General features: G+C 46.1%; 5 protein-coding genes and 1 pseudogene across 7 annotated transcripts; 1 reads left to right on the forward strand and 5 right to left on the reverse strand.

The window, feature by feature from the left end:
- Positions 1-8986: 8986 nt before the first annotated feature.
- On the reverse strand, positions 8987-10904 carry LOC101764533 (annotated as a pseudogene).
- A 9196-nt stretch (positions 10905-20100) lies between these two features.
- On the reverse strand, positions 20101-22083 carry LOC101770497. The gene is made up of 2 exons (XM_022828211.1): positions 20685-22083; positions 20101-20492 (listed from the first exon to the last, which is right to left on the reverse strand). Exons 1-2 carry the CDS (start codon positions 21907-21909, stop codon positions 20311-20313), a joined length of 1407 nt encoding a protein of 468 aa, XP_022683946.1. The 5' UTR covers positions 21910-22083; the 3' UTR covers positions 20101-20310.
- A 7473-nt stretch (positions 22084-29556) lies between these two features.
- Positions 29557-33097, forward strand: LOC101764946 (protein PHR1-LIKE 3). Of its 2 annotated transcripts, none has more exons than XM_004976458.4 (6): positions 29557-29833; positions 30274-30350; positions 30456-30492; positions 30979-31066; positions 31237-31483; positions 32467-33097. In XM_004976458.4, the coding sequence occupies exons 1-6, from the start codon at positions 29704-29706 to the stop codon at positions 32797-32799; spliced, it is 912 nt and encodes a 303-aa protein (XP_004976515.1). In that variant the 5' UTR covers positions 29557-29703; the 3' UTR covers positions 32800-33097. The 2 variants fall into 2 exon arrangements, with proteins under 2 accessions (XP_004976515.1, XP_022683888.1); XM_022828153.1 differs by having other exon boundaries at positions 32470-33097.
- Positions 33098-41714: 8617 nt separating this feature from the next.
- Positions 41715-42696, reverse strand: LOC101765610 (mitochondrial import inner membrane translocase subunit TIM23-2). The gene has a single exon (XM_004976460.4). The coding sequence runs from the start codon at positions 42583-42585 to the stop codon at positions 41995-41997; it is 591 nt and encodes a 196-aa protein (XP_004976517.1). The 5' UTR covers positions 42586-42696; the 3' UTR covers positions 41715-41994.
- A 4993-nt stretch (positions 42697-47689) lies between these two features.
- LOC101766023 lies at positions 47690-56719 on the reverse strand. 2 transcript variants are annotated; one of them, XM_004976461.3, is made up of 14 exons: positions 56339-56719; positions 55390-56070; positions 54327-54530; positions 53808-54119; positions 53508-53626; positions 52196-53263; positions 51486-51627; positions 51231-51390; positions 50972-51135; positions 50603-50682; positions 49937-50036; positions 49737-49798; positions 48978-49137; positions 47690-48494 (listed from the first exon to the last, which is right to left on the reverse strand). In XM_004976461.3, exons 1-14 carry the CDS (start codon positions 56510-56512, stop codon positions 48324-48326), a joined length of 3597 nt encoding a protein of 1198 aa, XP_004976518.1. In that variant the 5' UTR covers positions 56513-56719; the 3' UTR covers positions 47690-48323. The 2 variants fall into 2 exon arrangements, with proteins under 2 accessions (XP_004976518.1, XP_012703373.1); XM_012847919.2 differs by lacking the exons at positions 47690-48494; positions 48978-49137; positions 49737-49798; positions 49937-50036 and having other exon boundaries at positions 50603-50710.
- A 3851-nt stretch (positions 56720-60570) lies between these two features.
- LOC101770909 (aluminum-activated malate transporter 10) lies at positions 60571-62698 on the reverse strand. The gene is made up of 3 exons (XM_004978127.1): positions 62341-62698; positions 62050-62190; positions 60571-61947 (listed from the first exon to the last, which is right to left on the reverse strand). The coding sequence occupies exons 1-3, from the start codon at positions 62696-62698 to the stop codon at positions 60926-60928; spliced, it is 1521 nt and encodes a 506-aa protein (XP_004978184.1). The 3' UTR covers positions 60571-60925.
- Between the last annotated feature and the right edge of the window lie 7780 nt (positions 62699-70478).

Consider the following 70478-nt stretch of genomic DNA (forward strand, 5'->3'; position numbering starts at 1 on the left):
CCAAATATTCGATGTAACAAAGGCTAAATTTTAGCCTAAGGATCCAAACACGCTGTTATCCACGCGAGTTGCAGGTGATGACCTGTTGGAAAGGGACTGGCATGGTTGTTTATGGTCTGGATGCTCATCCGCTTTGTCGCCAACTCGCCATCAATCGCTCGATATTGCCTAGACATCCCAGTGAAGGGCATTGTAATAAATATACGGTGGTTGAGCTTTTTTTATGAAAAGACTGCAAATTTGGCATCTCTTTAAACAAAAGGCTGTGCTGCATTCATGTTTCGCAATTGCAGGAACGTATAGTTTTTTTGAAGTCATTGTCACTTTTTTTCTTTCTGGCATTTAGTACATTTGTCAGAACGGAATGTTCCAAAGGAATATACCCCTCTGGGAAATGGGAAAATATATTTGGTGGAGGACTGGAGGGCTCGCATTGTCGTGCAAACCTTTGTTATTGTAGCAAAACGAGAACATCCCGGGTTGTTTGTGTTTTGTCGTCCCTACAATATTAGAGTGATCCCCATAATAGTGTGTGAGAAAAGATGAAACAACAGGGCGTCTTTGCCTGTATTTCTAAAAATAAAAAGATGAAACAGAGAAACACATAAAAATTTGAAGCTCAAAAGGCCGGCTTTGAGGAACTCCGAACTCTGTTTTGAAAGCTTGCCCGTCTGTCTAAGAAACAGGCCGGCCCACTTATCCGAAATTCAACCATCCATGGCAGCCCACTACCTGCACGGTTGCAGGCTGTGTCGGCTGTACTACTCACTGTCTGCAAGTCGACTGTAGCTGCGTTGCAGCTTGCAATACTGCGATACCTTTTTTTTTTCATCGCGAATTCACGATGAACTGCGTTAACATGTTTTTTTACATCATGCGCTAACATATGTTAAGTGCGCAGGCAAACATGGCTGCAGATTGCCATGTGATCAACCACCTATCTAAAGCTTTCGGAAGCTCGTAGAAGGGGATTCAATCATGACTCACTAAGATGGCATGTTCTCAACTCTCAAGCATGGGAATCATACCCCAAATGTCATCTACAAGTAGTGAAACCAGTCTTGGAGCATAAATGTGAAGGCGGGAATCATCATCCGAGTCGAAATCATCAAACATGAAATCCCCCGTGCGCTTTCGGTATGACGATGGGATGCATCTTGAGCAATACTCTAAGGAACAGTTTTATGCAAGTAGGAAAAGGAGTGATCGATCTATCTTTTGTTAGACTAATGGGCCTCGGTGGTCTATTACTAAATCAATTAGTAAATTAAATCTCAAGACCGCATACGGTGGTAGTTACATTCGAAATAAAACTACCTTGGAGGTTGAGAAGATTTCTAACCAATTTATAAGGTGGAGCTATGCTACACCTATTGAGAAGTTGAGGAAGGGATAGAAGGATGCCACACGCGCTCGCTCACCACGTCGCGCGGCGCTTGGACATGATGTTGTGGGCTTGGCTTGGCTTGGTCGGGTTTTTTGCAGTTTTTAATCTCAATTGTTAGTCACTAGTAACTGAATGGCTAACACAAATGACTCGTAACTTATGGATGCTGACGCTCAAGGGTCTCTGCTGCCTATAAAAAAGGTGTTTTTATCTGTCTTCACCACGCGTAACACACCAGCCACCGAGCTCTCAGTCTACTGTTGCGCTGCATTTTTGTTGTCCCCATTCCGGCGTTATGTGTGCACGGACTTCATCGGAAGAGCAGGCCTCCGAGCTGCGTCCTTGCTAGAGACGCTGCACCCGAGGAGTAGAAGGGCGATTAAGTTTTTGGGAGCGTATTTGCATGACTTCTCGCTGCGCACATCTACTTCCTGGAGGCGCAACTGCACTATGATCATCTGCACGGCATCAACCTCTGATCGACTACATCGAATAGACTCGACTAACGATGTCGGGTAACGACACATGGCCCCACCTCAGGATACTTCCCATGAACTTTCTGATTTATTATTTATTTTCTGTTATTTCCATCGCATGGTTGATGTTCATTGCTATAGACACAACTGTTCATGCTCTTGTTTATACTATCGTTTATGTCATATTTTATTTTATATTTTGAATTAAAATAAATTGTAAAATGCCTCTAATTCCAACATCTTCGAGGTTGAGACATGGACACAACCTGAAATCCTAATCATCGCTCCCAGCCCACCAATTGTGTGCTACTACACGATGATCAAACCCACTATTTGGCCGGGTTCATCTTCAGTCTTCTCTTCGTTGCACAACAACACCTGACCGAATTTTTCCTAACAATTTCAAATTCAAGCGACAACAGAAATCACCACTAAGCTCTTACCACCCTGCAGCTGCTCAACCTTCTAAGCTCTTACCACCCTGCAGCTGCTCAACCTCGCAAAGTTGCACAAATCGATCTCGCCGGATCAGGACCAACAATGGCAGCGGCTAGTCTCGCTGGATCATCACCGTGCAGCTTCCGCAGGCGGTGGATGTTGCTAGTCTCTCCACGAACACGTATCAGGTTCCGCCGCCACTCGAGTTCGCCGTGCTAAGATATCAGCTAGATATTAGTCAGGTTGTTGTATGCAATAGATCTCCATGTATTAGAGATAAGGCTATAGATGCTTGTTGCTTTCTTTGTGTATAAGGTTGTTGTATGCGATAGATCTTCGTGTATTAGAGATAAGGTTGTAGATGTTTGTTGCTTTCTTTGTGTACAAATTTACTTCCTGTACAAGATGTACTGTGTGCCACGCCGGCGCTTTTCCCGGCCTATATAACAAGGAACCGTGACCTCTAGCGAGGCATCACGTTAAGCCATTCTAACATGGTAATCAGAGCCACGTTTCTCCAAGGTTTAGTCCATGGTGTTCCAGGGTTCCTCCGTATCTGCTACTGCTCCATCGTTCGGATTTCCAGTCACCGAGAAGCTGACGAAGAACAACTTCCAGATGTGGAAGGCGCAGGTCATGTCTACCCTCCGCAGTGTGCAGGTGGCAAGCTTAACCAACCCAGCGGCAGCAGCACCGTCGAAGACGGTTGCTAGGGCGGCCGACAAACCTGATGATCAAGTCCCAAATCCGGAGTATGATCTCTGGGTTGCAAAGGATCAACATATTCTGAATTATTTGATGTCCTCTCTTTCCCATGAGATACCTGCATAGGGTTCTACGTCACCGACGGCTGCCACGGCCTGGGCAGCGATTGAGGCCATGTTCGCTTCCCAGTCACGTGCCCGGGTCATTGGAACCCGCATGGCACTGATCACAACGCAAAAGGGAAGCGCCACTGTTGCTGAGTTTTTTGGCAAGATGAAGTCGCTGGCGGATGAGATGGCATCTGCCGGCAAGAAGCTTGAACATGAGGAGCTGGCCTCGTACATCCTTGCGGGGCTGGACATCGACTTCAATCCTCTTATCTCTACAGTGGCGGCGAGGTTAAACCCATCTCCTTGGGCAAGCTATATACACAGCTCGTTGGCTTCAAGGAGCGCATGGCGCTGCTGCAAGGCCACAACTCCGGTTCCTCCGCCTACATGGCTACTCACGAAGGGTGCAACGGGGGTGGCTTCAACGGTCATGGTCACGGCCATGGAAACGGTCGTGGCTGTGGCGGCCGCATTGGAGGCCAGGATGCATCTAATCATGGCACTTGCCAACTTTGTAGCAAGGATGGCCACACTGTGATCCGCTGCTACAAGAGGTTCGACGCCACCTTCCAGGGTGTCCAGGAGAACAACAATAAGTTCGTCTCGGCTGTGACAACTTTCTCCTACGACATCAACACTAATTGGTACTCTGACACCAGCACGATAGATCATGTCGCCGGTGATCTTGAGAAGCTCTCTGTGAGGGATAGGTACCATGGAGGCTATCACGTCCACACTGCAAGTGGCGCAGGTATGGAGATTGATCAGATTGGTCATAGTTTTGTTCATACCACAAATAAAGATCTCATCTTAAACAATATTCTTTATGTTCCTAAGGCAAACAAAAGCTGGGTTTTTGTTCATCATTTTGCTTTCGATAATCAAGCCTTCTTTGAATTTCACCCTGATTATTTTCTTATCAAGGATCGGGCAATGAAGAAAACGCTCCTTAGAGGTAGACACGAGGGCGGTCTCTATCCTTTGAAGTCATTTCCAAATAAGCAAGCATATGGTGTCACCAAGGCTTCATCAGCTCGGTGGCACAATCGTCTTGGCCACCTGTCGTCGTTAGTCGTCCAGCACGTTCTTAGCAAGAACGAGCTTTCATTTTTTCATGAGTCGAATAGAGAGTTGATCTGTGATGCATGCCAACTAGGCAAAAGTCATCAATTACCATATTTTAGATCTCTCAGCATGTCAAGTAGTCCTTTGGAACTTGAGTTTTTAGATGTTTGGGGTCTGCTCCCACATCGGTTGGAAGATATGATTATTACATGAGTTTCATTGATGATTATAGCAAGTTTATTTGGATCTACTTTATTCACCATAATCTGAAGTTTTTCAGCGTTTTCATGAATTTTAAAGTCTTGTTGAACGTTTATTTGATAAGAAAATTAAAGCTATGCAAACTGATTAGGGCGAGTATCAAAAGCTAAATTTTTTTCCCAACACATTGGCATCTCACATTATCTTGCCCTCACACTCATCAACAAAATGGCTCTGCTGAGCGCAAACACTGCCATACTGTTGAAGTTGGGCTCTCTTTACTTGCACACGCCTCCATGCCTCTCAAGTTTTGGGATGAGGCTTTTCTTACTGCCACTTGATCAATTGACTACCTAGTCAAGTCATTGATAATGAAACCCCTCTTAAGCATATCTTTCGTCAAACACCTGAGTACTCTCTCCTTCGTACTTTTGGGTGCGCCTGTTGGCCAAATTTGCGGCCTTATAATTCACACAAGTTACAATTATGCTCTAAGCACTGCGTGTTCCTTAGTTACAGCAATATGCATAAAGGCTATAAGTGCCTAGACGTGGAAGAAGGATGGGCTTACATCTCTCGTGATGTCATATTTGATGAGAACATCTATCCCTTTGCAAGTCTTCATCCAAACGTAGGAGCACGCTTACGCTTCGAAATCATCCTACCATACTCTTTGCAAAATTCAGTTAGCCGTGGCGACAATTCTCATGATCCTTCTAATCTTTGTCCTTCACCTGATAATGCTACTGATGTGCTTTCTCCTACAAATGATCCTATAATTTTTTTCTCCAAGTGCAGATGAAAATTTGGTGTCAAATACGTCTGATTTCATGCAGTTCTCTGGTGTGGAAGGAGCAAATCTCGGTGGCTTCGATCCAAGGCTGATTCACCTGCGGCGCCAGCACCTGAATCTGCCTCGGCTACGCCCCTTGCTCCCCATCTACGTCCGTGGGTGCGTCCTTGGCCTTTCCCTTGGCTCCACGTGGTGCATTGCCCACCGCTCGCTCGGGCGTAGCTGGCCACGCCCCGCCTGACGCTGTCGCGTGTCCGACAGTGCCGTCGCTGTCCACCCCGGGTGTCTCCTCTACGGTGCCGAGGATGAGAGGGAGCGAATCCTCCTCGGATCAGGCGCCTGGATCACCTGCGCCGCCCGAATCCTCTACGCCCAGTGATCCTGCTGTTGATGCTGCCGCTGTCTGGTAACTTGTCTTCAACAAGGTATATGCAAACCTAAGACCTACATAGATGACACTGTTCGATGGGCAAACTTGGCCAGCACTGATGAACCTTCTAGTGTTCAAGCTGCTCTTCAAGATACTCGATGGAAGCATGCTCTGGACATGGAATTTTCATCTCTAATGCACAACAAGACATGCGATTGGTACCTCCTCAGAAGGGCAAGAATGTGATTGGTTGCAAATGGGTGTATAAGGTAAAAAGGAAAGCAGATGGTTCAATTGACAAGTATAAGGCTCGGTTAGTTGCAAAGGGCTTTAAGCAGCGCTATGGCATTGACTATGAGGACACTTTCAGTTCTATGGTTAAAGCAGCTAATACGCTTGGTGTTATCTCTTGCAGTATCTAAGGGATGGAGTCTGCGACAATTGGATGTGCAAAATTCTTTCTTGCATGGGATACTTGAGGAAGAAGTGTTCATGCACCAGCCCCCGGGATATGAAGACAAGATAACACCTCATTACCTGTGCAAGCTGGACAAAGCACTCTATGGCTTGAAGCAAGCTCCACGTGCATCGTACTCCAGGCTAAGCAAGAAGTTGTTAGAGCTCGGGTTCAAGTCCTCCAAGGCTGACACATCTTTGTTCTACTTTAGCAAAGGTGATTGCACTATGTTCATGTTAGGATATGTTCATGACATCATAGTAGCCAGCTCCTCTCAATAAGCAACAATTGCATTGCTGAAAGGATTGGAAAAGGAGTTTGCCTTGAAGGATCTAGGTGATTTGCATTATTTGCTAGGTATAGAGGTCAAGTGGTGCATTGCTACTGTCACAAGAAAGATATGCGACCGAGGTACTCCAGAGAGTTAACATGACCCTGTGCAAACCAACAGAAACACCCTCGGCTGTTTCTGAAAAGCGAAGTGTTTTTGATGGAGAAAAACTTGGACCAGCTGACTCTACCCAATATTGAAGCATTGTTGGAGCTCTTCAATACCTTACCCTTGCACGTCCTGACATCTCATTTGCTGCCAACAAAGTCTGTCAGTTCCTCCATTCCCCAACACCGGTTCATTGGGATGCAATTAAGAGGATACTTCAGTATGTGAAGGGTACGCTGAGTCATGGATTGAAGATTAGTAAGAGTACTTCAACAATGATAAGTGCGTTTCTGATGCAGAATGGGCAGGATGCCCTGATGATCGACGATCAACGGGTGGGTTTGCAGTTTTTCTTGGGTCTAATTTAATTTCATGGTGCGCAAGGAAGCAACCCACCGTTTCATGCTCCAACACTGAGGCAGAATACAAGGCATTGGCAAATGGCACTGCTGAAGTAATGTGGGTTCGCAAGTTGCTTGATGAATTGGGCGTATCACACCCTATTGCAGCTAGGCCATGGTGTGATAATATTGGCTCCAAGTATCTGTCTTCCAATCCGGTGTTTCATGCGCGTGCTAAGCATATTGAAATTGATTTCCATTTTGTGCGAGAACAAGTTGCTCAAAAATTGTTGGATGTCCGATTCATTCATACAGGAGATCAGCTAGCTGATGGCTTCACCAAACCATTGCCTCATCGAGAGTTGTTGAAGTTCATATACAATCTCAACTTGTTTTTGAAGTTGTGATTGTCGGGGGAGTGTTAAGATATCAGCTAGATATTAGTCAGATTGTTGTATGCGATAGATCTTCGTGTATTAGAGATAAGGTGTAGATATTTGTTGATTTCTTTGTGTACAAGCTTACTTCCTGTACAAGATGTATTGTGTGCCCGCCGGGAGCTTTTCCCAGCCTATATAACACGAAACCGTGATCTCTAGCGAGGCATCACGTTAAGCCATTCTCACACGCCGTGCCCAGGGCCCAGCAGCCGGTGGGATCTAAGCCTCCCGACGAATGCCGCGCTTCCAGCGAGCGCGCAGGATGGCGGCGGCAACTGCTGGCTTGCGCCGGACGGGCGGAGGGAGGCCCTGATCAGAACCAAGGGGCTATATGAAAATATAAGGAGTCTTTTTGTAAATAATTGGATCGCGATCAATGGCGATCCAAACTAGGGGATTAAATGAAATTAATAGGGTGTATTTTGCAAATAATCGGCTCGTGATAAGGGGACTTTTGCACAATTTTCGATCGGCGATCCGGTTCTCCGCCACGGCTAGCCGGAGCTCCGCCTCACGCCGGGCGGCCCTTCATTTCCTTGGGTGCCTGTCTCGCGGCAGCCCTAGCTTGCGGTCAAGCGGAGGTTTGTCGGTGTCCGGTCTGACAAAACCCCGCTTGTGGCTCGACGCCGCGCGCGGTTCAACGGAGCGGCGCGTATGGCGCCGATTGCCAGCGCGAAATCGCCGGCGGTGACGCAGTGGCTGTCCGCAGCCTCCTGCGAAGTGCAGTAAATTTCGGGCAGGCACCTTCCTCTTCTACGACGAGGAGGCCCGCCTCGTCCGTGTCCGCCTCGACGCCACCGCGCTTCGCTACGCGTGCCAGGACGTGGGTCTCCCGTGGCTGAGCGCCAGGCCGCCCACGGAGGCCAGCGGCTCCCGGCGACCCTGAGCCAGACCGTGAGGACGGCCCAGGACGTTGAGGATCCGCGGGGAGAAGGACTACGACGAGGAGGTGCTCTTCGTCGAGGGGATCGAGATCGCCGACCAGTCCAGCAGGTTCGTCAAGTTCGACGTGTTCGTGAACGCGTCGCGGAGCGGGGCCGGCGGCACGGCGGCGCAGTGCGCGGGGAGCGTGGCGCTGACGCCGAACGTGGTCCGGCCCAGCAAGGACGGATGGATCCGTGAAGACCGCGGCGAGGTTCGGCATCTGCGACCTGCTGGACGACATCGGCGCCGACGGGGACAAGACCGTCGTCGTATCGCTCGTGCCGAGGTGCGCCGGGGACATGGTCACCGTCGGTGGCGTCAGGATCACGTATGTTAGGTGAGGCTCTCCTCCTTCCTACGACAAGTATGTGCAAGCGAGACCTGCTCTACGACTACGAACTATCTGAGCTGTGTTCGTGCCACTATAATTATATTTATATGCGGGCTAATGCGAGGGTAATGATTAAACAAGAGCAAAGAGCATTGATATGTACAACACTACAGTAGCAAGTTACCAGCCATATAGAACAGGGAGCGCCATATGACGCTGTATGGTAGTACTAGCATACTAGCTACGGGCATGAAACAAATACGGCCGTCGGCCACCGGAAGGTGTCTGGTTCAGAATATGCTTGCTGATCATACACAAACAGATCATACATGTAGGTGCAAAGTGTCATTCTGATTGCACAAAAGTTGGCACGGAGACAGTGGCATACTGAACCGGCAGTCAATATATAAAAGACACTGGTAACGACGGAGCTCTAGAAATATTTCGATCCATCCCATCCTCCAATATTCGCATTTGAAAGACTGGCATACAGCGAAAATAGCAGCAAGTACAATTGTCTCGTCCAAACAAAATAACTAGAACAGGCTGAGGACGCAGGATATGCGCATTACACTGAGAACTAGTTCAAGCGACCATACTGATAAGCTCATAAGCACTAGGTTGGGTGAATATATGCGACCATACTGAAAAGCACTAGGTTGGGTGAATATATGCCATGCTAGGAGAGGTAGTAGCTATAACTAGTTCGGTCTGTCTGACCACTCGACCCGGAGGATAAGGTTATCATAACCATACCCATTGAGCTTGCTGATAGCCTTCTCACCATCCTCTCTGCGAACGAAGTTGACAAAGCCAAACCCCCCGCTTGATCGAGTCCACTTATCCCTCGCGACGAAGGCACGGGTAACAGGGCCAAACGTGCGGAACAGCTCGAGGAGGTCGGCCTCATGGGTGTCCTCTGACAGGTTGTTCACACGGATGGAGTTCTCATCATTCCTCCTCATCATACTTGCTCTCCGCGTATCAGCACCTTCTTTCTTGTTTGGAGGAACATACGCTCGCTCACCAGGTGGTGCTGCACGGCCGTCGGCACTAGGGGGCGTGTCGACAAAACCTCCTGCCTGTGGAGCAAGGTCTTTGTAGGGGCACTTTGAGGTCCAGTGGTCACCCTTTTTCTTACAGATTCTGCAAAGCATGAGAAGGGCACCGCCTCTCATACTTTCCATAGACAGTGGATCACCAGGAGTAGATGGTTCCTCAGCTTGCTTCCCTACAATTGAATTAACTGTTAGCAAACAAAGGCAAAAGGATAACAAGATTACAGCAGAACCAGCAAGTTTTGAGGCTTCAGAACCAGAAAAAAGAATGTATGTAACAAGAGAAACTGTCATTTGCTCTAAGAAGATTAAAGTCATAGTATTAGAAGAACGTTAACAATGGCTGAACGATAGATTTCTATATCCACAACACAAGATGTACACTACAAAGCTGACAGATCATTTGGCGAGTAAGGTTTTGATCAAAAAGTTAACACTACAAAGCAGTCATGCTAGATTTAATATGCTTGCATTCAGGTTTCAGGAGGATGTAATCCTAATGTGGAATGAGATCACCTGCAGAATTCGAGTATTTGATATGAAACGGAACAATCTGTCTACAAATTTAAGAAAGGGTGTAGAGCTGGCCTCCTTCCTTTAATACACTAAAATTAGCAGTCAACAGCAGATAGAATTATTATCTAGACATTATACAGAAGAGTCAATAGGAAAATGCAGAATGGTAATTTTGGGTGTTTGGTAACACTAACGCAAGAAGCGATTGGAATGGGATAAAGGCATGCCAATTCCATGGTAGGTGGTACGAAAGTATAAAAATACAGTATAATCTGTGCACACCACACGTCCATAATTGACATCAATACGATTACTCGATTAGCACTGCGATGGAAATGGTCGACACACATTATGATTAATCATGGTTAACAGATGAATCGATCAACGCGGAGCAGATCTAGGGTGGGAGAAACGCATGGGGGGATAACAGGAGAGCCAATACCTGGGGCAAGTGGGCGCTCGAGGAGGACCTCTTCGGTGGAGACCATGGTGAGGCGCGAGCCGGCGTCGTCCCTCTTGACGGCGTCGCCGAACTTGGTCCACGCGCGGCGCTCGACGGCGCTCCTGGAGAGGCGCGTGCGCGCGAGGCTGCGGGTGCGGGTGGTGGTGGTGACCTTGACCTTGTTGCCCTCATCGTCGAAGCGGTACTCGATCACCTTTTGGAGGCCGGCCGCGTCGGGCCCGAGGATGACCCGCGGCGGGAGGAGGAGGCCGAGGTCGCCGTCGTGTCCGCGATGTCGCCCCACCGGAACTTGTGCTGCTGCTGCGTCGCCACCGCCGTCGCCATGGCTCTCTCCCGCTCGCTGCGTGCGTGCGTTAGGGCTTTGGGGGTGCGGCGCTGCGGAGAGGCCAGAGGGTGAGAGAGCTTCTTCGGTTCGGCTGCGGCTTCAGATTGGTTTTCCGGACCGTAAGGCGGTATCGAGAACATGGCCTATATAACTCGTGGGCTGGTACAGGTGGGCTTTTTCAACAAACCGAAACATAATTGGGCTGCAGTAGGTCCATTAGGCCCAGTGTTAAAATGCAACAGTTTGTATCTATCTTCTCAATCTACCACCATCACTGGTCCTCAAAAAAAAAAAATCTACCACCACCACTTGGGTGCACTTTTATTTCTACCATTAGCCTGTATCAACGACATGATGGGCCAGACCCCACGTGTCATTCACTAGCTTTGTGGTACAGATAAAAGTATAGAACGCGCCCATCAAGTGATATTATGGATGATAATCCCCATTTTCTCCTAAAGTTCGTGATCCGGTCTGCGACCAATGACACTATGACAACATTCCAAATCTCCAAGCAAAGAGAAACACTGCACCGAGACAGAAAAAAGGATGAAAGGAAGCAGCTCGAAGCATTTATGCGTACTCGTTATACTGATGATCGTTACATGGAGCAGTCTACGGATCTTCGAAGGGGCCGGGGCACGTTGCACTTGCACGGTAGGCGGTCGGTAGCATCGATCAGCCGACAAACGGTTGACATGAGAATAGGACGGGCGATCGCTTTCATTCAGTCGATTGATCCGGCCTAGAAATTTTAGGCTAAAATGCAGCTTGTGCCGGGTCAGTCAGGTAGAGCCAGACGCCTACGCTGTCTGGAGCAATTTGACTGTTTAGTCTTTTAATGAAAATTTGGTTCACATCGATATGATCAGCGGGTGTCGCCGTACAAATCAGTTGACAGTCACCAAGTCGCCAGCCAATAGTTTGCCGAGGTTTCCGACGTGACACGATTCTTCCTGTCCCTCTTAGGCCTTAGATTAGCCCTAGCTCTTTACCCGACTTCTCTCTCAGCTCGGGCGTCAAGCTAAGCAGGCACCAAAGCACACGGTGCCGACTGCCGGCCGAGACTGCAGGTACGGTGGTGCTGGGATTTCCACTCCAAAGGCGCCAGCCTTTTCGCCCCGACCTCGACGGCCGATCGCGTCGCGTGCATGGCCTGGGTCCCGAGCGCAGGCAAAGGGTGTTGGAGTGAGAGGGAAATGCACAGGGAAAAGGGAAGATGGAAGACACGGGGCACCATGATGGCGGAGCGATCAGTGGCCCGTACGTGCAAGCGCACTGCCGGTCGCATTTGCATGGGGATGGTGGGACAAGTGACCGCCACCCCTTGGCATCTCGCTCGTAGAGTCGTAGTTGTATTGGCGGTGTCACTCGTGTCGTGCTAGGCAAATGATGTGCCCCATCCATTCCATGCTTCCGCGCTCGCCCGTGCGATACAACCCCGCTGCCCACCACCATCACCGGGCGACACCGCACGTCCGCACGTACGGCGCTCGAGCGGGCCGCACGGCGTGGTGGGCGGGCCAGCCTTTCAGCTAGGGGACGCTGGCCCACGCCCACGCGAACGGAATGGACGCGCGGCCTCCCGCACGCTGCTGGGCCACGGACACACACGCAATGATGGCGCGTCGTGCGGCCTAGTTCAGCACTTGTCTCCTCTATGGCTCTATTTCTCGCTCCATCTGTTTTTTTTTCGCTCGCATCCTGCTGGCCATGTGGCCAATATCTCCCGTCTGGCCATCTGGGTGGACCGGTAGAGATGCTGCCATTGGTGGTGCGTAGCCGTGCGCTGCTCTGCCGGCGTCCGTGCACCAACGTGCACGCGTGGCCCGAATATTTACTCGCACCTTGTCCTGTTTCTGCAGGCTGCCGCCGTGCGTGAGACCAGATCGCTCTTATACGTCTGGCATGAACAGTTCACGATTTGGAAAGATCCTTATGTAGAGAGTGACAGCGGAGCGGCGTAGCTACGAGGGATGGTATGAATGTGCAACGTCCATGGCTCTCTGGGCGAGCATGTTGTCCGATGGTGCGATTGGTGATCTACATTGGCTTCTGAAAATGTGTGTGACGTCCCTGTTTTGACCTGCCTGATAATGATGTGCACTGCTATTCGGCTCGACGATTCTTTTCAAATCAAAGACGATACTGATCAACGCTCTTCGTTTGTTTCATTCTTCTAAACTGGAGTATTGAGGCAGGTTCATCCTCAGGATCGACATGGCCCCAACATTTGCTTGCCTGGCCTTGCCCTGCTTTGTCCGGCCTGCCGCCGTATGTATGTCAGACCAGATTGCATTTATACACCTGAAAGGATTCTACTGTGCTTTTACATGAACATGTCCGAAGATAACCTTGCATGGTTCCGGAAGAGAGGGTCGGCAAACCAACCAATTCAAATGGTCCACCCGTATTTTAGTGGAATATACACTTGTACACGAAAGATGTAATGCTACTGTCTCAGTGCTCTCTCTGTTCGAAATGCATGGGTCTCTGCTCAAGCAAACTTTACTTGTTTCACCTTTTCTTTTATTGAAAGGATGGCACTATGCTAGCCGCCATTGCACTAACGGTCAGTATATGAAGCTGTTCGTTACATACGTATATCCACGCACCACGGGCTAACCCACATTAATTGAGTAAAACCACGTCTGCAAAATCACACAAATAAAAGATACATGGGCAGTTCTTAAGCTTGTTCTATTGTACCACATAGATCCACAAAAATCAAAATCAAATTCTAGCACAATCCCTATTACCCTTTTTTTGTGACACAATGATGCTCTACTACTTGACCTCCATGTAGTAGTTTGGCCTGCACAAAACGATGAGGACCTGCTAGTTGATCAAAATAAGATTTTTGGATCTGTGGCGTTACTGATCATTTGCTATTTGTAAGAGGTGCACAGCAGAGTGCTGCCCAATGTTGGCAAGCAATGTAGCATCATCCAGATGCAGGCATGCAGCAGCAGTCCAAACGCGTTACACGTGCTCTGCCGTGTGCCATACTGTCCACAGCAAGTAATGATTGCCCAAACTATTTCCATGCAAACACATTCGGCATTGTCCACTGCTCGTGTCCCCGAAAAAACCTTTTTTGTTTTTTTTGCTCCTGTTACTAGTATTGCTTTTTTTTCTGTTACTAGTATTGCTTTTTTTTTTCTGATGATTTTCTTCAGCTATTGTTAGCTTGCCTTCTTTCACCCAAAAACACCACGGTCCATTTACTACTATATATACTCAGGTGCTATCACATTGAATGTTTAATCATATTGAATGTTTAGATACTAATTAGAAATATTAAATATAAACTAATTACAAAACTAATTGCATAGATAGAGGCTAATTCGCGAGACGAATCTATTAAGCCTAATTAATTCATGATTAGCACATATTTACTGTAGCATCACATTGTCAAATCACGAAGTAATTAGGCTTAATAAATTCGTCTCGTGAATTGGCCTCCATCTGTGCAATTGGTTTTATAATTACCTCATGTTTAGTCTTCCTAATTAGTATCTAAATATTCGATGTGACAAGACTAAATTGATGTGACAAGACTAAATTTTAGTCCGTGGGATATAATTTATATGAGTTCGCTAGCAATGCGAAGAAATCAGTCATGGCACCTACTACGTAACATAGCCTCGTCAACTCAGAAAGAGTAAAAACACGTGCCCAGGAGAAATCGCTCCAGGGAAAGGGGACGCGTGTGCGTGGAAGTTGGCGAAAAATGGCAGGGACACAGAGTGATGGTGCAACTCCCGGCCCTGATACACTCGGATTCTGCTGGAAACATAAATGAATGGTGGCGCAGTATGCTGAAAGATATCAAAGGCAACAAGAGAAGATCGGTGGCTGCCGTTCTCACGTACACATTATGGCATATCCGGAAGGAAAGAAATAGGAGGATTTTCGAAAATACAAAGCTGAGGCCCGATCAAATATTCTGTCTGATCCAAAGTGACATCTCCGTTCGGAGGAAGGCCTGTGGTACTCCGTTCATCCGAGAGGAACTGACTGCTCTTTAGTCTCATGATGTAGGTTTATTTTAGTTTGAGTTCGTTGAGTTCGTAATTTCGAAAATGCAATCGTCATGGAAGTTTACTTGCAACTCTATTTCCTTCTTAAATGAAAGAAAGTGCTCCTGCAATTTGTTCGCAAAAAAAAAACAGAGTGATGGTGTGCATTTTCTGGCAAAATAGTGTGGCAATCATTCATTCTGGCCGGCCGCAAAAGGTCCCGCATAGCACTGTGCTAAGGTCAAACCAAACATTCTTATTTTCCATTAAATGCCTCACGCATGCCCTTGGCGCGCTGCTTGGCACATCGATCGCTAAGCTATGATCCTGCTAGCGCGAACGACGGTGCTGCACATGCACACACCAACAAGGCGATCATTGCCACTGCCACGTCTGCATCGTTTCTGGTTCTGGCGATCTACCATTGCCCAGTCTTTTACTACTAGCTGCGTACTCCCGTTGCCTTTCATCGGTTTGATGTTTCCAAGTTGCGAGAAGGATCGTAAATGTGCATGTCTCTGCTCGTGCCTCGTTTCTAGTAGGTATGGTGAAGAACGGATCAGTGATAAAAAAAATGTTCCATAGAAACGGTTAACGTTGAATTTTCCCATACGCCGATAAGCTAGCGCACGTCGCGCCATGCCGCCATTGCTTCACAGTTGCTCGCACGACCATCTCCTGATTCCTGAATGCCGTTGCATCTCTTTTAAATCCACCTACTGTCCTCCAATTTTCTGCATCAAGATCGCACGGCCTGTGAGGCCTCAAAGTTCGCGTCCAGATAACAGTTACCGCGTCGGTCCTCGACTGCACGTACGCGCCTGGCGGCCTGGCCATGGGCATCACCTCCGGGTTTCGGGCTCAGGGGCGCAGTCGTTGACAGTTGCCACAGTAGTGGACATCGTGATCGAATTGCTAATCCACGAACATGGTCTTGTTGTCCCCCCTGCTGTTCAACCGGAGCTACCAGTCCATCACCCAACGCGCGCTGTCGGCAACGTGCGTGTACGTACGTTTATAATACAGAGTGCGCGTACACGGTACACGTGACGTATAGGTCTGGGCGGCCGGGTGACGTAGACAGTACAATGCACTGCGTGAGGGTTGCTCTGCTGAAATCTCATACTACGCGACGCGAATGGCATGCAGGGCATTTCTTCTTTCCTGAATAAGCCCACAGGGAGAACTGGCAACAGGGGTGCTGTGGCCTGTGGCTGGATCAGAGTATCAGACCGCGATCGATCTACGGATGATGCAGGAGATGCGGTGTACGTTTTTCCTCGAAATGCGTGCTAACATGAGTACTCTAGAACGGAGAGTGGGCTTGGAATCGTACTCTCTTCATGGTGAATGCGGCGCATGCAGGCAAGCGCGATACTGTTCGTTTGCGCATGGCACTGCACCGAATCACAAGCTCCTTCTTCCTCTCGCTACAAACGGAAGCCAGCGGTAGGCACTGCAAAATTCTCTCGTCCTGACGAGCACGGCATCATAAGGCATTAGGCTAGCTAGGATACCATACGCGGGCGCACAAGCCCCAGAGGCCCGGACGATAGGCGAGGGGAAGGGTCGTCGCTTGCTGCCCTTGCACACTGTCGCCGCCGCGGTCGAGGCTCGATCTGCCTGCACCGCGGGCGCTGCACTGGACGACATGCCTATGCACTGTGGCCCTATACCGCCAGCGTACTGCTCCATATCCATATTGTATTCCATAACAAGACAGGTAAAGCTCTGCGCTAGTTGGGTATCCCAGCGCCGTGTGTACCTCGCGCCTGTTGCACAAGGAGTAAAGAGCGAGCCCACAGTAGCCGCAGCACCTGCTGGCTGTGTCTCGAAGCGTGTACGCGCCCCGCGTCATAGACTAGAGGAGAGAGAGGTTGTATAGAAATTTTTATTCCATGGTAAGTTTGGTAACGAGTCGTTACACTAGCAGTAACGTATAGAATCGCCCTCCATACATACCCGTAGGGCCATAGGCCATAGGATCAGGTTCCTACCGCGCATTGGAGGTGCTCTATCCGGCCAAAGTTCAGAGTCCTCGCAGCTATGCATGCACAAGCTTCTTCCTCTCTGGCCCTCAAAAAGAAAAGCTTCTTTCCTCTCTGCTACGTGTGGAAGCCGGGTCTTGGACGCTGCAAAATTCCCTACTACAGACACGACGGCGGCATCAGGCACGTACCCGGTGCTGCCAGCATCATCCGCTACCTATGCGGTATGCCGCCGCGGAAGGCCAGGACGGCAAGGCTCCACCATGCAGGTCGCCGCTGCCCGGCGCGCTCTGTGCACAGGGCCAGCGGCCAGTAGATGCCATGCCTATCCACTGCTGTAAGAACAAGGCAAGCAAGCTCTGCCGCGTACGACGGCACGGCGCGCCTGTTGCACAGGGAGTAATAGGCGGTAGACCGCCGAGCTGGCTCCCGTAACTCTCCCGGAAAGACGTGACATTACGCTGCACTGTACGCCTGCCTTCACTGCTACAGAACTCATATTAGTACCGGTTGGTAGGGTGCATATCTCCTGAAAAACGATCCGTGATTAATCAGTCGAGATAAAAGGAGAGATCTTTTGTCCCGAGTCCCTCAACCGGGATATAAGACCCCCTTTTAATCCCGGTTGGTAAAACGGTCGCCACGCCAGGGTCTGCCTCCCGCCCCTTTATCCCAGGGGTCTGTGGGAGGCCCCCCACACGCGCAAGTCACAAGTTACGCGATTTTTCACATGAAATATGCGTGTGCGCGGTCCGTGAGATTTGCACCCATGACCTCAAGTCTCGCGCGTAGCTTCCTTACCATCTCACCTACACACCACATCTGCCTATATAGGGGATGCTATCCTTTTGTATTAACTCATGGAGGACCCTTTAATTCGGGTTGGTAACACCAACGGGATTAAAGACTACCAACCGGGATAAAAAGGTTCGAGGGATTTAGTCCTTTCCCAGCCACACATGGGGGACCCTTTTTATCCTGGTTGGAAACACCAACCAAGATAAAAAGGGTTCGAGGGCTTTATTCGTTTTCCAGCCACCCGTGGGGGATCCTTTTATCCCGGTTGGAGTTTCCAACCGGGACTAAAGGACCCCATTTTATCCCGGTTGCTTTAGTCCCGGGTGGTAATACCAACCGGGACTAAAGGGTGAACTTTTAGTCCCTGTTGATCTTACCAACCCGGATTAAAGGGTCCCCACGTGTGTCTGAATTTTTCAACCGGGACTAAAGGATCCCCACGAGTGGTTGATTTTTGAACCGGGACTCCCCTTTAGTCCCGATTGCAAATACCAACTGGGAGTAAGGCCTGGTTTGGTTCGGTTGCTTATTTTTAAGCAACTGTCACATCGAATGTTTAGATACTAATTAGGAGTATTAAACGTAGACTATTTATAAAATCCATTACATAAGCGGAGGCTAAACGGCGAGACGAATCTATTAAACCTAATTAGTCCATGATTTGACAATGTGTTGCTACAGTAAACATTTGCTAATGATGGATTAATTAGGCTTAATAGGTTCGTCTCGCCGTTTAGCTTCCACTTATGTAATGAATTTTGTAAATAGCCTACGTTTAATACTTCTAATTAGTATCTCAACATTCGATGTGACACTTGCTAAAAATAAGCAAAGGGAACCTTCTTTTGATGTGATGGGGAATCTTCTTTTTGCATAGTGTAAAAGTTGGAAGTTGGGAGTGAAGTATATAAGGCCCAAGTCGCTCCTTCTCACCTCCTGTGCGCTCGCGTACGTAGCTACTCCTATCCTAGGTACGTAGCGTAGCCCGGGCGTCGCACGCGGCACGACGACCTAGCTACTGACCTAGTTCGATCGGTACCTGCCGTTCCGGCTTGGCACGTCGTGTTACACGCCGCCCGAGCGTAACATGTGCTTTGCTTATTTTTTGCAGGTGTCACATCAAATGTTTAGATACTAATTAGGAGTATTAAACGTAGATTATTTACAAAATTCATTACATAAGTGGAAGCTAAACGGCGAGACGAACCTATTAAGCCTAATTAATCCATCATTAGCAAATGTTTACTGTAGCAACACATTGTCAAATCATGGACTAATTAGGCTTAATAGATTCATCTCGCCGTTTAGCCTCCACTTATGTAATGAGTTTTGTAAATAATCTACGTTTAATACTCCTAATTAGTATCTAAACATTCGATGTGATAGGTGCTAAAAATAAGCAACCGGCACCAGGCTTGTGAGAGTTCGGGGCAGCGGATGGCGGATCCGGCGACCGGCGGCCTCGCGGCGTACAGGAGGGCCGGAGATCCGCTTGTCAGGCGGCTTGCCTCGCTGCAGGCTACGGCAGTACGGCGGCAGCCCTCTGGGCCGTCCGGCTCCGACCGGCAGCAGGCCAGAGACTGACGGGGACGTCTGCTTTTTCTACCTTCGCTTTTACTTTCCTGCCAGTGGGCACCCGCTCCCATCCACGGTGTGTGATGCGCTGTACTTGCTCGATCGATCGTTGGCTGGACGCCTGCACTAGTACACAATGTAGGCCTTGTTTAGTTGGCCAATTTGGGAGGTGCCAAATTACTGTTACAGCACTGTAGCACACTGTAGCGTTTCGTTTGTATTTGTGAATTATTGTCCAAATATTAACTAATTAGGCTCAAAAGATTCGTCTCGTAAAGTACAACAAAACTGTACAATTACTTTTTAATTTCATCTACATTTAGTACTCCATACATGTACCGCAAGTTTGATGTGATGGGGAATCTTCTTTTTGCATAGTGTCAAAGTTGGAAGTTGGGAGTAACTAAACATGGCCGTAATATTTTTGTTGGCACAGAAAAGTGCACCGATCTACAACTGGGCCCAACATTGTATTTATTTTTTCAATCTTATTTGTGGTGATTACCTTTGTTCGGACATATATTTTCTTTAGTTTGAATGTATATGAACTTCGGTGGAGTAAAATCATCCATCTTATGCTATAGCATGCCTCCAAAGTTAACTGATGATGGTCATGTACAACAGGCAAAGTCTTCCCATTCTTTGCTTATTGGCGAACACCTTGGCTTTACATTTATATATACCGTGACTTGATCATTAGGTGTCTTGTATAATTCCTTTTCTTTTGAAATAGTTTGTCACTTCGTTCAAGTCTTGTACGCCCGTTGCAACTAGTACTAATTCAATAAGGAAATGGGGTCAAAAGAACTTCATACTTGCACATCGAACAAATGGCCAACAAAAAATGAGCAGAGATGAGTATGATACACAGGGAATGGTGGGGACAATTAACTTTTCTGAATGGCAAAAGTGTAACAAGTTTGACTTAAGACACCTAATAAAAACAACCTACCATTTGAAATGAGTATAAATTTAACCCTGATAAGCCAGAGGCAAATCTAGTCATCACAGTAGTCTTACACAACGACAAAATACTAGGCAGGGACACCAAAATCAACATTTATTCGAGGACCGTACTTGATACAAGATCAATCCACTGCCATTTTATTATCCCCATCTTCAGCTCCAGTATCCTGTTGCTCTTTAGCCCCACCATGGCGTTGCATTGGCCCAAACTCCACACCGTGCATCATAGTGAATCCAGTCTGATGATGCTTGTGAGGGTAACACACTTGGAACTTCCCAGGTCGTTTCAATTTTCCCTTTCCACCTGCCCAGCAAAACAGCCCATATGTTAGTGCAAAAGAGCTTGTATTAAAGCCTTCTGGTAAAATGGCTTGTTGGGTACTGAGCAGCACCAATGTCTAGAGATATTGGGATTTCAGAAAATATAGACATACATCAGTTTACCATGCTATTTATCTAGGGGCTTGCCATTTGCTGGCGGAAGACAGGGAATCACCTGGAGTCATGCTGAAAAAATTGGAGATCCTGGACTGAATCCAGGTGTAACCAAGTATTCTTTCTGCGTCGAAGATGGCAACTCCCTGTAGCCTTGCATCCATCATGCCAACAGACAGCACCAATGCCTTCTTGTCCCAGCGGTCAACCATGCCCATGAGGTAAACAACCCGATTGTCACTCAAGCTGAGCATGGGATATGCTAATAAGAGACTATCAAGGGATGGCCGCAGAGTGGATCCATTGTCCTGCAGCTTAGGCAGCAATTCGACATTGGCAGTGTCATCATCAATTATTATACTGTGAGTATTGACAGTGCATTCCTTCCGCCAACTATCCTGCTCCTCCCAAGGACTGGAGATGCTCCATGTGGAAATATCCCAGCCCTGGCAATCAGAGCTGCGGTGCATTTCAACAAGAGTAAGGCGACCTTTGCTGAAAGCAAAGTCCCGATGAAGCAGAATCTCATCACGGCGGAAGCCGAATCTGATGAGATCTCGGGGTAAAGGCAAGTACCGCTCACTTCCGCGGTGAAGCAAGTCGCAGACGAGGATGCCCCGCCAGGGGTCAACAAATGCCACTACACCTCCTCCGAGTGCAATCACCTTGGCCGTGATATGGGTCATTGGCATGAGGAGAGAAATCGTGCTGGTGGTCCATTTCTTGTCCATGGAGTCATAGAGACAGAATTCGAAGCTCGCAGACGGGTTGGCAGTGAGATTGAGTGCGGCGATGTAGAAGTGGCCGTGCTCATCTGCGTGTGGGCTGGTGGAGCCACCCTCTTCGAGGTCGCGGCGGGGGAGGAGCGCACTGCTGTAGCGATAAGGCATGTATAGGTCAGGCTCCTCGACGCGCCACAGCCAGGGCCCCCGCTTGCCACCGCCGGCCTTGTAGATGAAGTAGTCGCGTTGATTGGGGTAATCTCTGAGCGAGAGGCGGAAGAGGACGAGATCTGCCTCCGCCGCCTCGATGGTGGGCTCCATGATCAACTCGGTCGGTGGCAGGTTAGGGCACCAGACGCAGATGTAGGAGACGAGCGGCGGGGGCGCCGTGCAGAAGGTGACCCTGATTGCCTTGCCGTTGCTCATCTCGGAGTAGGCGGAGGTGGAATTTTCGCGGTCGGCGACGTAGGCATGCAAGTCGAGGAGCACCCAGGGAACATTGTTGGGAGGGTGGCCGTGTAGAGGCGGACAAAGAGAGGGGTGTGTGGATACCTCATTGCTCATTGTTGCTTGGATCTCTCCGCTCGATCTCAGCCGGGAGGAGTCCGAATCGAAGTTGGAAGCTGCTATCCTTGCTGGAGAATCAAATCCAAGATGGGATCGAAACGAACAGCATAGGGTTTCGGGGGGAAGGTGGAGCCGTGGAGGAGGAGGAGGAGGAGGAGGAGGACGGCGACGGGGAAAACACGGGTGGGTGGCGGCGAGGGGATAATCTTCCTTTAGGTTAAAGCAAACGAAATCTCAATCCACCGTTCGATCTGCGATCGGCCACACCCATACCTCGGAATTTTTTTTATTTTTATTTTTATATTTTATATTTTACGTAATTTGCAGAAATAAATAGGGGATTCAAAAATTTGCAGAAGTAGCCTTCTGCCGCCGGATCAAACACCGTCATTTGAAACAGCGGTTGGAGCGGTGGACGTAGGTAGCGCCGTTTGAAACGACGGTAGCTAGCTCCCTCTCCAGGGGCCTAGTTTATGTGTGTGTTGGCAGCTATAGCCGGTTTGAACCGGCTATGACATAGGTTTTTTTATTTTGTTTTCATGTAATTTTGTGTGATATTTAAAAAAAATATCTAGTTACATTGGAAGCACTAAATATTCAGATATGTCACTTTTAGTTGCAATATGAAACTTCGTAATTTGAGAGAGGTAGAGAGCTTTGAGGAAAATAATTGAAAATGAATTAACTCCTGACCATTAGATACATAGCTGTTTTCAGCAAAATAGATAGAAACAAAAATTCGTGCACAACATACTAGTGGCGGACCTAGGATTTTACCACAGGGTATGCCGAAAAAAATCTTATGTAATTCGATAAAACCATTTATAATTTGATAAAATCATATTCTAATTCGGTAAACAACATGCACTAAATAACATGATAAGTATTAAATTTAAAGATTAAGCTAGAAATAAAAACAAATCACAATATAAATAGTTCAAATGAAATACAAATAGTTCGAAATATAGCGTAAAAGTACAATATTACTTGTCTGCTTTGTTTACCCGCCGCTTTTTGAATGACATGAATATCTTGATTATATTATATTCATTCACTTGGAAGAAAATATCCCGCTCAATAAATGTGACTAGATAATCGTCCAAAACACTATCATCTAGCTTATTCCTTGACTTTATTTTCACTATAACCAATGCAGAAAATACCCTTTCAACACTCGATGTTGCCACTGGTAAAAGCAATATCAATTTGAGAAGCAAGTAAACTATATCGTAAACTTTGTGCCTCCGTGTTTGAACAAGCTTAACTAAGAGATCAACGATGTTGTCTAGACCCTTGAGGCTATCATCTCATTGCATGTCATCAATATAATTATCAAGTTGCAATTCAAGTTTTAGCAAATCATTATTGGAGAAGTCCTTAGGATAAAATTCAACCTGCAGGTGGTTGTAGTGGCGGAGGCGAGGGCATAGGATCCGTGATTTCTTCAATTATCACTCCATTCTGCTATTCTTCCACAAAAGTTTCAACTGGAGATGGGACAGCTCATGCTTGATGTGACGGTAGTGCAAGCCGCGATGCGCTGAGCCGAGAATCCAAGCGCCGACTACCTCCCCCTCCCTTGCCAAATGCGCAAGCGGCCTAGTGGGCTATCTTGTAGCGCCTTAAGCCAGCAGCACATGGGCTATCACGTATCACCTGCAGAGTTGAGTCCTTGTTTACTTCCCAAGTTGGGAGGTGCCAAATTGGCATTTTGCCATAAATGCGACACTGTAGCGTTTCGTTTGTATTTGTGAATTATTGTCCAAATATTGACTAATTAGGCTCAAAAGATTCGTCTCGCAAAGTACAACAAAACTGTGCAATTAGTTTTTGATTTCGTCTACATTTAGTACTCCATGCATGTACCGCAAGTTTGATGTGATGGGGAATCTTCTTTTTGCATAGTGTCAAAGTTGGGAGTTTGGAGGGAAGTAAACAAGGGCTGAGTTGCTCAGCGCGTGGAGAGCTATAAAATAACTTAACACGGCCTATGTATGTATATAGTTATAGCTGGGTCCCAAGGTATGTCGTGGCCCACCCAGCATACCCTGTGGATCCGCCCCTGCAACATACGAACAACAACAGCTCTAGAGCGAACAATTAATTATATATTGCAGTGGGATATGCAGCACAGATGCTATCCTAAACAAGTGCCGTTGCTAAACCTAGCATACATTAAGTAATTGAAATAGCCGGGAATAGAGCCATGTTTACTGTCTAGTAGAACTGGCTTTGCGAGAGTTGGGAGAGCTCAGCTCCATAGTAGCCAGCACCCCTGGAGGATGGCAGAGACGGGAAGCGATCCTTGTTGCGGTGGTAGGGGTACTTGCACCACGAATCGGTACAAATCAAGTCACATGCCATGTTAACTGCCTAAGGATTTGCATCAACTTCAGATTGAAGATTCTCGACCTTACTCTCGAGGTCAAAGAACTTGCACTTGAGGTAGTGGATGTACTCTTGGGTTGGCTCAGGAAGAGGTGGATCGACATATTTCATATAGTGGCAGTTTCCTTCATCAAGATAAGACTGAACATGATTTTAGTTTGTAGCACGAAAAGTTTAGAAAGAGTAAAGGCCTCAATAATTTTGCACCACAGTCCTGTCCCTTTTACGTTATGTCTAATCTATGCATCAATTCACAGATGCATGCTTAGCATTTCCTACCTCTGGGATTATGAAAAAAACTGATCGAGAGTACCCTAATAATTGCTTCTGAACTACCTATCTATGTTATAAAAAAAAACTAACTCATGGAACCTTCTTAAAAATTCCCCGCACCTTAAAAGCGACCAAGTGTTGCTTTCTTGCTTTGCCCATATGCTTTTTACCTGAAAATATTTGTATGTCTCCCTCAATTTGTAATGAACCTCCATTACTTAACTGTAAAAAAGAAAATGTTATATACCTAGATAACCAACATTATGAATGTGAGAATAAAAAAGAATCTGAATCAACAGAGGAATATAATTTAGAAGGCTTACCCACGTCGGCCATCTCAGTTAATGGTAAAAGGAGAAGAGGGAATTTCTCATTGCCCGGTGGGCGGTGTCAGTCCCACTGTCCTAGCAGCCTTGCGCTGTTGCGCCATGCCGCCATGCCATGGCTCTCGTCCTTTGTCCTTTCGCACATATCCGTGAGCTGCCGCCTGCCGCAGAGCCGGCAGAGCCGCGCCGCGGCCAAAACTTTGGTTTCTACGCAACTTTTATGGCAACTTTGCTTCGGGGGTGTTTGGGAAACCCCTGTTAAAGTTTAACACCTGTCACATCGGATGTTTGGATGCTAATTAGGAGTACTAAACATAAGCTAATTACAAAACTGCCCCGTCGGGAACATCCGATGTGACAATAGGCAAAGCAAAGGGAAGGATGGAAGCACAGAGAGTAAAAAGTGCCTAGCCTCCGTAGGCTTCGGTCAGTATCCCAGCTGCTCGATTCGCCTCCCAGTTCATACTGCTGCGTTCCTCGAGAGGCCTTCTGCACTGCCGCCTGCCCGCCTCATTGAAAACTTAGGCCTGTCTTCTAGCTACCACCCTCTCCATGTTCAGGCATGGAAGCTAATGCATGGTGCGAGGAATTTCCAGAGGCACAAAATCTTTATGCTCAGAGCTTGTGAATCTCTCTGCACATCGCTTCCTTCATTCTTTTTTTTTAATTTTATTCTGGCAAGCTGCCAACAACTAGCTTGTTCCCCTCTGTTTATGCCCTTTCACTGCTCCCACCATTTACGACAAAACAACGTATGCGCTCCTGTACATTTTCCCGTGACTTAACCTGGGAAGAAAATCCTCTCTGCATTCTGAACGCATGCAAGGGACAGCAAAAACTTTGAGTGCCTTTTGCTTGCATCTCAGCAGACCTTTGCATGAGCGGGTGCCTTTTGTTTGCATCTAGTAGACCTTTGCATGAGCGGAACGAAAAGTACTCCCCCGTGGCCCTGAACAAAAACACACGGCAAGGCAACGGTCCAGGCCCTGCAAGAATTAAATCCCGTTTGTTCCGTTGCAAGTCCCCGACTCTCCTGCAGGGTGAAGCGGGGACACCGGAGACGGTTTTTGTTCTTTCTTTTTTAAAAACTCTCTGTCTCTCTGAGATTACTAGATTTTACTACCGGTGGACAGATCGATGTGACGTGTGAGTACGACCGACGTCTCCATGCATCCATGCAGCCAGGTCCAATCGTCTACGCGAGCTGATTTGAGTTGTTCACAGTTTACTGCTCCCAAGAATAGAGCTCGACCTGACCTAGGCACCTAGCCTTGTATAGGGCTGGCAGGTGTAGCCACAGCGCGCTGCGGACGGATGCCGGTCGGTTACGTGATCTGAGCTTGATCGCTCGTCAAGTCGTCAGTTCATCACTAGCCAGTGGCCCATGCAAAGACACGCCTCCAGATTAGCCAGAGTGAAGGAAAATGAAAAGGGAAGAAGAGAAAATACTCCATGGAGTAGAGCACACGTCGTGTGTAAATTCGATCTTTGACCATGTCGATAGTTAAACTGGCGTACATCATTGATTGGCCACCATGGCGCCGTACGTGTACCAGTAGGCGATGATACTTCTACAGTTCTATTACGTATGCCTCTGCTGTACCAATACATGGACCATGCAGCATGGCTTGTACTCTCATCGTATCTTGTATTCTTGTCTTATTATAACTAATTAGTGCCTTCTTTAGAGCTTCCACGTTAGCTTAGAAAAAAAATAAATTTCATAGTTGCTTAAAAAATAAAGAAAATTTGTGATCAATCAATAAACTCAAATAATCAATGACAGAATAATAATAATAATTATATCACCTCTATTTTCTTAGAAAATATCCCTTAATTGTTAAGAAAATAGTTGAGGGTAGCACTTAATCCATATCTAAACAAAAAACACATCAGCCATACGAAAAGTAGCCAAGAGTAACCACTAAATATATATCTAAATACAGTATTGCGGAACATACTATGAGGTAGCTTCCTAATCTTCAGGCAAATAACCAACTATACCACCGTGAAAATTAATCTAGAATGATCTTCTAAATTTATTACATATAAATTACCCACCTCAATTACGTATTAAAATAATCGAGGAACATCTAAGTTATCTATTTCTGTTATTATAAAATAGCCTCCCTGTATATGTTTCTAAAGTACCCACTTTACTTCACCGTTACTATAGAAAAATTAACTCAAGTTAGCACATACATCCCACCATGCAGACCACGTCTTTTGAACTAGAAGCCATCAGATGAGATCAAAATTCAAATAGCTCATTTCTTTTTGTATTTTCATCTATTAATCATAGTTGGATGTTCCAACTTCATTTACGGTCGAAAGATTCCCGTAGGAGTAGGACCCCCTAGTACCATACCAGCAGCGGCAGCCCTATACGGTATACCAGGTGCAGTACGCGTCTCACGCTGGTATCATTGTACGCACCCGTAGCTGGCCGCGTGCATATAAATACAGATACGGAACGAAACACACGTAGTACTGACGGGCACCCCAGGTACGTAGTACTCGGTATGACGATGTATGCTGCAGTCCACGCACATGCTATCCAAGTAGTTGTTGTCGTATTCTACGAGCGTACGTGTACAGTGTACTGCTCACGTCGTTCTAGACTTCTAGCCGGCCGTAGTAGTATACTCCGTATACAGCAGTGGCATTTTTTTTTGCAACTTGACTCTGCTCGAATCTATGCGATCAGGGTACGTTCTGACGCTGGCGTGCTGCGCACAGAGCACTAAGCACATCCGCATCAATCGCATGGCATGTGCATGCATGGACATGGACGCCGCGTATAGCTGCCAGTGTGGCGGGGCGTACTGGCCACTGGGGGCGTGTAGGCTGTGCGTGGCCAAACAAGGAAAAAGGAGGCGTAGGCTCGCCGGGCGAGTAATGGGAGATTGGGAGGGAGCTGTGCACTGCACCAAGCCACCATGGTGACCGGCGTACCTTTGCCTTGTGTGTAGCAGCAGCTGCAGCGATGGATGGACTGTCGAGTAGTCGCAGCAGGCAGCAGCGGCCGTGTGGAGAAGCGTAGCTATAGCTATTCTACTATAGCCTCAGCAGCCTAGGCGGTGGGAGCGTGACAAGATTTGGCAAGAGAAATCCGAAGCCCAGAGATTCTGTTCTGTGGCCGTCTTCTTTTTCGCGTACACGGCTCGCATAACACATACCACATACTCCTGCACTGTTGCGACTTGCGAGTAGACAGTAGTTGTAGGCTAGTAGGCAGTACAGATAGCTCTCTCCCCCGTTCGTCTGAGGTCTGAGTTCTGAGCGTCCGTCCATGTCGCTGTCGCCGGTTGATGGAGTCAAAGGCTGGGTTGGCATGGCTTGGCTGGAGAGTCGGGGACCTGGCTGGAATAGGGCTAGCTGGTGGACTAGTAGGAGTATTTCGCAGAGCGCTGTGATTTGGGCAGCGCAAAGGACGTGCATGGCATGTTTGGCCGGAGGACGGACTGGATGGCCTGGCCGGATGGGTGTTTTCAGTTCACTGTGGGCTGCCTGTGTCTTGGCGTGGACCTCTCGGTCTGAGGTGTCTGGACCAGTGCATCCTTTTTGTCCCCTTCCGTTTGTTCACTTGCCGCCGCGCTGTTGCTTCCCTTTTGAATTCCACTTCCACTCCCAGTTCCCAGTGCTGTTGCCACCTTGATTTTCCTGTTCGGATACCGGAAGCCGGTTGGCAAGCGAGCGGCATCGATTGTTTTACAAGCACCGCATGTGCTACTGAAAATCATCACAAATACATTTTAAAATGTCAGAGCATTTTCCACTTATCTCTTCTGGTGGAACATTTTGTCTACCGCTGGCACATTTTTTCACTTACCGTTCCGGTGGGAAATGCTCCAGCAGTATAAAGAAAATGTTCTACAAAGAGAAAGAAAAATGTTCTATGCAATCCGGATGCTTCGATTTATCCAGGCATGTCAATTTTAATTGTCAACAACCTCACGAGTGGATAATGCGGATTGCGGAGAGAGCTGTAGAAATCGGTGTCAACTCTCAAAACAGAGAGAGAGAAGATGGTTGCTAGGATTGAACCCCCGAGGCACCATAACTGCTGACGCGCTGCGAGATACGATCCGCGTAGCAGGCACAGGCCATTACTTGGAGGAAGCTGCCGTCTTTTCACTCGTAAAGAAGCTTTGCTTTCGCAGGGTTTTCATCCATCTCCACGGAAACAAGACTCTACCCATCTCTGCAGACAGCAGACCCATTAAATTCAGCTAATGATGGACGTATCCGGTATCTGTGAGTGCAGTAGGTTTACCGTTCAGTTGACACCATGGATCGAACGGTGTTGCGCTCCGCTAATCCGCGACAGGCCCAACGAGACGGTTCAGACAGCCCATCTCTGTACCATCAGTACGTAGCGTAGCACAGACAGACCGGAAGAGCTATGCCCATTGCCCATAGCCCCATACCATACAAGAGGGAGTGAACGAAGCGCCGAGAATCCAGCAGCTTATAAGCCTACGCCCCACTCGTCTTTTGAGGGCGTGGAGGGGAGAGCGAGGAAGAGACACGGTTTAGCCCGCCGCGAGGAGCTAGGAGCGGCAAGCAGCTTGTTCTCTACTTCTCTCCCGGTCGCGAGAGGGAGCCGCTGCCTGCCGCTGCCGGTGCAGCACCTCTGGCTGGGCTTATAGTGGAGGAGAGGTGCCGGGAGAAGGAGGGGGAAAAAAGCGGAAGTTTGGTTCTTTCCTCCAGCACCTGCCGCCGCGCGGCTCTTGCTCGGGCGTGTGGCGAGCTCCATCGTCCAGCTAGGGAGGTCCCGTCGTCGTTGCTGGCGATCGAGGAGATGGGCGGCGGCGGCGGCAGGAACGGCGCCGTGAGGCAGTACATCCGGTCCAAGGAGCCCAGGATGAGGTGGACCGCCGACCTCCACCGCAGCTTCGTGCGAGCCATAGAGTGCCTCGGCGGCCAAGACAGTGCGTTCCCTTCTACCTTCTCCTTCCGCTTATCCCCTCCTACCTTGCTGCCCTCCCATGTGTGTTGTATTCATGGTGTCAAAGGGCTTTAGACAGTGCGTTCTCTTCTCGAGTTTGCTAAATGTGCCTTTCCCTTGCTGGTGCCATTCTTCTCTTCTCCGTTGATGGTACTAGCTGTAGATTATCTCTCACACGCCGCCTTGTTTGGTTCTAGTACATGCTGTTCTTCCTCCTCCTCCTCTTTAGCGCTCAGTTCGTTGTTTGATGCACGCGCGTGTAGTATTCTTGTTCTTGAGAGATTCAATTTTTTTTCTTAATTGTCGCCATGAAGTGCTTTCTTGTCTTTTATGTTCTGAAATTGGTTGTCTTCTTGCGCCTTCCTGTTATTCCCAGTTGTGTTTGCAACAGGCTAATTACCGTTTTTCTGGTGTAAATTGCAGAGGCTACGCCGAAGCTCATTCTCCAGTTCATGGGCGCCAAGGGGCTTACCATATCTCATGTCAAGAGCCATCTCCAGGTGATTTAATTTCTCTTCTTCATCCCTTCACCGTTCACGCCTGCACGCCATGCCGTATGCAAATGCAAAGCTTTTGATTCCTCCATTTGCCCTTCTGATGAGCAGATGTACAGAGCTGCGAGGCTTGGCGCGGGAAGAAGAGGTGAGAGATGAAATGAACCCTCGTTTCGTTTGCTTCTTTGCCCACCAGTCTATCACTACATTCCTCCCAAGTCATTTCTTTCTTTGTTCTCTCTTGGCCGTATTTTTAATTGTTTTACATGTCAACGCTGTGCAGCTTAGCTGCATTGTTTACAAAACACACGTCTACAACAGTAAACTGAACATTCCATATTATTTTAATATATATATATATATATATTTAAAAAAGAAGCATCACACTGTCTTGTGGTTTGCGTGACTTCTCTAAAATTTCACTTTCCCACATGCTCACTGCACTTGCCAACTACTCCGAGCAACCCCCAGATTCCCTTCTCATGTGTCATGAGTACCTTTATCATGCAAACCCTCTATTTGGAAAGCCAAATGTAAAAACGAAATCTGAAAAAAAAAATAATCGCTCACTTTCTATAGATTTTGCTAATGGAAAGCCAAACACCTTTCTTTCATGGCACCATCACTCCATCAGGGATGCAAGCAGCCCAGCTGCAAAGGAGGCACTCATGCGCCGGTGATGAGCAAGGCCCCAAGGAGTTCCTGTGCCCACCACTGAAAAGGTTAGCCCTGCAACCACCTTTCCCCTCCCCATCTTTGCAACGTGTGTTCAAGTTAAAGACAAGGCTTTTCCAGAGCCTAATCTTGACGCAAGAAGCTAAAGCGCCTTTTCCCATGGCGTCTGTCCGTTTGCTCTTTTTACATGGGGGGTCGTCTTTGGATGGATGAACAGGGCCAGGATGGGGACGGCGGTCGCATACGAGAGCATGCAGGGAAGCCATCGAATCAGTGAGGCGAGGACGGCCGCTGCAGCAGCTGCTGCTGGGAGCCTGTACTGCATCGATGATTACATGCAAGCCATGGCGACGCGCAGGAGAATAAAGGAGGAGGGCCTGAGATGGCAGAGGAGGGATGCTGCGGCTGCGGCTTCCAGCCTCCAAGCCGTGGGATGTTTGGTGCAAGAATCTGACCCCTTTAAGGTACATCAGCTAAAAAGTAAAACACAGTAGAAAAGAGAGATCGTCAAAAGGTTTATCAAAAGAAGATGAATCTTTCCTTGTCTTAACTGCTCGCTTTCACACTCCCATCCTTATCTTTGCATTACATCCTATTCTGCAATTTTTTTCTATAGTTATTTGGTGGCAGATTTTTTGCACAAAAGTTGTTTACCTGTGTTGGCCAACTAGCCAACCTGATAGCACTCAGTAATCTGCACACATCTCTAACAGCGTTCGTATTGATATTAGTTGTGTGAGAGGGCTAGGGGTTCAGAGTTCATACCTGATCGACCAATGCAACCACATCCAAAGATCCTCCTGCAGGAACAGGACTGTCGTATCTCTGGCGCATGTTGTGTAGAAGAAACACAACATTTAGGATTGCTGGTACAGGTATCACCTCGGTATCTGGATACGGCCACAGCCGCGCCAATAGGCCTTTGATTACCCGTATCTTCAGAAGGAGATGCAAGCACCAGCATGGCTAGATTGCTGGCAAAATCACTTCTTGAAATGTATCTGTTGTTTTTAAATAGAAATGATAGCATTGGTTCAGGCATTTACTTCTCACATCGCAGTAGTGGCATGTTGCAGTGGCTTCTGCAGCTTTCAGGTCCATGCCTTGCGTTGCACCCAGTACTTCTCATGATGATGCTGGTGCAGATAGAATTTGCTCATTATAGCTTCTCTGATGGCACGCTCTGACTGAAATTTTCTGAAAACTGCACGTCCTTTTGCTTCTATTCACATGAATACCATAGCTGCTGTACCCCGTTGCCCGGATCCTGACGATCCTTGTGGTGTTAAGTGCAGAGAGAAAACGAGCTCCAACACTGCGAAATCTGACGGTCTAGATGCATGCCAAATTTTTTACAGTTACTGCAGAAGTGCTTGTTTCTTTTGTGCCATACTTTCCATCAGTGTAGCAAATCACTCTTTCTAACTGTGATTTCGTTGGGCTTTAGCAGATAAGCAGACCTGAAGCAAACCATCTTGTTCTTGTGCCGAATCAGAAGCAGGGCTCCGTCGAGGATGGAAACGGAAACGGATGCTCCCTCTTCGGCAGCTTCAGCACTGCGGCAAAGGACAAGCCACCTGAGCAGTGCTCCCTGTCACTGTCCCTTGGTCTGGACCCAAACTGCACCCGCGCCATGGCCGCCTCCTCGCCGAGCGAGAGCAGCTGCATCCTCACGGCCTCTCCGGCGAGGAGGAGCTCCAGTGACTGCTCCGGCCATTCAGACCGCTTTGCTGGCCCGGGTTTAAGCTTGGAGCTTTCCCTGTCCACGTGTGGGTTTTAGATCACTGCTCCAGTTCTGGATTTTGTACATCGATCGACCAGCTTTTGCTTTGGTGATCGCCGGGCGTGGCGTTTCTTTAGGATGTTCCTGGCATCATGACCAAGTAGAAAGTTAGTAGTAGCTAATCCCAAGTTGGTAGTAGGACGATGACCTTAGAATCATAGCATGTTATTTCTAGCTAGTATGTGCAAGGCCTCCTCCAATGAGTCCAGGTAAGCTATCTCATATATGTCCACGTCATCATGCATCCTATGTGGAGGAAACCGAAATTCAAAATCAATCCATCTATCTCCTATGCCACGCTTATCTCGCTCAAAGATTGATGTCAATACGAGCCAGTGCAAGAGTCAGCCTGACTCTTCATCGTAGAAACGGATCCGCTACTCCCTCCCCCAAATCTCCCGCGCGCCAATCTTCCACCTTGCCTACGCAAATCCTCCTGCATGCGCCCTCCCTCCTCTTCTCTCCCTTTTTTCCCCGAGCTTTGCCGACGAATCTGGCCATGAAATTGTTCCCTACAAGCGTGATTGGTAGCTGGGAGGGGGGGGGGGGGGCGTCCGATGGACCATCCCGAACTTTGGCCTGTTCGGTTCGCCCACCCGCACAAAAGGCCCACACCCCCTCGTTCATTTTCCCCATTCCATCCCGCATCCCTCCGTCCACTCGGCGTCGACCTTCCCTTGTGAGCCAGGACGGGGCGATGCAAGGTGGGAAGATTTGGGGCGAGCGCAGGAGATGGCGCTGTCCTGGGGATAAAGGCACGGGAGGCTAGGGTTACCGCCCCATTCTCGCGCCATTGCCTTCACTCCCCTCCATTTCCCTGGTGCGCCTTCTCCTTTCCCTCCCCTTCTTCGACCTCGGTTCGCCGGTCGGGTCGAAGTCCTCCGGCGGCTTACTGTTGGTCCTCCGGTGGTGTGACGGTACATCCCCCTCCTCTAACGATGCTTCCTCCCCTCTCCCATCTAGATGTGTGCTGATCTATTGATTCGTCAGTTTTTGTTTGCCGACGATGAACCCTAGGTTCGTATATTCTCAGATCTGTGCGGTGCTTTTGTTTGTGTGCATGTGGATCTATGTTTTTGTGATGTGAATCTATGTTTATTCAAACATATGGATCGGATTTATTGATTTATGTATTACTGAGCAAAGTGCCTAGGTTGATGATGAATGCTTGCCACCGGAGGAGCACCCTCGAGTGTGGCAGCCACGTCTTGGATAACCATGTAATTCTGAATGTTTGCTTGCTTAATAACATGACCCCAAGTGCTTCTTCTCAATTCTAATTAACATTGCTTTGCATTGGTAGATATGGATTTCCAAGCTAGGCGCCGGACGGCTGCTGCTGTGGTTGCTGCAGTGGCTGCATGGTTTTTCATGTGGTTTAGGAGGAGATCTTAGGATGCTCACTCCATTACCTATGGACCCATGGCAGAGAGGGACCAGTAGAGGATAACTAACCTAAGATTCATTTATGAATCTGGTGATGTCCATTGTGTAAACCTGCTAAGGATGAGAAGGGTACCTTTTTTCCAACTGTGTGACTTGTTTCGTACAAGACAATTGGCTATGGACAATATATATGCCACTGTTGAAGAACAAGTTGCAATGTTCTTAGGTGGGACTGAAGCTGATTCTTGTAAACCAACTGAAGCATCCAATGGGGTGGACAACTCAAAGGGTAGTGATGACAAAGATAAGGAAGGAAGAGGTGGTAAAAGGAGGAAGTTGTGTGAGGTAGAATACCAACTGATACATGGTATGATTGTAGCTGTTGCCTTTGTTGCAGATGCTCTTAAGGTTCCTCAGCATAATGAGGTCCATAAGGATCTGTATGGCTGTGTTAGGGCCTGCCCTGGCTACTCACAAGAGGCACTCATGTGTGCCCTTGTCTACCTGCTCAAGAACAAAGCAGAAGGCCTGTGTTTTGTTCAGATGACAGAAGCCTATATGATCCTATGGCTTTGGACCTACCTGAGCCAAGCCCACTTCTCCTAGATGCCATTTGATTGGCATATGTGCTTTTGCAAGTAGCCATGCTAATTGTCTATGATATAATCTGCTTTTGGGGTTAGCTCTAACCACTATTGGTAATGATAGAGACACCATTTGAAGCCTGCTCAAGGCTGCATATATTTTTGTATAGCATAGGACACATAGTGTCACCTTCAGGAGGTGATGAGGAGGGAGCTGTGAGGTGTAGACATGAACACATGAACTTGTGGTTGTGATGGACCTATCATGTCTTTGTTCTGGTTGATGATTTCTTATTTGCCTGTTTGTTCTTTATTGGTGGTTGTCAATGACCTGGTGTTCAAGGTAAGACCATATGCCTGTGATGATTCAATTTTTTGCCTAGTGATCTTGCTGGGTAACATCTGATGACCTTGAGCTTGTGAGGTACCGGGACATTGTTTGTTCGTGTATTGTTGATCATATTTCTGTTTCTTGTCTAGCAATTTGCTTGTTTGTTCTTTATTGGTTGTCAATGACCTGATATTCAAGGTAAGACCATATGCCTGTGATGATTCAATTTTTTGCCCAGTGATCTTGCTGGGTAACATCTGATGACCCTGAGCTTGTGGGGTACTGGAACATTCTTTGTTCATGTGTTGTTGATCATATTTCTATTTCTTGTCTAGCAATTTGCGTGTTTGTTCTTTCTTGCTGCCTATTTCTATTGCGATTTATTTGGAGTTCTTGTCATGATGCTCCAAGCTCAAGGTTAGGGGATGATGAAAAACAAAACAAAAATCTGAGGCCAACCTTTACTCTACCACAATTTCTTTGATCATACTACACCTTGCAATTGAATCATGTTTTCTTTTCATTATAAGGCAGAATGGCTTGGTATGTGGTCTACCGAGGTAGAAAGACTGGGGTGTATGCAAATTGGGTCACATGCCATCAATAGGTGACTGGTTATCCAAACTTTTACTATAAGAGTTTCACTTCCAAAGAGAGGCAACTGCATCTTTTCTTGAGTTCACTGGTGATGCAGATGTCCAAGTTCCTGTTTTGGGTGCAAAAATGGCGGTCAGCACATATAGTTGGCTCCATATCATCATTGTGGTGGAGCTTTTTATTATTCTATGGATGCTTGTAGTAATTAGTTTCCTTTAGAAATAATTTATGAACAACAATCTTTGTAAGATAAACATAACACTTTATTTGCTCATGCTACTAAACATTGGTGGTAACCTCACCAAAATGGTCATGGGATGTTCTGAACAATTGCCATTCATCCTACCAAACAAGACTTCTTGTGCCATCTCATACACGAAAACTGTCCATCTAATTTAACCAAACAGTAGCTTGACTTTTTCAGGACGACGGCAATGTGCAACCAAACTAACGCAATTGCATCAAGCCATCCTACCTCCCGCTGGCCGGTACCACCCCTCCATCATGTATGCCTCACCCCTTTGCAACCAATCACGTCCTACACCGACGACCTATGCAGCAAGATGAGCCGTTGATTCAAGCGAGAAGTAGCTCCGCCGCCGCCGCCAAGCGCAGCAGGATCTGCAATTGCTTCCGGGTGTTTTGACGCCACCTCATCCGCCTCCCTTCAGTCTGCTGGTGGCGCAATGGCTCTGCCACCAGGAGCCCAGCAACCAGGTAAACTCAACTTTGGTGTGGATTGCAGTACCTGTTTCATGGAAATTGGTGTCACTTGATGATGCTTTCTATGTTGTGCAGCGTGGTGGAACGGACCTCTGCCACAAGCCAATCCATTCAGTCATGTGTTTCCAGATTGGTAAGAAATATATTTTTTGACAATTGTTCACCTGTCGAGTGTGTTGTTTCTATAGGCAACAAGTATATTCCTATTTGTTGAGACTGTATAGATTGTAGAATGCATGCTGTATCAAGATGGGTAGGAAAATCTGATTAAACCTAGAAACTGGAAAGAAATATCAATTGTTTTTCTCAGGGGAAGCATGCATTGGTTATTTTGTGAAATAGTTGTGCGTTGTTTAGGTATGATTCTTTTTTTTACTTGCAGTTTGGTTTATCTTTCATTGGATTCTACTACTGATTGGCAACTCATTTTTCTTTCATTAATAGGAGTTCAATCTTGTGGGTTGCCTTCAAGCTTTTGGCAGTCTGTTTTGATGAATGCAATTAGATTTCATGTCTTTTGTGCCCTGAATGTAATATGCATGGCTCCTTCAATATTGTAAACTAGATTAACATGATATATATAGCTATCATGTTTTGTACAACTAGATTAATATGATATAGCTGTCATGTTTTGTACGGACATTAGCAGGTGGAAGAACTATACCTTATTTTATTCCAAAGCTGACATGTCTAAGCTACTACTATGCTGAGATAAGTTGAGATGTTTGTTTTTATGGATACTTTGTGTACTAGCGCACCAAGGGACATCATATCATCTGTACACATGCCGCCATTAAAAGTAATAAGAGATAGCCTAAGAGCTCTTAGTTCATTAGAGAAACTATCTTTTATTGTATCTCTTAGATGACATGTATGGGTTAAGAGCTAGCAGCTGACTCAACCTTTGGAGGAGGCCTAAGTGGCAAAGTCACCGTGCTCCTTTCAGACTTCAGAGTACCATTGCCGTACTGTTGCTTTCAGCTTCAGGCTTGAGCACCAAAGAACAGGAACAAGCGAGATTCTTGCCCCAGCCATCTTTTCCTTTGCCTCCTTTTGTTTGATCGTGTCAAAGATGACTTTCTAGGGGTAGGGATCAAGAAATTGGCAACACCAAAGCTTTTTGCGAGATCATGTTTGTGCCAACAATGTCTACAAACTAGAAAGACTGTACCCTTTTTATTCCCTTCCATGGAGTAGAAGTCAGAAAAGCAAATGTGGGAGTACTGGTAGAGTGCTGCTGTTCATAATGTTGCTCCTATATACTTGCTACTGCTGACATCGACAGCTCCTGCAGCTGCAAAGAATATCCTGAACTGAGGAGATTCTCTTTTACCAAAAATGAAAAATCGCTACTGCATTCCTCCCTTTGCTTGCTTCAGAGCATCCAAAGAATACAAGCCTAGGTGATGCCCTTTGGATGCAAGAGCCTCCTCGGTGAGGTACAGACAGAGCATGCTCCCGTGCAAGCAGGTCTCCATCTGAAATGCCATGATCACTCCTAGGATAAAAACATGCCGAGGCAATAGGGATTGGACCAATGGTAAACACATATTCGCCATAGGATGCTTCATGGATCGGGAGAAATCTGGATTTTTTTTTTGGCCTCTAAAAGGCTTTGTTTAGTTGCCCAACTTTGAGGTGCCAAAAATACTGTAGCAATACTGCAGCGTTTCGTTTGTAGTTGTGAATTATTGTCCAAATATTGACCAATTAGGTTCAAAAGATTCATCTCGCAAAGTACAACAAAACTGTGCAATTAGTTTTTGATTTCGACTACATTCAATACTCCATGCATGTACCGTAAGTTTGATGTGATGGGGAATCTTCTTTTTGCATAGTGCTAAAGTTAAGATTTTGAAGTGAAGGCTAAAGTTTCTTGCAAGTTCAGAGGAGAAGAGCCAACAACTAGAGCACCTAGCTCCAGAGCACCATGATTGAGGACGAAGCGGTCAAGAACTGTACCTCAGAGACAGCGAGCGCCCACTGCGTGACTCTGAGCAACCGCGCGTGTGCAGTATGAGTAGAGGGAAAGGTGCTCCAAATGGGGGAAAGCTCCTCTGTCATGTGGACCACTGGTTTCCTGGTCAAAAGAGTGGGCACAAAATTGACCTATTGCACCAGCATTTTCAACCAAAGAAAAATGCTTGAAACTGAAAAGCAGTACTGCATAGGAATCTCATGAAGCTTTGCAAGATAAAGTTGGAATTTTGCAAAAGCAAGAAAATCTCCAACAAAAGGTGTGAAAAATTGTCAAGTTTTCCTGCCCAAGTAGTACAAATTATTACCATGATGAGCCTGAGCTCGGCAGGGTAGCACGCAGAGGGAGACGTACGGCGGGCGGAGCAGAAGCCATCGATCGAGCACAGGCTGCTGCTGCTGCCGCGGCCCCTCCAGCTCCAGTGCTTCGTGACCTGGCCATTATGCGCCGTGGAAGCAGTGGCGGGAGAAAGTTGCGGGGGGCACAGTGACTGGCGAGGCCATGATCTAACCCCACAAGCTTTCTGAGCTTTGACATTGAAGGGGCACTAGAAAAAAGGCGACGAGTGGTAGCTAAGCTCCAAGAACTGGCGCGGCTCTGGGCTTTCAGCTCTGACCTTGCCACAGGGACCTGTCTCACTCTTACAGACCGCGGTCATAGCGGATGAGAGATCAGGCCCTTGTTCACTTCCCACAAAACTCCCAACTTTAGCACTATGCAAAAAGAAGATTCTCCATCACATCAAACTTGCGGTACATGTATGGAGTACTAAATGTAGATGAAATCAAAAACTAATTACACAGTTTTGTTGTACTTTGCAAGACGAATCTTTTGAGCCTAATTAGTCAATATTTGGACAATAATTCACAAATACAAACGAAACGCTACAGTGTTGCTACAGTAATTTGGCACCTCCCAAATTCGCCAAGTAAACAAGGGCCAGACCTTGCTCCGTTAAATTAATCCTGAAAGAGCCCACAGTGGAATTTCAGCCAGGCCGATTGAAGCTTTGTGCAAACAGTAGATGCCCAGTCTGATGACCAAACTTCCAGCAGCTCGATCTCATCATAAGAGGCTGGAAATTCAGAGCCCTGCTGGCGTGCGATTGTCGTTTCTCTTGTCCGATGGAGCTTTCTCGAGCCTGCAGTTTAGGTTCCTCAGCCATTACTGTAACCGGCTGGATCAAAATCTGAAGCCGCGTGCGAGCTGACAGCAATTGCGTGGTCGCTGTACGCGAAGGCGAGATCCTCAGCGGCAGGAAAGGCGTTCGAGATGGGCAGGCAAGGCCCGCGAGGGCAACGACTTTGTGCTGCCTGCTCTGTAGCCCAGAAACAAAACTGCTGCAGTTTGGCCCCTGCACTTCTCCCAACTGTGTCCTGCATTGAACTTGAGCCTAGCACATCATTCCATAAACACATGTCTTCTACTACCTTTCCTTCAGAAGCAACACGCCAAATGGCCTGCACTGCTGCACGTTTTCAGCAGCAGTATCACGCAGCAAAAGCTAGCATTGTAGGAGCTGAATAAAAATCTAAATAGATATTCAGATAACCTCATATGAAGTCTTGTGGCTCCACTTAAATGACTAAAGAACACACACATAGCTCAGCGAAATGTCAACGATTTTTCATGCACCAAATAAATACAGTGGATTTAAGCATTTACACAAAGTATGAAACCAAATAAGCACAGTGGATTTAAGCATTGAAAGAAAGTAGGAAAAGTAGTGTGTAAACATCACACGAAAGGGCAGCAGTATGCTTACTATTATCATTTCAGAACTTAACATTACACTGCAATGTGTTCATCATTATATAACTGTTTACCAACCACCCTGTTTTGAAGTTATAATTTATTTTGAGAATGATCCAAAGAGTTCTAACTTGCTACAAGAAAAATCCCAGTGAGGGGGGCAACAGTTACATCCAGCGTTGTCTCATACAACTATCTCAGCATGGACAAAAGCATCAAAATTCAAATCCAGGTAGTAGCTAACCAGAAAATATCATACCAGAACACCAAATCACAGAATTAAACAAATATCTTTCAATGAGATGGATTGTAGATAATGGGTGAAAGAGGGTGCAATATACCCCTCTTCTTGAAGAATAATCAAATCAAGCAGATACATTTACATCTAGAAATGTCAAATTTCCCCAGAAAGCAGCAAGTGATAATGAGTTTCAAGCTTCACAGAACATGTACCATCAAATTCAACTGGGAATCAGAAGAACAAAAGACAAGCCCAAGTTAAACTTGTTTCTAAGATCAAGGCATATGTCGTATTAACTGCACATATATGAGCATGACTAGCATGTGGAACAGAGATGGTCATATGATTAAAAAATCTGAGAGGGAGGGAGGGGGTAAATAACCTAGCATTTGCAAGATGGTAGGCATGACAAAGACCACAGTTACACCAAATATGCCTCAAGTTCTATGCCATTTCAATTATGCCTTTCCTTGTACAAGCATTGCTACTTCTGAATCACAAATAAAACATTTTACAAGTAAAACTAGAGTTGCTGAGGCAGGAAAAATGTCCTGACAATTGATCTACTGAACAAGGAATAAAGGGGGATCCAATTCCCACTTTATACAAAAGCAAAGGCTCTATACAACATCAACATCGACACCAATCTAAATGTTTCACAAAAAACCACAGCACACCATATTTTAAGATATTAAACAATACAAATGCAAGAACCATTAATCCTTAATTTGCGATGTGCAGAGCATAACAGCCTTCAGTTTGAGTCTCAAAGCAAGATTCAATAACAACTTGATATCCATAAACCAACATTCACACTAGCAGCTAACTCAGCAGATTTGCAGTTTATAATATAGTCATCAGCAATAAAACTTGGAAATTTGTACAAATTCCATATGCATTATGCAATATAACTTAAGTAGCCTAGTCATGGCAAATCACAGGAAATACATACACCAACTCACATTTGACCAAAAACCTAAAATTGTCCATGAAAAGTCTGAATTTTGCAGTAGGTCTTGCCTCGAACATGAGTAGCATGATGCAACTAGCGCCATAACAACTTAACAAGAATAAAACTAGATTTGCTACACTAAGACAGCTTCAAGAATAAAGCCATGGCAATAAATTTACAGAAGAATGATATAGGGCCAATAATGGATATGTTCTTGCACTTGCAGGGACGGTACACAATCATATTTTATGCTTATGCAGCATTAACAGGCACACTAATCCAAATGTCTCAGAAGCAACACAATGCGCCATATTAATAAATACTGAACGATACTAACAGCAATTCAATTTTTCATCGTCCACAAAGCATTTCAAGGGAAGCCATAATTTCATATAGATATATAAGAGCATCAAAGTATTCAAATTTGAATCTTCAAGATCATTCCCAGTACGATCTTGGTACCCCTAGATCAACATACTGACCATTATCGAATTCAGGACAGAGATTGCACTCTAGTAATGTAGTCATCAGCAATAAAGCTTGGAAATTTATACAGATTCCATATGCATAATACCTTAACTAGCCTAACTACTACTGCCGAACTCAATCCGGTAGATTGAAACTTACTAGTACGTCAGGCATTCCGGTTTATAAAGCCAGATCAGGCACGTATTTCTCGAGAGCTTGGTTCGCCACGAGGGCTGCGCCGGTCATCAGTCCCCCGACGACGCAACCGAAGACCGCGGACCGCGGCCCGGCCCCCGCGCGGTAAAGCAGGCCAGCCCCCAGCCCCGCGGCGACGGTGTTCTTCCAGTCGTCCGCGTCGCGGAACGCCGCCATGCCGCTCTCGACCCCCGCGAAGAGCAGCCCGATGATGCCGAGCCTGTTCCCGTACGCGCGGCCCACGGCGCCGCACTGGGTGAGCGCGCGGCTGGCGCGGAGCTTGGCGGACTCGCCGCGCTCGGACTGCGCCGCGGCGCGGCGGAGCCCCACGGCGGCCCCCGACGCGCAGCCGGCGAGGTAGCCGCACCCGGCGTAGAAGGTGAGGTTCTCGCCCCAGCTGCGGGCCTCGCGGCGCTCCTCGCTGAAGACGAGCTCCGGCGAGGTCGGCAGGTCGTAGAGCGCGCGGACCGAGGGGAGGTCGAGGCCCTCCGGCTGGTACGGCGTGTAGACGCGCCGGGCGCCGCCTTCAGACCGCTCCTCGCCGCCGTAGGGGGACTGGTCGCTGGAGTCGGCCATGTCGGCGAGGAGGGGAGGTTGGGTCGGGTGGGGTTTAGGGTTCTGCGGCGCCGGCGCGGCGGTTGTGGCTTCGCGAATCGGGACGCCTGGGGTAGCAGAAGAACAGTGCGTGGCTGCTACGGGCGTGCGGCGGTGTTGATACGGGCTAGTGGGCTTTATTGGGCCGTGTGTGTACCACGTGTTTTCTACTAGCTTGCGTTTTTAGCCCAGTGGGCTTTCTGGCTTGTAAGTTCTAGATCCATTCGCACATCTCGCGTCGCTCAAGTGCTCATCCCCGGAAAGGGAACATCTCAATTTTCATTGGAAGGTCAGCCAGCAACCTGGTCTAGGCCATGTTTACTTCCCTCCAAACTCCCAACTTTTACACTATGCAAAAAGAAGATTCTCCATCACATTAAATTTGCGGTACATACATGAAGTACTAAATGTAGACGAAATCAAAAATTAATTGCACAGTTTTGTTGTACTTTGCGAGACGAATCTTTTGAGCCTAATTAGTCAATATTTGGACAATAATTCACAAATACAAACGAAACGCTACAGTTGCGCATTTATGGCAAAATGCCAATTTTGCCTATCCCAAATTGGGAAGTAAACAAGGCCTAGCATCAACCAAGCCACCAAGGTCTTGTACTCTTGTTATATTATCACAAGCCTACAGAAGATACCCACACCACATGAGTTCTACACCCCTGCCGGACAAAACAGGTCAACAGCAGGGACTTTCTAGGGCGTAGAGTAGGGCAACCATTTTTTTTTTTAACAAAATGGCAGGAGCTCTGCCTTTCAATTAAGAAGGGAAAGAGTTTGCACACAAATACATGCAGCACTTGGCCGCAAGAACAAAGGTCGCCAGGGGGACACCTCGCTAAACGAGCACACGGTCCTAAGTGTTTACACGAAAAGCCCGTTTAAACTCATCAACCGCTTCTTTAGTGCGAGCTGCAACATGCTGGACAGGGAGAAACTGGTGTTCGAAGATCCTCCTGTTTCTGCTCCTTCCAGATATTCCACATGGTGCAGATGACCAAACCATTGAAGTTACGTCTTTCATCTTTGCTAACTGAGCGAGCAGCTGCCTCCCACCAATCTTCGATGTTGTCAAAATGTTCCAGCGATGTGAGCACGGTATGTTGTCAAAATTTGCACTTGTTCTCCGTATGTGCTCGCCAGATTAGTTTTGTGTGATGTCGATTGTACGTTGCAACAAACTGAGCATGGTAGTTGTCCATTTCCATTTGATTTGGTCCTCCACATCCGGCTGTAGGTGGACCAAATGAATCCTGATCCATAGAGAGACAATTTCCTCTATGTGCTGACCAAACTGAACAGGTGCGGCGCTAGTAGATTACGAGGGGACCACACTACCGCACTTACAATACAGTTCGTACTGATCTAGAATCTAAAATTCCAAGCACCAAAAAGGACTACTCGTGATCATTTTTAAAACCCGCCCTCATGAACTCCAAGGGCAGTGCATCACAACCACAAGCTGCGATCACGGCTTTGTTCGCACGTCAAGCGGAGCAGTTCCGGTCAGCGGGAAGATCGGGTGACTGAAGCGCATCTCGGCCGCACGAATTTTTATCTCCCAAGAACATGTTCAGATTGGTCGGAGGACCGAACGGATCAGCCCGACGAGGGCAGCAGAGTTTCGTCCTCACAATGCAAGAACTCTAATCATGGCGCTAAATGTTAGTATAATGATGCTGGTTTCCTCCCTGGATTCTTGCTGATTTCCTGTCCAGATCGTCGCGTGGCACTCGTACGTCCAGTAAGCTAGCATCGCATTTCCTTTTCTTTATGCTCTTGCTGTCATGCTGTCCTTCCCAATTGGCGATGCGCTAGGTTTGGCGTACAGGTATGAGGCAGCAACTGTGCACAAGGACCACCATGTGGACATTGCTTGCTGCTATCTGAACTTCTGAACCTGGCCTGTATCACCTACGAATCTGGCCGCGTATTGCCTCCCTGCGACAAAGAAAGGACGGAGGCAACATCTCTTCACATACAGAGAGGTTAGTTGGCAGCTTCAGAAAGGGTAGGAAATAGCGATGGGAGCTGGTGTTTAGGTGTATGAACAGTTGAGCACTGAATGTGAAACCGATCAGCTCAAGTGCTCAGCATAAGCTGTTTGGTACAGCAATGGATACTGGACCTCTTATGAAAGTACCATGCCACTTACCACATTACAAGTAGACAAATCTTTTGACAAATGTCACCCGTAATTGTAATACTTGCTGGTGGGATGTCAAAGGATGATGAGAGTTTTTCAAAAAAAAGGATGATGAGAGGATGCAGGCAGATCGACTTCCTAAAGTTCTTGCAAGGAACAGAAGCGAGCACTAAAATAAATCATTTCCCAAAGATTATGTACTGAAAGTGTGTCTCACCATGGTCCTTTTAAATTACGGCTTTACTATTTAGAGCTGTAAAGGAACACCTACGTGCATAGCAGGATTGCAGGGCTACCCAAATGTAGCTAGCACAGAGGGATAGAATAAGCAATCCCTCTTTGCTGCAGAAAATTGGAGGCTACAGATCAGATCACAAGAGCAGTGAGCAGCAATCCAAATAATGGTCCCCAGACCATTAGGCTGAGCAGATCCAGAAGCTAATTGAAATTATATAATGCCATGAGTAGAAGGGAAAGGATGCTAAGATGCTAATAAGCGGCTTCACCTCGGAGGCCACCCACTCCCTATTAAAACCCATGACATGGCCGCTTAGGCATCAGCAGAGAACACAGTTTCAGGTCTACACGTATAAGGCAAGCCCAGGCACTCAGGCAGCAGCAAGCAACTTGGGGGCATCCATCTATGGCAGGAGGATGGAGGAAGAAGAAGACGACATGGCGTGGTATTGTTCCGGCTCATGTCCTTCTTGAGTCTGTCGGCGGATGTGATGTGAGCCGAACCAATATCACTCATGTATTCTTCATTCAGAAAAAGAGAGAGAGAGAAACGTTATTAGCTACTAGCTTGGTAAGTGTTCTGAGGCTGGTTCTTCCTGAGTGTCTTTTTTTTTTCATTTTCAGAAGTGTAGCAGAAGGTCTGCTTGATTTATGCTTGTTATGTATAGTAAAATTTCAACTCAACGGTTGATTCCATAGAGATAGAGAGGAACTATATGAGTTCATTGAGATAAGCTACTAAGCTAGCATTGCTTGTAAACTGAAAGGAGAAAAGTCTAGGATTTCTTGGTTTCTAACAGTACGGCAAAATAAAGGTATTGCTGTATAAATATGCTTGTTGATTATCCGAAGGTTGCCGAACGAGCTCCATTCTTAAGGCCTGTGGATGTGAAGACATATAATCTTCCATCAGAGCCACATATGATCACTAGCTAGCTCATCTTTTTCTTCAGGAAATTAAGATAGCATGAAGCTCTAGCGAGATATGAATATGATTAAAGGGTTATATATCATGTCATGCGAGTCCTGTAACGATGATATAGCAGTACTGTTAATATTGTTTCATAACATTGCTTATACGAGCAGTTGCTAATTTCTGAAGCCACAAATTTCTTCAGAAAAAAGCGATTAACACATTCTCAGTCATATTGTTTTGCTTACATGACATACCATTTTTTCCTCGCATCCCAACCAAACTATTTTAACAATTATTCTATAAGCATCCTTATCTTATAAAAAGGCATCCATATTCCATACATCAGTTTCATCTTTCATGTGATTTGATTCCCTGAAAAGAGATCGCTTCCAGAATTCCCCAGCGGTGTGCACTCTGCTGCCAGTTCTTTGGTACTACATCATACCGTACTATGAGCCGCATGGTCAAATTTGAAGATTTCTTTTTGCTCCAAATCAAGTCTAGGAAAAATTGCTGCGGTCCAAATCGATTCAGTACCATATATACTAGTTGTTATATACCTGCTCTGGAATCAATTTTTTGTATAGTCTCATACAGCTTGTTTGGCTGCACTTGTCTAACCAAAATAAACTATAAAATTAAGCAGACAGATATTCCTGCTTACTTCGATATGCAGATTCTAAATCACGGACAGATCCAGAAAGGCCATTTCTGTAGCTTTGCAAGCATAGTCAAAAAATAAGTACACATCTGACGTGATGCTAACTTCTCCTGATCCAGCTGTGTGGTTGGAAAACACATAAACTTCCCTGTGATCCAATAACACATTGTCAAGGCACTACATGGGATGCCCTTTTGGAGCCTAGCTGGTGTCCGTCAAAAGCCCCTGCTGTGCAATGGCAACTTGACGACATGTGGATGTATACAGCTGCACGAATCATCAGATAGAAAAGAAACGGATTCTACACAGTAGAATTGCAGGTGAGGTGCACGCCCCTGATGAGCAGCTAGCCTAGTAGTGCGTCACCGGACGGTGTGTGTGTGTGTTCATCCGAGAGGGACATCCTCCGGCAAGTGACAAGTCCCTAACACGCCGTGCGCGTGGTCATTACAAATTGCATCCTGCGGTCGTCCCAGCTAGCTAAGCTGGTATTTGGTCATCTGGACGATGACATGTCTTGTCTGATGCTACAGGGGCGCGTTTAATAAGGGGACAGAAATGCAGTTTGGTGGCCGTGCTTCTGTCAGCTGCTTGCTTATGATCCGTGTGTTTTCGTGATCTCTAAGTGATTTCCATAGAGAGAGATGTAGCTTTCTTGCGGTTAAAAGAGTATGTTATCGCGGCGGCATGACCTAGTCCTATGCTTGTACGAGCGTGTTCATTGACCTCGGCGTGCGTACGTGAGCGCGAGCACTGGCATCACCTGCACGAAGCTACAGCTCATCGTTACCTTACCTCTGACGAACCGGCCCGAACCACCAGCAGCCTTAGTCCGCGCGAAGCTACCCAGCGCCGCAGTTGCAAATACACTGCCGCGACTGCATCCGGCGTTGTCTTGCTGCCGCTTCCCAAGCGCCAAGGTTGGCGTCGCCGTCTCAGTAGGCAAAAACCGCATCAGCAAATACTCCGGCGACCCGCACGCACCCCAGCGGCAGAAGCAATATCGGTGGATCTCTAGATTTTTCTAAAAAAAAATTACAAAGACGACGCACGCCTACACCCGCACGATTTGCCACAAATACTCGACAAATTTTATAGGGGGAAGAAAGCTCAATATTCAAAGAGTGATGTTCAATTCTACACATGAAATTTGAAGTGTATTCTTCTGACATGTTGATCGACTCAAAGAACAGTACAAGAGGCCAAGAGAGCAACCAATCACACCTTCCATTTATCAAGAGTAACCTGTTAAGAATCAACTATACAGAATTACCCACCCTTCCAAGAACTACATGTTATATTATATACATCCACTCCCCAACTAAATCAACAGAAACACCATTACCGATGTCTCATAATCAAGCTACACGACTTCCCCTTCAAATTTTAAATGCACTTCCAGTCTTATAGTTTCTCAACCCATCAATCCATCTCCAAGTATAGAACATCATGTTTGAAGTGGGGGTCTCTTTAACATCATGTTTGAAGCTGGTGCAGACACGTGGAAAACAAAAAAAACCAGCGCGTTTATCTAAAAGGAGAACCTTAGCAGTGTGTACCTCTTGAACTGAAGATGCGTAAGGGGCACTACAACCAGCACAAACAAGCAATAACTTATGCCATGGGTGGCTGGAAAAGCTGGGCTGATTCCAGAAGACCCAAAACAAAGCCATGCACCTCTCACCAATTGTTGTGAATGGTGAGCTATTCCCCAAAGGCAAACCTTACTTCAGTCTTAAGATGTCCTATCAAAAACAGAAGCTGCCCATATCCCTACTGATTTTTGTAGAATGGTACTCATTGTAATTCAGATACCCCCAGAAACGGGAAAGGCCAAGCTCCCCATATTTTGAAGACTTGGAATGCAAAATATACATATCTTTGATGTTACCCTCAAACCTCGTTCTAATTGCATCCACCTGCATTGAAAAGCATACGGAGGTTAAAGGCTGTAAAAAGCCTACTAGCAGATAATACTTGTGGCAAGGTGAGATTTGGAGGAAATGGAGACCCTCTAAACTACTGCAGTGGGTAATAGTGAACAATCTACAAAGATTTAGCAGATCACAGCGACTAACAAACCAGTCAATCTGTTAAGTGTTCATGCAGTGTGACAGGGATTCCATTGTTGACAACTATGATCAAACAGCTAGATCTAGATCAGCATTTAAGGACATTGCTGAAGGAAAGAACAGGAAACCAACGGCAAACCACTTCGAACATATTTGATAGATACTTTCAAAGAAACTATAGAGTAGAAAAAGGTTCGAACAGAGCATACAACTCATATCACCAGATCAGTCAGACACTTTTCAATTTGCATGCTGGAGTTGAAAGGCTGAAACAATGCACACTGCCACCTATTCTAAATAAAACTACATTGAACGAAACTGAGAGAATACCTGAGAGAAGTTTATAAGAGAATGCAGATTACTGAGTTGATTTTCTGGTAAATCACAAGTGTTACCAAGAATCTGAAAACATGATCGTAACTCCAAAGCCAGACGCAGCATGCTTTTGACTATTGTGGCAACTTGTTTTGACTCATCAGATAGGAAACATCTGAAAAACATGTCATGATCAGTTAAAAACTAACACACCAATCAATCAGATAACAATTGGTACTTTAATAAGCATTCAACCAGCCCAGTCACAATAAGTGTTAATGTGGACATCATCGTCTTGTGAAAGTAATCTTTCCAGACAAATCTATAAACATTGTTTTTACATTTCCAACTCTGAATACTCATGGATATCTACATCAAAATTAAATAGGATGATATGCAGATAAGAAAAATAAGATAGAAAAGATAAGCTTCTTTTGACAAGTTAAAAGACAATCTTACAGCCTGGATACTCAATTAGGTAATCCTCGTGTTTCCATGCCATCTATGGATCTACTCTAACCCTTGCGTGAAAGTAGGTCTAGATACTTCCTTAGGTAACCAAATGCAAACATGACAAGCCAAAACATTACAGTCAAGAAATGTTTTATGTATATTATGATGATGGTAATGAATTACACCACTAAAGAGAAAGCATATATAGATGCCGGTTCTGCACATTGCTGTTGTTCTCTTCGTTTAAACAGATGACATACATAAATACATAATCAATATCGTAAATTAGAAAATAACTCTTTTCCAGAAGGTCCCACTCACATGTCAAGTGCATCAGTAATATAACACATATGCACATACTCCAGATCCAGTATATCTCTCACCTAAGCAATAACGGAATATCAGTAACATTATTCATAAGTGCATTAACGAACAGAAAAATTAAGGCAGGAAGCCTAACAAACCATATTTACTCTCAGGTTGAAAATAGTTTGACAAGAGTAGTGATCGAAATACTATACCTGATTTTTAAGGGAATGTTGAAAACGACGCCATGATATATCAGATAAATGGCAATGGAGATACTGCTGTAGTGTTGATAGAAAATGATAAACTTTATGCCTAAATAAAGTCATGCAACAGAAAGACAGGCAAACAGTTAAGACCAGAAGCATGCTGAAAAAATAAAGCCAAATGGCGTTCATTATAGGTAAAAGGGCTATTCATGGGCATACGGCACAAGAAACTAGAAATAAGCCAACAGGATCAGCAAGATTCAGCATGCTTTGTTGACTTGCTGTATCAGTAGTGAGTTTAGTTTCAGAAAAATTTGAACAAAAAAATTTAAGAACAAATCACTGAGGCAAACAGATAACAGAATGTTGGTTTATGCAAGCGTTAATTTAATATTTAATTATTTATATCTACTACAGATGATACTGGATGGATAATTGCCTAATTGGATATGAACATTATGTCTGCTTTACCATGAGAAGAACATGCCTATTATATGTATATTGCATTTCAAAAGGAATTCCAGAAGCAACGAGATTCAACAATGCATCAAACAATTTAGGAAGAAATGCATTTCGTTCCTAATACTTCAGTGACAGCATAAAACTGATAAGAGGAATATAAGATTGATGGTTGGACACCACAAAGCTTTATAAAGATCTAGACGTGAGTACCTCACTCTCATTACAAAATTCAATTTCTTCATCACATCAGGTCTACTATGGCTGGAGCGACTGATGAGCTGTGTCAACTCCTGTGATATATTAGTACAAGAGTCATACCTTCACATACATAGCAAAAAAGCCTCACATTACCAATATGGCAATATCTATTATCAGAACTAGAGCAAAAGAAAACGCTTGTAGCTACTTGATAAGAAAATCGAGCTCAGGATTAATCAACTCTATAATGTTCCAAGAACATTGGGCACTAATATAATTGCTTCTGTCCACAAGAAATAGTATTAGAAGTCGAAGTTCTCATAGTATGCACATCTAAATGAATGAAATGATGTGAATAAAACATCAGTGGGGGAAGGATACCTTTAGAAATCTCCATACTTCAGTTAGTGAGAACACCGCAAACCTGACTTGAAGAAGATAACAGAATATTTCAGCATATATTTTAAGTGTGTCTTCTCTAATGACAATATTCACCGGCCATTCAGCTTTATAACCCAATAAGATATCATCCAGCAAATCAAGACCTGGAAGTAAAGAATCGAGCAGTTAACAATTTGAGAAGTAGAACTTTAGCTATCGTGCCAAAGATTAATAGCTGGAGAACAAGTGAAATTATTACCACATGCAGAGGCATCAAAGGAAAAAATGGGTTGCTCTCTCATGTATATAAACAATCTTTCCTTATAAGGATCATAATCGCATGAAGACCTCTGCAAAGCCAATTCCATAAGCCCTTGGATCTCTGCTCTTTTCTGCTCAGGCTTAACGAATGACCATTTCTGCATGGGGGAAGTTCAAGGTTGGAGAAGATTTATAGAGGTAAACACCAACCATATGACCTATGGCTAAAATAATATGGTTAAACAAACATTACCTTATGATAAATTGAAAAAATAAAGGAATCTGTCCAGTCAGCTAATTCCATGAAATGATACCGCCGCAGAGCTAGCAGATGTGCATGAAGATCAAACCCCTCCTCAAGCAATTTCATTGTGAAGCTGCTAACATATTTATATCTTTTAAAGTTAAGGAACAAAGGGTAACAATTGGAAGAAACCTAGCTACATTTTGAGGGGGTTAAGATTTAGAATTAAAAAACACTGACAATATTTTCAAGAAAAATAACTAAAACTGTAGTACCATTTATCATGAGCTTGATATGAAAAGTTCTCAGTAACAGAAGCAGTTGATAAACAAGACTAATGGTAAAACAAAACTATATACACTAATTACATAATCAATTACAACTGGGCCAAATTAGACAAAGAGACCAATTAGAGACAGTACATCAAAACTTAGTGTTCAACAAAGTTGACTCTCTGATGTTCCGCATAGCTTTCTTAAAGCCCACAACTAACCAAACCTGGAACTATCTGCACTACAAATGCTTGAAGAACAGAACTGAAGAAAAAGCTCCAGGTTTCATATAAGAAAGCTGCAGAGTAAATATAAATACTGTAGTAGGGATCTTAAAAAACTATTAAGTGTTTTCTGATACTGATAGTAATATAGAATAACATAACAATGGTTCTTAAATAACTAAAGCTATAAATCATTTAATCATTAGGAAAGCTACAAGGATACTGAAGCAAAACTTCTTGCATGATGCACTTCTCAATAACAATATCAAGGGGCATATCAAACTCCGAGCTAAAATCCCCAGCTGTTTTTTCTTTTGATTTATCATTATATTGTAATGACTTCTCCCAGAATGCGCCACCAGAAGCACTTTCTTGAAGATTAACTTCTGCCACTTCTCCTGAGGAAGTAAGGTATGCCTGACTTCTTGCCTCAGCTTGAAGAAGCTTGCTAGAACAATCAGGCTGTCCAGAAGGCTGAGTCCTGGGCTGTACAACTGTTGCTGCTCCATTTACAGATTCAACAAGGCAGGACGGGCTCCTTTCACAATATACTTCACATGGATCTGTGACTGACTCGAAATCAAAGCTGGCAAGTGCTCGGTTCTTGCTTTTATGTTGCAAATCACTCTCCGTATGACAACAAGCTGCATTCCTCAGTATGGGGTTCAAACTGAGATTGTAAGGAATGCTAGTATTCCATGCCTGATTTATCTTACCAGACTTCTCATAGTGTTTACTGTTCAGTAGTCTAGGAGACCCTGATTCAGAATGTAATGGATAAACTACATTACCATGTGATACTTTCTGTACTGAACTTTTATGATCAGTATATAAGAACTCCTCAACTGAATTCATTTTTTCGGATGAGCAACAGGTTCTCTTCATAAACCTGTCAAATGGTGAAAACTGACTATACTGATAATCCAATTCTAAAGCGTCAAGCGCCGCATTATGCTTAATATTCTGTGAGTGCATAGGAACATGTCTGTAACTCAAGTTGTCATCTTTCTCAGACTCATCAATAGGGCTTGCATGATTTATCCCATGGTGAACTGAACTGGCTTGGGAAGAAAGCAGCTTTCTGGTAACCAAGGAGCATTTTGCTTCACCTGTACTTGTACAGTATGGTGAGGACATGGAACTAGACAAATCGTCACAAGCTCTAGCACTCTCAACTTCAACATCATCCATAGAGGTATAAGAAGAGCATTCTGAAGATTCCAAGGGATCCTCTTTATCTGAAGATTCTTGTGAAGTTGAAGAAGCATCATTATCTTTTTCATCTGCAGCCCTGACATAAGAAAACATAAATCAGACAACAACAAGGGACTTATAATGTCCATTGTCTGCTAATGGCATAAGTAAGCATAAGTGCTATCTATACAGAAAGATGAGTGGAAACAGCAACTTTGAGACCCTGTTTGAAACATGGGGAAATTCCTATTTGCGGGGGACCAAACTGTATCCTATGAAATTTGCACAATTCAAATATGCCCACAAACAGCAATTGCAGGAAAATTAAAATGAGGACATACATCTTGCAAGCAAGTGCAGCATCGCTGTCTCCATAGTACAGCTCAGCATCTGAAACTGATGTAGCCAGATGGTCCGTCCCCTTATGTAGGAAGTTCGATGCAGTATCAAAAGGAATCACCTGAAGTACAACCTTCTGTCAGCATAGTGGCAAACAGAAGCGAAGGAGATGAAGAGTAGAAGGTGAATTGATACAAACGCCAACATAAAAGCATGTATTCTTGCTTCTGCTAGAGCAAAACCCAGAGAAGAAGTAGGTGCTGGAGATAAAAGCAGAGTGTAATTCAGTTATGTGACTAGACCTCAACATTCGAGAAAAAGTGTTGCAGCTTCTCCATCATCAACTTGTACATAGCATCCCTTTTGCATGTTACTGCCTCCACACTACTTTTTGAGAACGTAAATGAATTCATTGAAGACTCAATTGGCGTATCAAACCACGGGAGAACTCCCTCCATACGAATGGTATTATGAGAGGGATAAGCATCTCGTCCAGTAGCAGAAAGATTGCAGGATTTTAGAAGCTTCAAGAGCACTTGAAGCTGCTGGCCAGTACGCAAAAGAGGATGGCATATCTCCTTTAGAAAACATGGAGCAGATACATGATTTCTTCCCTGTTGACAGCAGATCATGATAAAATGAGGTTAGATATAATATGAAATGAGTAGTAAACTAAATGACAGTGACTACGAATGGATTTATGTTAACAATGGGTCATATCCTTCGGTTTCTGATGTAAAAGGTAAATCGTATTAACAGAGGAGAAAAATTACATAAAGCTTTTTATATTTGAAGTTTCACTGAAGAAAGCAATATTTTACCTTCAAGGGGAAGAGTGTAAACTCATCTAGTATGTCAGAAGAGTCTCCTCGAGCATCCTTATTCTCAGTTTGTGTAATGAGAAATTCCTCATAAGGGTCATCAACAGAAGCTCGGTAAATCCATGACTTAATGAAGTTAAAGTATGGTTCACAAGAACGAATGAAGAGATACTTCAGAAATCCATAGTGAACTGGATCAGCATCCTAAATTGAGGTAAAACAAAATGGAGAAAAAATCATTCAGCATTTCACGTAGTAAAATTTTATGTTATATCAGTATATGTATAAGATGAACAAGACATATATGACATAAACAAAAAGTAGCACTCAATTTGGTGGAAACCAACCAAGCAACTGCAGATACATGGACAGGATGATAAAATCATACGAGCAACTATATAGAAAACAAAACAAAGGATGATCGCCGGAAAGAGCGTCACACCCAAGAAAGGAGATGCATTATGCTAGAACTATCAAATCTACTTTCGTTACATGAAGTAACAAATTCAGGTGTCATCAAATGGGCATCCAATATCTTGCCTTTGCTTATTATAAAAGAAAGAGGTAGGTACTAATATCTTTGACAACCCCCCCCCCCCCCCAAAAAAAAAAGAACATGGGGCACTTCAAAGTAATAAAATAGGCACTTGATAGATTCCATTTGAAACTCCCTGGTGCATTTGGGGAATATGTAATAAGAGGTAGGGCCACACTTCAGAGAATAAAAACTGAAACCAGTAAGGTCTACAGTCTACCCGACAGTACACTAATATTTTTGGAAAGTAGAACATCTAGTAATAGTAACTGGCCTACATTCAAGAAAAAAGCAACTAGCCTACTTGGAAGGTAAGTACATCAAGTATGAATATACACTTTATGAGAATGAGATATTAATTAACAAATGTAAATCTAAGATCTGATCTGATTACAAATACATGTAAAACCAATAAATTAACAAGCATATAACTCATAAAGCAGCACATGGCTAGAATTTCCTTTAGAAGTATGATTAAATCAGAAAAAGCAAAGGGTTCAAAACCTAAATCGTAAGATGATGTCTTACACGAAGATGGACATACAGATAGGAAAGCAAATCAGTGCCCCGTGGGAAATTCTCAAACTCCACATTTGCATCAGTATTCAAACCCTCCTGGCACAATGTAAGACCTGCAAACTTAGGGAAACAAATATTTCCAAGGGACTTAACATGCCTTCTTAATTCCTCAGTGTGTAGATAAACTTCCAGAAGAGTGACTTCTGAAGTGGAATTGCAACTCACTCCATCTGAAATCTTGGAAGGCATACATTGTGCAAATGAACGCCTGAGCTTAATTGATGCTGGTAAAGTATTCAAGGAACATAAATAGCCTTCCAGGGCCTTTTCAACTGCTGCAGCAAATGCTTGGTTTACTAGACTGAAAGGTTGATGCTGCTCAGTGTCTTTATCATCAGAACCTTCACATTCATGTCTTCCTCCACTTGCACAATTCTTTTCTCGGCTTTGGATAAGATAAAAGTGCACAAACTTGCAAAGGAAGAAGACCGCAAGACCTGTTGAGCGTATAGATTTGAGAATGTGCCCCACGGATGTAGTGCTGGATGAATGTGACCACACATTAGCGACACGACTAGAGGTCCTGTCAGCCGGATTCGAGGAGAACACCATGAAAAGCTCATCAATCTCATCTAACGATGATTTGACACCATGCAGGGCATGTAAAGCCAAACGAACCAAAGCATCATCCTGCACAACATGGGCGATCATCAGATTCACAACTGCATAATTTGAAATAGATTGGCACTCATATTATGAAACAGTAGTCGCACTAATTTTTTTTCTACAAATGGTGGCATGAATGCAGAGTTTAAGTAGTGGATCCAACAACTAAACGTTCAGTGAAACAGAGATCTCCCCTGATAAAAATCCCTAATCAAGCAACTCGCCCTCTACTCTCTCCAACTGCTCGAAATGGCACCCAATCAAAGCAGGTTGGGAGGTAGATTTCACTTACAGTAACCGATGCGAGCTCGTAGATCGGCTCGTGACGGGGGCTCCCTCCGAGGCCTGAGGTACGAGCGGCGCCGCTCTCGGGGCTGATCGACTCCCAGGTTCCCGGCGGCGTCCAGGGACCGTCCACGCGGAGGGTGGAGAGCAGCGACGAGAGGCTGGAGGCGGCCGCCTCCATACCCTCCCGGCAGGGCCTAGCTAGGGTTTATTGCCCTCCCCCGTGACTTGATGAAATGTAGCTCCGCCCTTCTGTGCGTAAGCGAGATGGAGGAGGAGGAGGCCGAGGATGGTGCTGGTGGCTCGGGCCTGGCGGGCGGCGGCGCCAAGGTTCGCCGGCGAGGGACTGGCGAAGGTTGGTGGTGACTGGTGAGAATGGGGAAATGGAATTTCGAATTGGAGCGAGCGCCCGGATGGGCCTTTTCGCCTGATGATTTTTGATATGGGCTCTGGCTCGGTTGATTTCAGCCCAAACCATAACAAGGCCTGCGTCTGGTCGACGACGAATGTGTCTCACACTTACGCTGTTTTTTTTTTTTAACATTACAAGCGTTTGAATATCTGTGTGATTTTCATATTTGATAGATTGTGCTGCGCGCCTGCCGTGCGCCTGTGCGTTCTCACACTCGCACTGTGTGACTCGACCAAATCCATTTCTGAGCTTATCACAGATGCTTTACCAATGTTAACCAAAGCAACACATGCGCCTTTCAAAAAAAAAAAAAAGCAGCACATGTGCAGCTACAATTATGTAATTATGTATAATGGAGGATATGCGAAGCAGGAATTTGTGAAAATCCCTACCTTTGGCTCGCCTTCAATAGGTTTTAAAGATATGAAGTTATCAGGCCGTCAAAATATCTTTTGGGGGAACGAACGGGCCTGCAAACAAATTTAACCCGTGAAAGATGTCTTGAACACGTCGAGTTCAATCCATAAATCTGCATATGTTTGTAATTCAGTCTGAATCGGAATCTCTGAGCACAAAAATTTAATCGCGCAAAAGAGACAAAGTGTCCATCTTCTTGATGACCACAACCAAATCAAAAGTCAGATACTAGTAGCATGAATGTTTCAAACTGGGTGGACGACTTCATCAGTTCATCTTGCAGTGCACCACTACATCAGCCGTGAACGGTGGTGTGGATGTGAACTGTACAACTGCAACAGCAGAACGTTGATCTGCTCTTGCTCTGCATGCACTCTTCTGGGCTCAGCTCCATTATAAAGCCAGTGAAAGAAATAAGAGAGGGCAGGGAATGAATAGAAAGGGCTTTGCATCCTTTCTAATCAGGGATCACCGAGGATTCCCAAAGTGCAACTGAATTAATCAATTCAGTGTGAACAGATTCAGCTAAGGCTGAAGAGATAGCAAAAGCAAAGGGGTGGCCAGGGAGGGGGCAGGGTGTTCCGGTTTCGAAACTTTCTAATCCGACGGACGACCGCCACCGGCGAATGCGTAGAAGACGTGAGGAGAGAACGAGGAGGAGGTATTCTCTGAGAGTTGGGCCGGCCAATACCCACGAACATACGCCGGGCAGGCTCTGCTACGGGCTACGGCCATCCGCCGCGGACATCGCCGTCGCTTCGTCGCCGGTGGCCCGGCTCGGAAAATACTGCGGGGATGGGAAGCGGAAGGAGAGAGCCATGGGAAGAGTGGAAGTACATTCGCGACGGTGAGGCGGCGGTCGCCGTCACCGGACGAGAGAGACTGCGGAGGTTTAGGGGTTTTTCTGAAACTATTTGGATCGCGGGGAGTTTATTGGAAATATTTGGATCGCGATTAAGGGGGTGTTTGGTTCCACGCACTGAAGTTTAATCGTTATCACATCGAATATTTAGATACTAATTAGGAGAATTAAATAGACTAATTATAAAACTAATTGCACAGATGGAGGCTATTTCGGGAGACGAATCTATTAAGTCTAATTAATTCATGATTTGACAATGTGATGCTACAGTAAATATGTGCTAATCATGAAAATGTGATGCTATAGTAAATATGTACTAATCATGAATTAATTAGACTTAATAGATTCATCTCGCGAATTAGCTTCCATCTATGCAATTAATTTTATAATTAGTCTTATGTTTAGTCCTAATAATTAGTATTTAAACATTCGATGTGGTAGGACGTGGAACCAAACTTTCCCTAATAGTCGCGATCCGATTTAGGGGTCATATGTAAATACATGGATCAATTTAGGGGTCTTTCTGCAAATAACTTGTACGACGAATCCGCCTCGCCGGCTCAATGTCCCGGCGCCGGCGGCCAGGGCGCTCGTTCCTCCGCCCGAAACGCCCCGTGCCAAGGAGGTGAATGAGACAGAGGAGGAAAACGCGGCCACGGAAGCCGCGGGCTTGAGTCGCTGTGCACCTGGAAGCTGCTATGGGGTTGAACTGAAGCTGCGGTGCGACGGACATGGAGGCGGCGGCGGAGCCCATCTGCGATTCAGAACGATCTAGATGCAAAGAAGAAAAAGATTGTTGGCAACCCGAACACCTTTTTCTGTATCCGCTAATAATTGATTTGTTCTCCACGACCGGTGTCTGAAGTTCATCCTAAGGGAGAGAGTGCGATCTGCTTGATGCTTCGGTTCAGTGAAGGAACACAGAGACAGCCAAGAGAATTTTCTATCATTTTCTAAGCGTTGCCTTTCATCAGTACAGTAGGTTGGTTAATTTCATCCATTGGGTTTGACCGAATTCTGAATATTAACAATTTCCCTGATTTTCGATAAAACAAAGATGGCTGTATTGATTCTGTTCAGATTTTTATATCTTGTTCTCAAGGTTCAGCAAGTCAGCAATATATCATTGTTTCCAGCATCAGCCTGAATGCCTTATGTAAGAATGGTGTAATCTTGACCACACGAAACAGCTGCTTCTGGAAGAAACTAGCCAGGTAATGAGATGGTGTAATCCTGACAGGTTGCATTATAAGGATGGCAGTGGCACAGTCAATCTACTTCTGGCCACACAACACCCCTTTGAGCCACAAAACATCTCTGCAGTTTTCTGAAACTTTCACACGTTAATATGTATGGCTCAAAAGGCCACACAAAAACAGCTTGGTCTTGTCAATTGTAAGTATCATGGAGTAATTTTGGAGGCAACCAGCAGCAGGTTCTCAGGCCTGCAAACAAAACTTCGGAGCTCTGAATAAACCTGAATGCATCAGCTTCAGTCCAAAAATCTGCACACATCCCTTCACTTTTGTCTGAAAATGGGTTAATCTGGTCTGGACATAACATTCGATCTAGTCCTAATTTCCTCCATGTGTCACCTAGGTACTACGGCGCTTTCCATGGATGACCCTTACAATAGAGCGTATTGCACCAAGTTAGGTCAGATGCTTTGTTGCATGAATCTTCGACCGTACCTAGACGACTTTGTTCAGGCAAGAGGCAACGCATGACACAGAGGACTTATACAGTAAAGCTGAATCAATAAATAAGTAACCCCCCCCCCCCCCCCCATATCAAATGGGCAAATCCCTTTGTCTTATCAACACAAGCAGCGTACCCTGACCAAACTTTCAGAGTCAATCAGACCAAACTCTTTCTGGGTCATTCCTGGGTTTTTTTTTCAGGTGTGCCTAACGTCATCTACACGTCCTTCCCATTGAATTTGCTCCAGAACCTTTCTGCCCTTCAGCTACTTGATTGAGTCGAATGAATTTCAAATCCTTTTCTTTCCTTCCTTCCTTCTTTTTTTCCTTTTTGCTGACTGGCGGGAGAGCAATAGCAAATTAGCACCAACAAAACGTGAGGTAAGAGTTCATTCGTCGCTGCAGAGTTCCAAGTGCGGGGCATTGCTGTAATGCAGCATATATGAAAGCATACCGAGAAAATCTGGTAACCTTTCATCATTATATTTTTAAAATACGCATGACTTATACTCACTTGATCACTTGCTACTTTCGTGTTCCATCATGGAGTACAAAAATCCTGCTTTTAATTCGACTAAAAAACAAGAAAGGATATGCTGCTGACTTCGTGGTAAACATTTTTTTTTTCTGACGGTCGGGGGGGGAGGGGGAAGAAGCCATCTCTACTTCAGATACAGGTTTACATTGACTTCGAGGTAAACATTATTAGCAGAAGGTTTTATTCGCCATGAACCATGGTGCTGTGCTCCTCAACTTCTCCTTGGTGGATAAAGGATTCATAACCGGTCCAACGACGCAACCTTTTATGCTCCAATCACGTCCATCCCCTTGATCCGGCATGCTAGGGCTTTGTTTTGATAGGCTGGAATATGAGGACTCCTTTAGGTCTTGTTTGGAACTTTGGATAAACCCATTCCCTCCTAATACATATGATTTAGACTTTAGAGTGAAAAGTGAACTAATTTGTACATCAATTTCTCCCAACTGTATACTCGTAAGAGTGAAAGTGTAAGATTGGAGGGGATTATCATGTTTCCACTTTCCAAACGAGGCCTTAGAGGATGCCACTGAATTGTAAAAACCCGCGAAACCCCATGCATCAGATCGGGCCAGGATGACAATTATCCCAGCCAGCTCGAGTTATCATCTTCGAGTCTTGTGGAATTAATTCCGGTGGTCAGAACCTGATGATCTCGATCAAGCCTATTCAAGCGCCTTCATCGTCGTCCGATTCCCTCCCGACTCTTCCGAGTCCGAGCTGATCATGGATTGCTCCTTAGTCGCGGACTCTGCAGGCTTTCCGTCATCTGCTGACCTGAAGTTCGCGAGGCTGGCCAGCGTGTCGACGGCGTCCACAACGCCCTCGACCCTGGCGGACACCTCTATCAGCAGCGAGGTGACGGTGAACAGCTGCGCCGCGTCCACCAGCAGCGCCGTAGACGCCGCCGACCCCGCCCCGGCCAGCAGCAGCCCGGACGGGAGCGCCCTCAGGTCGTCCCGCAGGTCCTGCACGGCGGCGTTCATGTCCGCGACGGCGAAGTCCAGGATCCCAGACGCCGTCATCGAGGTGACGGAGGCTGACGCCTCCCTGAGCACCCTGGCGCACAGCGCCGCCACCCGCGTACACGCGCCGGCGAGGTGCCGCCTGGAGTGCCCCCCGTGCGGCGCCGCCGGCTGGGCCTCGGCCGAGCGGGCGCAGCCGGCCAGGGCCTCCACGCAGTAGGCGCAGTGGCGCATGGCGGCGCCGACGTTCCGGTACTGGCCGTACGGGTGGCGGAAGCCGAAACTGCCGTGCGGGGGCTCCCACCGCGCAAGGTTGGCCTGCGAGTCCTCGGACGCCTTGGAGTTGAGCACGCACCTGTACCCCTCCGTCGCATTGGAGGACGACGGCCGCTTGTCGCCGCTCGCCTCCTCCTCCGCGGCGTCGGCGAGGAAGTAGCCCTCGACGATGGCCTCGAGGGCGCCCGCGAGGCTCTCCATGTTGCGCGCTGTGGCGCGGTGCAGCTCCTGGCCGGCCCACACGGGGCAGATGAGGACGCAGATGGCGAAGCAGATGGAGACGCCGATGGAGATGGTGCACACCCGCTGCTGCGCCAACGCCACCAGCGCGCCCACGCGGTACCCCGACACCGCCACCAGGCTGTAGGTGAGAATGAAGATGGTGACGCCGTAGTCGAACCGCGCCTTCACCGTCGGGATGAAGCGCGAGAACGTCGCCATCGCGGCTGCAAGTTTCGCCGTGTTATTAGTCATAGAGTGTCATACCATACGCCATACGTGCATGTTTTTCGGGCTACTCATGCATCGATTTGGTCTAGGTTACGTACCAAGCAGAAAGACGGAGCCACTGCGGATGAACGGCTCGAACTTGTCGCCGGACTTGCTGGCGATCCAGTGCACGCCAAGCGCGATCACGGCGGCGCTGGCCGTGGCGATGGCTCGGTTGAACCCCTTGTACACGCAGCCACCTGCGCACACGCCCATGCATGTTGACCAAGTTCGTCAGGTCACAGTGTATGTTGACCAGTTTCCGAATGTACTGTATGTGGCACGTTGTGCATGCATGCTTGACCAAAGAACGTTAATCCCGCATTCCCGTGCATGTCATGCAAACTCACCGACGGTGTACTCGAAGACGACGACGACCGTGAGGAGGGCCCACATGGCGGCGCCGCCGACGCCGTCGTATAGGGGCCTGGTGTAGTAGAACACGGAGACCATCGCGAGGGCGAGGCCCACCTTGAGGCCGTGCACAGCCCTCCGGGGGTCGTCGGCGCCGATCCTCCAGACCCGCCCGCCGAACCCAAGCGCCTTGTCCCCGAACGCGAGCAATCGCGCGACCAGCCACGCCCACGCCCGCGCGGCCCGGCCGGCCTCGTGCTCCACCGTCACCGACGCGCCCTCAGCCACCGTCACCCGCCACTCCGGGGCACTAGGCGTCGGCCGCCCGTTCTGCGCCGGCTTCGCCGCGGCCATCTCCATATATGCCCTGACTCTTGCAGCTTCACAATCACACGGCAGAATGGGGATGGAGGTGGAGTGGCGACTGGCGCGCTGGAGCCCTAGCTAGGTTCAGGTGGCTAGGCTCATGCTCTTGTTGCTCCTGCTTTGGGATGGGATGTGCAAGAATCTGGACGTGTGGCACCTATATATAGTGGCATACTAGGAGAGAGAGAGGCTGATGTTAGGCCACGGTCGTCTCTCAAGGTGGAGGTGCTGACCGACCTTTGCGCACAAACTTAAAAGCACCATGCCGCTTCTTTGTACGCATATCCATGCATACATGGACCATGCACGGTTTCATAAAGGATGCATAATCGTTTTTATTTGTCGCGTTCAACGTAATCGACTTATATAAAAATATTAATATTTATGGTACATAATTAGTATCATTAGATAGATAGTTGAACCTATCTTCATAATAAATTTATTTAAAAATATAAATGTTGCTAATATTTTCTACAAATATTGTCAAGTTTAAAAAGTTTGACCAGCTCGCTTAATATTAAGGTCTTGTTTAGTTTCCAATTTGGGAGTGCTAAAGTTGGGATTTTGCCATAAATGCGTAACTATAGCATTTCGTTTGTATTTGTGAATTATTGTCCAAACATTGACTAATTAGGCTTAAAAGATTCGTCTCGCAAAGTACAACAAAATTGTGCAATTAGTTTTTGATTTCGTCTACATTTAGTACTCCATGCATATACCGCAAGTTTAATGTGATGGGGAATCTTTTTTTACACAGTGTCAAAGTTGGAATTTTGAGGGGAACTAAACAGGGCTAAGAGACAAAGTGAGTACAAATGGAAATGGGGCAGTACAGAAGGCAGCAATTGTTGGCGTGAGAACACGCAAAAGGACGTACCGGCTGTACAAGTACAGCGGTACAATATGTTTGGCGAGAGCGAGGAACGAATTGGCATGCCCTCACACAGTCACATATTCACATTCTCGTTTTCTTCCTCTGTTGTCACGGAATAATCATCGAATGTATACGGTGCCACAACCGGGAATCAGAAAAGAGGGACACATTGTCTATTCAGTAGTAGGTTTGCTGTTGACAAACCGATCTGGGTGTACAAGCACGAGCGCTACCACTTTTGGGATAGATGGGATAAGTTATATTAGTGCTAGACAGCAATTGGCGCTCCTCCTTATGAAGATAGGGTATTTTGATCTTTCGCAGGCGTGGTCTCTGAAATTAGCCCTTATAAAGCTAGGTTTGAAGGACTAATGAAATAAAAATTTTTAGGTCCCTGTTTCAATCACCATGGGCTAATTTTTACCGGCTAAAGTGTCGGTGAACGCTAGCGATTACTCGTGACGAAGCGTTGTGGTTTCAAAGAATCTCTTCTCCCCTACAATATTTTCTTTTACGGGTACTCCCCTACAAATTGGGTACATAAACCTGGTTGTGATCTTAATGTTCAGCATGACTCTGTTAAGCTATTGATACTTGAGACAAATATAATGTTGTGATTTTATATTAATTGCTCCCGTGTACAAGAAAAAATAATTAAATCGATAAACATACGGATAGGATCCCTCTGGAAATGATGTGAGCCGAACAAAATGATGAGAAAAAAAAGGAGAAGGGAAAAAATGTGGATGTCGTGCAACACTCATTTGGAGTCCTTAAGAAATGCAGTATTTTAGGTTCTCATCAGGTTATCTTAGTTCGGTAAGCGCACAAGCTCTGAAGAATTGCGGTTGCTATATATACATCATCATCCTCATCCATCTTTTAGGTTTGGCACACTGACTGGAGACCTTCTTATTTTACACCCCAACCTAGAGATACATCGCACATGCCCACAGCTCACCAACCTGGCACGTGTCACTAGCTTGGGAGGCGAAATACATGCGTCTATGCCTACGTGGAGCAACACAAGTGACGATGCATTGACAAGTCAATAAGTCATGTGCCACGTCAGATATGCGGTTGGTGCATAGATCGCCCGAGCTTTGCATGCAGTAGTGCCCAAAAAAGGTTTAGCTAGCTTTCCCCAACTTGATTAGATATGTCACGTTTTTTTGGTAAGCGCACAACACACAATGACACAACCTAGCTAAAAAGGAAAAGAAGCTTTATTTAGCCCACTCATATGCAAATCATCTGTCTGGGGGCTGCTTATCTTCCTTGTTTAAGAAAGTTTTGGTAATCAACTTGTAAGCAAGTTAGTGGGTTCGCCTATGCGTTATGCATGGTTGGTACAGTGTTTGGCTAGTACTATATCCATTTTTAAATATATGACATCATGTTTTTAAAAATGAACTGAGTAGCGCGCCATTGATGAGGGGGTCAGAAATCACGCTGATACATTTGATGTTAGGGCTAAGGCGTTTCAATTCCTTCGTCGATTAGCTAAGTACGTACCTCCTTCCATAAATATAAGGAAAACAATTACTTAGCCACACAATTTAGTGATATAAATGCCATTTACCTTGTTTATCAAGTATTACCATGTTTGATGTGATGAACTCAATCTTGGACTTATTATTGTAAGGTTGAGGTGTACCATGATTTTTTTAAAAAAAACAAAGACTATATTTTTTAATTATTAGAAAAGGAATTATTACTATAAGTTTTCTTGGATAAATTCGGGCTGACAAATAATTAAAATTGATTTTCTAAAATCCTACGGAATGAAATAAATTATGAAAGCAAAAATAATGGCCTATTTTGATGGAGCCATCTAAAATTTTAGAAACCATCTAAAATTCATGTGAATTTATGGAGCAACGAGAATCCTTAGATCCAATGGAGCGCTAATTACAATTCTGAAAAATGGTCGGGGCCTTGCGGTGTGCAGCACTCCTCTTTTCATTGTTTGGATGCAGCGCCGGTCGGGTTTGAAGCTGTATAAGGCCCAGCAGGCGTCCCGGTGTCTCCTTGGCCTACCACTGAACGGAAATGTTTTAGGGCAGTCCAACCTAGTTTCCATAGTCTAGGATATTGTATCAAGAAATCATCCTTCACAATGCAACTTTTTTATCTAGAGTCTAAATAAAAATCCAACCAATCATTCTCCCTTCTAGTACCAGATTCTAGCAGCGGTGCAAGCGCAAAGGATCCTGCAGTAATTAAGAAGAAACTACTTGGGTCTCCCCAATACAGAATCGCTGGTTTCTTGGCTCATTGGTGCACGTGAGGACTTAGTTTCCTCTCTAAGAAATGGTTTCTCTCTCTCCATAATAAATCTACTGCCACATCAGCAAATTGCTTAGTTGGCATGATAATTAAGAGGGATAGAAACTATCATCAATGTCCCATTGGGACTGCCCTTACAGCACCAGAATTAGGTCATCAGAAGATCACCGTCTCAACGATCTTTTGCTTTGTTTAAATTAAAGGCACAACGGACTTATCCATCACCTTTGCGTTCGAATCAGTAACCTAACGTCTAACGATGGTTGGGGTTGCGCTCTGCAAGCACTTATCGCCCTATAAACGACGTCGTGGTGCAGCGTGACGTGATCGTGAAAATGGTACACGCGATCCAGCGCCGATCAAGCCCGGACATCGGAAGAGCGGCATTCAACAAAGTTTCTGGTTACCACTTACTACCAAAATGAAGACCGATGTTCGAAAGATCGATGGGAAATTTGCCTACAGCACACCATGAAAGTGCTGTTTTGTCTTCAACACATCACCAAAGTTGATTTTGTCTTCAACACATCGTGAAACTGTGATTTAATCTACAACACACCACATTGAATAAACTAATTATTTTCAGCTAAGCAGATAGGTAAATAGACCATTGTGCCCTCCGCTGGAGCCCACACGTCATCTTCTACCTCCCCTCTCTCTGCTCCCCTGTTCCTCTCCGCCGCAGCTCTCTTCTCTCTCTGCTGGCCTCTCCCTTCTCGTCTCTCCTCTCTACACGATGGCTCAGCGTGCAGCGGTAGCTCGCGTGGGTGGCAAAGGACGGCTCGCCCGCGAATGGAGGCGGCAGATGTCGCGCGCGGGCGGCGGCAGATGTCGTGCGCGGGCGGCGGCAGGAGTGCGCGCCGGCGGCGGTGGCAAGCTCGCGAGCGAGACAGCAGCGACGGTGGGGCTAGCTCGGGCGGCATCAACGGTGGGGCTAGCTCGGGCGGCATCAACGGTGGCGCTGCTCGTGGCGGGGAAAGATCAGGCGGCGTCGGCGCGGCTCGCGGCGGGGCATCTTCAGGCAGCGGCAACGGGGAGCTCGAGCGGCTCAGCTCGTGGCGTTCGGCGGTGTTTAACTCGGGCGGCACGGCTCGCGGGGAGCAGGTGACAGCGGCAGGCAGTGCAAGTGCCCGAACTGTGTGAAGGAGTTCCTGCATGTGCAGAGCTGCAGACCATCAGCAGAACAGGAGGTCGGCGACAGGAGAAGAAGAGAAGCCGGCGGGGGGGGGGATGGATTAAGGAAAGAGCTGTGAGGGAGAAGGAAATGACATGTGGGCCCCGACGAAGGGTGCCCTTTTAGACGCTATCTCAGCAGGAAATGATTAACTTATTCAATACAATGTGTTGCAAACCAAACCATGATGTCACGATGTGCTGGAAACAGAATCAACTTTGACAGTGTGCTCTACACAAAACCGTCAATTTGCAATGTCCCACGGACAAATTCCCCAAGATCGAATAGTGTTCAGTTTGCAAAATGTTTCATGGGGGTGGGCTGCATTATGGTCGGTGGGCTCATGTAATGTGTTCGACCGGGACAAAATGGGCCGTGCGATGCTCGGCTACGCAGAGAGAGAGATGATAATGGATCGAGCCAATATTGGTCCTGTCCTGGGCCTGTTTCGGTGCCGTGGACCTCTGGTTAGCTTCCCCTCTGTTTCATGGTCCTCTCTACTCCTCTCCGTTGTCCGTTCGCACTTGGCACTGCGCAGCAGAGGCTCCAACGCCGGCTGGGCTGCCGGCGCTGGGCGCAGCAGATCCCGCATCCCGCGGTGCCGTGCCGCGAGGGACCGATAGATGAGTACAGCTACGCTACTCACGCCCAAACAATAGCAAGGATCCATTCATCCATCAGACGTGGGTACGAGGCCATCCGCGCATGCCGGCCGGCCGGCCGCCTTGTGATGATCTGTCAGAGCCGGACGGAGATCGACCAGCCCTGTGAGAGCGTGAGGTTGCGCATGGCTGGCTTTGTCTTCGTCCCAGCCTGCCTCGCCAAATATCGCCCGTGATACACGGACGCGGATGTCCTCACGTCCCGGGCACGAAAACAACACCTACCTTTGATCCATGCTGCCTGCAAGTGGTAATGGCAACCGATCGAGTAGCCATGGCAAGCCGGCTGCTCACTACCTACGGAGGCTGCCAGTTACGTTCAAATCGATGCACCGATCGACGCATGGTCCCGAACTGATCGACGACCCTGCTTCGTTCAAAATCCAAATGCAAGCTTCCAGCGCGAGCGATCGGGATCAGCCCGATCCCTTTCGGCCTCTGCTATAATTGGCCTTATCATTGTGTCACTCAGACACGGTCGATCGATGCGAATGCGATGGAGATACTACAGAGCCGACATGTTTGAACGACTACCCGCGCGTACGTAGCACAAGCACCACACTAGCCGCTAGCTTGGATCGACGTCGTGAGCAGCACGGCACAGGGACATGCACTACGAGCCCCGGGCGGTCGTGCGTGCCGGCAAGGAGCCGGCGGGCGGCGGTCGATGTGTATCCTGCGGCCGGCATGGAGCTGGCCGGTCATCGACCCAGCGACAGCTACAAGCCCTATTGCTGTCGTATACTCCTCGTGCACCTACACCAGTAGTGCTACTTGAAAGAAGTCAGGCGCAAAGAGTGTGGAGGAACACGATCCTGGGGTACGACGGTTCGTGTTGATTTGGTGTGCACAATCGGCCGCATAACAGGTTACATATATAATCTCTTAGAGATAACGTTTGGTCAAGCTAACTACCAAATCTATTTACAACAGAATAGGATTCTATCTCTAGTTTACAACAGAATCAAACTATGACCAAACATATCTCTAAAGAGACCAGGTTTGTTACAATATGGAGAGAGAGATTTCTTCTAACACTCTCCCTTAATCTGAACTTCCTAGATTAAGATTGTTCATGAAAATTTCCAAATGCCGAACAGTAAGCGGTTTTGTAAACCCATCAGCAATTTGATCCTCTGTAGAAATATATTCTATGTTAAGTAACTTCCTTGCTACTCTTTCTCAGCACAAAATGATAGTCCACTTCTATATGTTTAGTTCTTACATAAAAAACTGGATTAGCAGAAAGATACTTAGCTCCAATATTGTCACATCACAATTTTGCAGCTCTCGGCACTTGAATTCCCAATTCATAGAGTAAAGTTTGAATTCACATCACCTCGGCAGTTGCATTAGCTACTGCCTTATACTCAGCTTCAGTACTTGATCTTGAAACTGTAGCTTATTTTTGTGCACTCCATGACACAAGATTAGTTCCTAAGAACACAGCAAAGACACCTGTTGACCGTCTGTCATCTGTACAACCAGCCCAGCTTGCATCTGAAAAAACACTTACAAGCAAAGAATTGGTTCCGCAAATCTTCAACCCAATATTAGTTGTGTATTTCGAGTACCTCAAAATTCTTTTGACCGCCATCCAATGTATAGTAGTTGATGCATGAAGAAATTGACACACCTTATTAACTGAATAGGAAATATTTGGTTAGGTCAAAGTCAAATATTAGAGAGCACCAACAACACTTCTGTAGTTTGTAACATCATTCGGTCCAAGCAATGACCCTTCATGTGCCGAAAGCTTCTCAGAGGTGGACAATGGTATAGTCACAGGCTTGCAATTCATCATGCCCACTCTATGCAACACATCATTAGCATATTTTTCATGTGTTAGCAAAATCCCATCCTTTAACTTGTTCACCTCAATACCAAGAAAATAATGTAATTCACCAAGATCTTTTAGAGCAAAGTCTTTACTGAGATCTTGTAACAGACATGCGACTGCATCTTGAGAAGAGCTAGCAACAATAATGTCATCAACGTATATAAGCATAAACATAGTTATGTTTCCTTTATTATAGAAGAAAAGTGACATATCTGCCTTTGATGCTTTAAACCCGAGACTTTGGAGCTTAGAACTTAACCTCGAGTATCAAGCCCTTGGAGCTTTCTTTAGACCGTAGAGAGCCTTATCTAGCTTGCAAATATACCCAGTCATAGACTTTTCTTTATACCCAGGAGGTTGTTTCATATACACATCCTCCTCTAGAAGTCCATAAAGGAAGGCATTCAGCACATCAAATTAACGCAAGCACCATCCTCTAGACACAACAATTGATAATATGATTCTGATAGTTGTTTCTTTAACAACTGGTCTAAAAGTATCCTCATAATCTATTCCATACCTTTATTTGAACCCATTTGCAACCAAGCGAGCTTTATATCTATCAAGACTCCCATCAGATTTGCTCTTAACTTTATACACCCACTTGCAATCTATTATGTTTAACCCCTTCTTAGGTGGAACCAAATGCCAAGTCTTATTTTTTTATCAACGCTATATACTCATCATCCATAGTAGCTTTCCAATCTTTACTATTCATGGCTTCATCTAGATTACGCGGTTCACCAGAAACAATAAGAAAACCATACTTAACAGTGCCATCAGTATATACCTTCTCCTTGCGAATTCCTCCTTGACGCCGAGTCGTGGGATGTGATACCTTAGGTGCTGGATGGTCAGCAACAACAGATGAAGTAGCTCCTTCGGTGGTGCAGAAGATCCTGCATGTGGTGGTGGGAGAATCTCCATTC

This window comes from Setaria italica, chromosome VII, assembly GCF_000263155.2.
Source record: "Setaria italica strain Yugu1 chromosome VII, Setaria_italica_v2.0, whole genome shotgun sequence".
In the NCBI taxonomy this organism is placed as follows: domain Eukaryota; kingdom Viridiplantae; phylum Streptophyta; class Magnoliopsida; order Poales; family Poaceae; genus Setaria; species Setaria italica.

Bases quoted from the DNA above. Each gene is read 5' to 3' on its own strand.
- LOC101766023 (XM_004976461.3), bottom strand. From the start codon at position 56,512: ATGGAGGCGGCCGCCTCCAGCCTCTCGTCGCTGCTCTCCACCCTCCGC. The intron at 49,138-49,736 runs GTGAGTGGGACC...CATGTTTTTCAG, and splicing joins ATTACTGATGCACTTGACAT to ATGTTTCCTATCTGATGAGT. The intron at 48,495-48,977 runs GTATTCTCTCAG...TTTTCAATGCAG, and splicing joins CTCTTATAAACTTCTCTCAG to GTGGATGCAATTAGAACGAG.
- LOC101765610 (XM_004976460.4), bottom strand. From the start codon at position 42,585: ATGGCCGACTCCAGCGACCAGTCCCCCTACGGCGGCGAGGAGCGGTCT.
- LOC101764946 (XM_004976458.4), top strand. From the start codon at position 29,704: ATGGGCGGCGGCGGCGGCAGGAACGGCGCCGTGAGGCAGTACATCCGG. The intron at 30,493-30,978 runs GTGAGAGATGAA...TCACTCCATCAG, and splicing joins GCTTGGCGCGGGAAGAAGAG to GGATGCAAGCAGCCCAGCTG. The intron at 31,484-32,466 runs GTACATCAGCTA...GTTGGGCTTTAG, and splicing joins AAGAATCTGACCCCTTTAAG to CAGATAAGCAGACCTGAAGC.
- LOC101770497 (XM_022828211.1), bottom strand. From the start codon at position 21,909: ATGAGCAATGAGGTATCCACACACCCCTCTCTTTGTCCGCCTCTACAC. The intron at 20,493-20,684 runs GTGATTCCCTGT...TTTGCTGGGCAG, and splicing joins TTTTTTCAGCATGACTCCAG to GTGGAAAGGGAAAATTGAAA.
- LOC101770909 (XM_004978127.1), bottom strand. From the start codon at position 62,698: ATGGCCGCGGCGAAGCCGGCGCAGAACGGGCGGCCGACGCCTAGTGCC. The intron at 62,191-62,340 runs GTGAGTTTGCAT...GCGTGTGCGCAG, and splicing joins CGTCTTCGAGTACACCGTCG to GTGGCTGCGTGTACAAGGGG. The intron at 61,948-62,049 runs GTACGTAACCTA...CGAAACTTGCAG, and splicing joins TGGCTCCGTCTTTCTGCTTG to CCGCGATGGCGACGTTCTCG.